Source organism: Coregonus lavaretus (genome assembly GCF_964263955.1).
Source record: "Coregonus lavaretus genome assembly, chromosome: 1".
Lineage (NCBI taxonomy): Eukaryota > Metazoa > Chordata > Actinopteri > Salmoniformes > Salmonidae > Coregonus > Coregonus lavaretus.
Window position 1 is genome coordinate 21,240,308 of NC_139988.1, and position 60,026 is coordinate 21,300,333.

General features: G+C 41.9%; 1 protein-coding gene across 3 annotated transcripts; it reads right to left on the reverse strand.

Moving 5' to 3' along the window:
• Positions 1-3,245: 3,245 nt before the first annotated feature.
• map2k6 (mitogen-activated protein kinase kinase 6) lies at positions 3,246-57,481 on the reverse strand. 3 transcript variants are annotated; one of them, XM_084159551.1, is made up of 12 exons: positions 57,383-57,481; positions 25,245-25,308; positions 21,164-21,212; positions 20,036-20,149; positions 15,341-15,460; positions 10,921-11,037; positions 10,306-10,357; positions 9,246-9,373; positions 8,433-8,510; positions 6,392-6,531; positions 4,239-4,284; positions 3,246-3,922 (listed from the first exon to the last, which is right to left on the reverse strand). In XM_084159551.1, the coding sequence occupies exons 1-12, from the start codon at positions 57,444-57,446 to the stop codon at positions 3,845-3,847; spliced, it is 1,050 nt and encodes a 349-aa protein (XP_084015677.1). In that variant the 5' UTR covers positions 57,447-57,481; the 3' UTR covers positions 3,246-3,844. The 3 variants fall into 3 exon arrangements, with proteins under 3 accessions (XP_084015677.1, XP_084015678.1, XP_084015679.1); XM_084159552.1 differs by lacking the exon at positions 57,383-57,481 and adding an exon at positions 56,736-57,109; XM_084159553.1 differs by lacking the exon at positions 57,383-57,481 and adding an exon at positions 56,366-56,403.
• Positions 57,482-60,026: the final 2,545 nt, after the last annotated feature.

Consider the following 60,026-nt stretch of genomic DNA (forward strand, 5'->3'; position numbering starts at 1 on the left):
ACAACATATTAAAATCTGGGTCTTTGAGACAGGAATACAGGTATGAATGTATGCAGTTTGTAATTCTTTATCTTTGTAATCTTGTTAAGCAGCATTTAAATAATATATAACTATTTTACTTAAAAGACTGTTGGAAGTTTCAAAAGCAGGACACACACAAAAGCACAAACTGACAAACTGGTAACAATGTGTTGATAAAGAAGTGTGTAATTCATTATTAAAATGTGATAATACCTAGGGCTGTTGAGGTCATGACATTTTGTCAGCCGGTTACTCATGCAAATTACTGCCGGTCTCACGGTAATTTACCATTAATTAACATAAACAAGTTTAGCATCTCCAGGGCTCCACACATAGAAGCCGTTGATGCGCGCCTTTGGAACATCTACAGTACATTTTTTTTTAAAAGTCTAATAAATCTATTTAATATACACCACCACAATAAATCCATTATTTATTTTAGGCAGGTCTAAAGATGCATTATGATATGAAGAAAATGTGTTTCAGAAGAATAGAATATGAGTTGGCCAACGGTCTGTTATCTGGCTATGCGCCATGTCATAGGCTGTAGGCTAGTTAATTTAGCAGACAAGATATGCTTACAAGTCCCATGCCTTTAAAAAATATATTATATGATTTTATAGAAAGAAGATTCTAATTGAATTTAGCTGAAAAAAATACAAAGGATATTTTTCCAATTCTGGAGCGAGTGCGCATATGAAGTGGCTATGTTGAGTGTAAACGTGATAATTTTAAACAGGTCCTTTATGATAGATTTAGAGTTATTTGGAAACTTTAGTTGTGAATGATAAACCTTTGAATGTCTTAGAAATCAAAGCATATATCGGCTGCATGATGCGACGATAGGCTGTTCTCTCATCAAGTGATCATATTTTCACCAATCAGACTATCCCCAATTTAATCTTGTCTTTACTAATATGTCAAATTAGTTTCGATTTAGAATTGGCCATTATCAAAAAAGATGTAATCCAAAGGCTAGTCCGGATTTGAAACGGAGTGGGAGGTTTGAATCCTATGCAACCTGCATACACATATTTTGAAGTACAATACCAACATAGCTACTGTAGGTCAAAGCTTTGTGGTGGAAAACCTTGGTAGAGCATGGGTGGAATAGTCATTGTGGTGCTAATGTGAATTTCCTTTCTTTTTCAGCTTCAGACCAATGGCCTATTCTCATTTTAAACATCGTTTTTAGTTTTTAATACAGAAATGTCTGGGCTTATAAGAACACTTATTTTACTCCACGCATCAACCACTGTTTGAGGAGCATGCAGCCTCTGGCTGCGCGGCAGGTGATATTCCGCCCAAACTCTGTATGCCATGGGCTCTCCAACCCTGTTCCTGCAGCTACCCAGTGCTTAATTTGGGAAACTGTTCGGGAAAAGTGAAATCTGTTCGGGAACATCGATAGTAGCATGTTTTCACAACGAAACATATTTCATTAAACAGTTGACAGCCCCCTCTCTGCGTGCTGGAGGGGGGGGGGAGAGAGAGAGAGAGAGAGAGAGAGAGAGAGAAAGAGAGAAGAGAGAGAGAGAGAGAGAGAGAGAGAGAGAGAGAGAGAGAGAGAGAGAGAGAGAGAGGAGATGGATACGTATGGTGGTGAGATATCCTGTAGCTAAAGGTAATGTGTCAACCTTTTAATTATGAAAATATTTTGTGTGTAGGCCAGTGACAAAAAAATAATCTTATTTCAATCCATTTTAAATTCAAACTGTAACACATCAAAATGTGGAAAAAGTCAAGGGTTGTGAATACATTCAGAAGGCACTGTAAATTTGATGATATAGAAAAATTTGGAGGGGCTGACACTGTTAGTTATTAAGTAGCCTGGGTTACTATAAAGGAGACTGGGTTTCGGTAAGTGGGGTGGAGAGGTTAAGTGCGGAAAAAGCTTAATTATGTAACCTATGCAAGCTAATGTTGAGCCTACGTATATAATCCTGCAGTGTTTAAGCCGGTACAGTACATTTGATAATGTAGAGAAATGTGGAGGGGCTGACACTGCACATAAAAGACTATACTGTACATTATATTTGCTCTTGAGCCAAAAGGGGTCCCCTAAATATTGTCCAGAAAGGACCCAATTGGACAGAAAGGGGCACATGCTGAGTGAATAAAGTGGTCGAAGATACAGTACATCTCTTTCACTGTCAACATTTCTCCTTTTGTTTTCTGACTTGTTAGAGCGCCACATACACCGAGTATACCAAACATTAGGAACACCTTCCTAATATTGAGTTGCACCGGTGCGCCTGGCACCTACTACCATACCCTGTTCAAAGGCACTTCAATATTTTGTCTTGCCCATTAACCCACTGAATGGCACACATACACAATCCACGTCTCAATTGTCTCAAGGCTTAAAAATCATTATTTAACCTGTCTTATCCCCTTCATCTACACTGATTGAAGTGGATTTAACAAGTGACATCAATAAGGGATCATAGCTTTCACCTGGATTCAACGGGTCAGTCTATGTCATGGAAAGAGCAGCTGTCCTTAATGTTTTGTATAATCAGTGTATAAGGCTTGTGTTATGAGTAACTGTTTGAATAAAGCATTACCTGTCAAGAGCAACACACAACAAATACACACACACACCACACACTGTAAAATAAGAAAGTTCTCTATTGTTAATGTAAAGTTTTCAAAGGGAAAACAGCAGTTAATAAATAAGCAAACTGCAGTATACTGTATTTCATCAGTATAAATAAATATAAGCTATATATCTTTAAAATAATAATAACAGTATAGGTAATAATATTGTAATAATAATAATAATAATAATGTAATAATAATAATAGTATAACTATTATCTCAAGTTCTATTCGAGTTGAACATAGAGTGGGGAGTCTTGTGATTGGTTCAGAACAGAGGAATATTCAGGAAGTGACTAGGAAGGTCTAGATGCATCCCTCCCACAACTGACCACAACGACATCGTCCACATATAACTCACTTTACACACAACACACACACAGACACACACACACACACACACACACACACACACACACACACATACACACACACAACGTGTAACTTATTTGACGAACCCACTGCAGTGCTGACTGAGGCCTCCAGCCTGTCTACAGCTCAACCATTGGACAGTCAGAGAATCTGAAATCTCTCTGTAACTATCTGCCTATCTAAGGGGACTGAAACCCACTCATTCTATACTAAATATTTTATGTACATGTGCAGTCAATTAGTAAACCAATGCAACTTGCTTTGAGTATAATACAAACATTTAGATTATACATACAGTAGATATATTCATATCACTTTTAGTTGTTTTTAAAACTCAGTTTTATGTTTTCACACCAGGTTTAAAAATATCTTAGGGATTGACCAATAGGACAGGGCATAATCCACACGTTGCTAAATTCACTAACATCGAACTGCCAAATCACTGTTTAAGCAGTGGGTCTAGTACAGTAACAAGAGTGGGACAAAATTAGAGGTCGGGGGGAGTCGCATTTCATACAAATATCATCATATATTTAAATTAATCCAGATTTCACATGGGCCGGCCCTCCAATCCTCAAAATGACAGTAATTTCCACGTTGCCCCCCCTGCCCATATCTAATATGAGGGCCTTGAAGCCTTAAGGCTAACTCCTCATTCCTCCAACATGGTATCATTCTCCTTATTCATCTCCTCTGAGTTCCTCTACTGGCCCAGAGGGAGGGGTCGGGGACTGGGGAGGCAGTGGGGTCCCGCAGGTAACATGGTTTGCGATTGGTGCTTTTCTTTGTAGGTCCACCTCCCCCTGTGGCAATTGGTCAGAGCGTTGTCTTAGATCAGGGCGTGGGGCTCATCAGTCCCCGAGGATGACCTTGACAAAGCTAGCCACGTCAGTCTCTTTCGATTCATGGGAGATGAAGAAGGGATGTTGCTGGGATAAAGAGAAGAATATAAACGAGAGAAGAAGAGACAATTTAAGTGATTTATGCAAAATCAAATAAAGTATTACAATAACATACTCAACAAAAGTTTGATATATACTCAATAGCACTGATGGGATATACATTTAGTGGGGAGATGATTACAAAACATAAAGTATTACTGGACTAAGTCTGCCATCTAGTGGTGAACTGATAGTAATGGAAGTGGACATGGTCACATCAACTTTTTATTGAGCATTTCTTAGAGTTGAAAATAAAGTGTGTAACTAAATAATAAGACATCTCCAAAGTTCAAAACACACTCACCATGAGTTCTGGGTAGTTTGGCCGCTCTTTTGAATTTTTCTTTAAGCTGGGAATGAAAAGGTCAATGAGACAAAGGATTACAACTGCAATGTCTATGATTCATACAGAGATACTGTTAGATTACTCGTATCTGGTAATGTGTCACCCGCTCCACTCTACTCCAGGCAGACAATGATTGCATCAGATGCAAGCGGACATGGAACTGTCAACGGGGTAAAAAGATGAGTTGAGAAGAAAAGAGAGTGAGAGAGATAGAGTATTCAAGTGTTCATCCTGTGATCTATGCTCCATGTGGGAGTAGAGTAGCTAAACCAGAGGACGTCATCAGTGTGTCTGCATCCTACCCCTACTGCCCTTCAATAGACAGATCTCTCAGTGTGTGTGTGTGCCCATATTGTGGGGTGAGGTAAGCATATCCCCACCGCCCCCCATTACATGTTTATTAACCCTCTTCCACAGAAGGATAGTCTCTTTTCCAGCCAGAGGAGAGGTTTACTCAGGTCTTCCAATTATCAATGGTCTGGTAAACAGTTGAGTCACTAAGGTATAAAACAATGCTGTGATCCACTGCTGGAAAGTCCTGCTTTAACCTCTGACCTTTACAGAGCCCAGCTAAACATGGGGAAAACATCCTGGTAAGAGATTAATGATGAATACCTGCATGCATGAGCAATACTGGGACTTAATATGGTACTTAAAATATGAACACACAACGTGCAGTATGTGACCAATGAGACATTGGCTCTGGCCACAAGTAATGCACTACATACTGTAAGTCAGGGATGGGCAACCCTGACCTACAGTATGTAGTGCATTACATTTGGCCAGAGCCAATGTCTCATTGGTCACATACTGCATGTTGTGTGTCCATATTTTAAGTACCCCCTTTGTAGGTCGGCGGTGCAATTTCGAAATTTGGTTGTGCATCAGCAGTTTTTCTGTTGTTATATCAGTAACTGACAGTCACTCAATTAGCCCATGTCAGCTAACATTTTTTAGATTGGTAAATTAGTCAAGCCAGCTAACTAAACTTCTAGTAATCATGGTCAAATTACTGATCGGGGGGCCCCCATTGATTTTGTTAATCATTCTCATTCAGATATCATATTCAAAACTGCAAACATGTTTCTCCGCCTATGGCAAAATGAGTAGAATTTCAGGAAATTAGCTGTAAAACTGAAACAAATTATCATTGCCCATGGTAAAATTAGTAGAATTGCAGCAAACTTGCTTTAAAACGACAACATTTTCTCTACACCCCATGTCAAAATGCAGGACATTAACTTTAAAAAGAAATTTTTTTTCTCTCCACTGTCTAGAGGGAGGCCACTAAAATGTTTCGCTCGCAAGGAGGGGGGCCCCCCCAACAAAATGTATAGGGCTAGGGCCGGCTCTGACTGCATGTGGGCCACTGCGGCCCCTCATGATGAGTTCAGATTTTTTGTGGACCCCACCCCGATCAAAGTTGCCCATCCCTGCTGTAGGTAATAGGTTCCCATTTCGGACAGCCATAAGACCGAAAAACTAGGGCCTACATAGTACAACACAACAGACTAAGATCCCCCATTAGCAAGGTTTTATGCTGGGAAAAATGTAATTTAGCTTTTATACTGTAGGCCTACATGTAAAACAAATGTAAAACCTTTTAGGGTTGCAGGAAGGGAAAAACGGCATGAGAAGATACAACATATTTGGTGTGAAGACCTAACAATGCGCGGTAGACATAACAGGCTGGTGAGAATGCATATTTAGACACATTCCACAGAGGGTAGCCTAGACTCTGGAACCCAGGCATCACATTCTGTCCTGGTCATAAAGTGCTTGTGGCTATTACAACAACAACAGGAAAAATTGTCAAGAGAAATTCACTTGTGAGTCTCAATCCAGCAAGCGCTCTAGTCGGACTCATACAATAGCCAAGATATTGAGTGGAATTAGATGCGGCAAAGTACAGAAAGAAAATACTCCACATAACTGACATTGACAACACTTTTGGAGGGCCTAAATTATATACAGGTAAGCCTGGTCCCAGATCTGTTTCTGATGTCTTGCCAACTCCAATTGTCACTGTCATGACAAACATAATAACGACTTGGAAAGACAGCCCAAACAGATCTGGGAACAGGCTAGCTTTACAGGAGAGGAGAACGTACCACAGGGAGGTGAAGTCAACAAATTCAGGGGAGAACTGGTCAACAGGGAGCTGGGGTGATGGTTCCTCCACCACCTGCTTCAGCTGCTGGAAGGGTGTGCCCCACGAGTCATAGGGAAACCGCAAGATGGCCAGCTCAATCTGAAGAGGGTGGCACAGGATATGACTGGGCATGAGATATGACAGGGCACAGGATATGACAGGGCACAATATATAACAGGGCACTGGTAGAGGTCAGGCTATTCATGGGTTGCATGTTTCGTCACAATATTGATTTTAATCAAAATATTTAATCAAAAGTGCCTTACAATGGCTTGTAAATACAATAACATTCAAAGGGATGCAAATCATTTATAGGAAAACCTTTTATCATCATTTTGATGTCGCCAGATTGACTTTAGATGCAGTATAACGTTAGCTACTTAGCTAAGATTGAGGGGAGGCCCCCTGATTTTAGCTAGCTAACATTAGCATTGCTAGCTATTTTTGACGAACTTTGCTAGCTAATGACACCATTGCCATCTGTCTAAAGTAAATTTGACAACATAATGCTGGCAAAGTTGTTTCCTACAAAACATTTGACTACTTTAGCAACGTCATCGTATTTCCAGGCACTATAGTGTAATTTACACTAAACAGTCGTTAGCCTCCGTCCAGAATGACTGGGCTTATCACATTTTACATTTACATTTTAGTCATTTAGCAGACGCTCTTATCCAGAGCGACTTACAGTTAGTGAATACATATTTTTTTTATACTGGCCCCCCGTGGGAATCGAACCCACAACCCTGGCGTTGCAAACGCCATGCTCTATCAACTGAGCTACATCCCTGCCGGCCATTCCCTCCCCTACCCTGGACGACGCTGGGCCAATTGTGCGCCTCCCATGAGTCTCTCGGTCGCGGCCGGCGGCGACAGAGCCTGGATTCGAACCAGGATCTCTAGTGGCACAGTTAGCACTGCGATGCAGTGCCTTAGACCACTGCGCCACTCAGGAGTACACGACTTTAGGGCACCACTATTGCGCCGCCGGTAGAGGACGGCTTGAGAACGTTCAAAACAATGGCATGACGTGACCTAGTGACGGAGGTGCAACCTATGAATATGAATGCAGCATTGTATTATTGTACATAAAATGCACTAAGCTAAAGATTCTGTCATTAGATGCCAGAAATTGGGTGATTTGTGACCCTAGACCCCTCAAACTCAATCTGGACCTTGAAGCCAGTTCCACTGCGTTTTTTAATTGTTCCCCTCTAATCATTATTGATTTAGACCTGTGACACCAGGTGTGTGCAATTAATGATCATGTAAAGAGAAAAACAGTAGGGTAAGAGTTTAATACCCCTGCCCTAGACAGTGTTACATTTCTGAAAACTACCATAGCCAGTTGGAGGATCGTCACATGTTCTTTTGAGACCAACCTGTTTTTGGGTGTGACAGAATTTAGGACGTGTAAATGAGAGAGATAGGAATATTTAATAGCGCTCCTGATAAAATGTCGAGACACCAGTTAGTCTAGAGCAGAGCAGTAGAGGGTCATCATGTCTCGCTGAAAGAAGGCAGGGCTTTTCTTGAACATGTAAAACATGTGCTTTTTGCACAATAATTCATTTCAATTCAATATAACTTTATTTGTCCATTTAGGACTATTACTAGCAATATAGAAAATGTCATTCAGAAAAAGTAAAATATAACGTTTTATCTGTGGTTACTGTATCAGACCTTACTGTATCAGAGGTTGCTAGTGAAATTCTTAAATCATATAATATAGGCCTACTAGTGTAATAATCATATAATATGTTTGTGGGTAAGCTTAGTGGGTAAGAGCGTTGTGCCAGTAACCGAAAGGTCGCTGGTTCTAATCCCCGAGCCGACTAAGTGAAAAATCTGTCGATGTGCCCTTAAGCAAGGCACTTAACCCTAATTGCTCCTGTAAGTCGCTCTGGATAAGAGCGTCTGCTAAATGACTAAAAATGTAAATGTAAAATGTAATAATAAATGAATAATCTGCATAAGTAAAAATGTTAATAGAGACTCACCATAGTGATTCCTAAACTCCAGATGTCAGACTTGACGTTGTAGCCTTTCTGATTCGTCTCTGGATTGATCCTCTCCGGCTGGGGGTCAGAACGACACACACACACACACACACACACACACACACACACACACACACACACACACACACACACACACAGCACGAGACCCGGATAATATCACTTTAGCATAGCAAACTGACATTAGTCGTCCTAGACGACCCAAACTCCCCCCGTCATCTGTACCTCCAACACACACAGCCCATTCTGTTCTTTGAGTGCTACCAGGCCCTAAAAACCGCTCAGCCAATCAAAGGCTCTGTGGACACACTGTTTGGGCACACAGCAGTTAAAAGCTAACTGGGGTTATTAAAGGTCATGGCTAATGACATAACATAGAGACCTGTAGCACTTAAACATATAGGTAGCAAGCAGCCAATGCAGTTAACATGAACATCATGTATCATATCTCTGTTCTGTAAACAGTTATTCACTGAGCCAGCATAAAGAGATTGAACAGGATCTTAAGCACTTACAAATTCGTAACATATTGTACAAATTGGAATTCGTAACATGTCATATGAATTGCAGGAAATGTATTTATTTGTATAACTTTTTTGCAGGACGTAACATATCATAGGAAATGGATGACGTTGTACACAACTGTGCAACAGTTTAGGGGACCCGCTTTGGGTCATGAGCATCTTTAAGCCTAAATCCTTTCTAGTTTGTTTTGACTGAGTAGACATCTATTTTGTATCTCTTTTAAAACCCATAGACCTCTCCTACCACACACCCACACACACAACCGCTCACCGCCATGTAGGGCTTGCAGCCGGCATCCATGGTCTTGGCCACGGAGTCCACCAGGTAACCGCTGATCCCAAAGTCACACATCTTCACCTGGCCCTGTGTGTTGATCAATACGTTCGATGGCTTCACATCTGAGGGAGAGAGAGGGGGAGAGAGAGAGAGAGAGATGGAGGGGAGAAAGAGAGGAGGAGAAGGAGATGGAAGGATATAGAGAGAGGAGAGAGCAAGAGAGAGAGAGATGGAAGAAAGAAAGATATGGAAGAGAGAGAGGAGTGTGAGGGAAGTGAAAGAGAAACAGGGTCATCACTGATTTAATCTGCCGTGTCAGTTACCCACAGCGACAGAACTGGGAAGCAGTTAACGGTCTCAAACACACAGCCCTCAAAACACTTCCGCAGCAGGAATGTGGTCGCTGGCTAGGCGTAGTTGTGTCACTTTATTTTAGTAACCTGCAATCATCTTAAATTACTACATGCGATGTTAATACAGAAACAGCCGCATGTCGGTTCACGGTTGGAACACTGAGGTTTTAGACACAAGAAATCAACACTTTGACCTTTGGTGAGGCATGGTTTTAAAGGATGGACACTAGTCCAACTGTTTTAAGGTGTACCCTATAGAGATGCATGATACAGGTAACTGCCAAAATAAAGGAAACAACAACATAAGTGTCTTATTAGGGCGTTGGGCCACCACAAGCCGCCAGAACAGCTTCAGTGCGTCTTGGCATAGATTCTACAAGTGTCTGAAACTCTATTGGAGGGATGCGACACCATTTTTCCACAAGAAATTCCATAATTTAGTGTTTAGTTGATGGTGGTGGAAAACGCTGTCTCAAGCGCCACTCCAGAATCTCCCATATGTGTTCAATTGGGTAGAGATCTGGTGACTGAGACACACACACCCTTTAAATGTGACCCTAAGCATGATGGGATGTTAATTGCATAATTAACTCAGGAACCACAACCTACATTGTATTCATCATTTACTCAAGTGTTTCCTTTATTTTGGCAGTTGCATATTTTAATATAAAACGTTCCATTTAAATCTGTGATGTTCTTACCTCGGTGGATCACTGACAGGTTACTGTGCAGATGTTCCAGAGCCTTCACTACCTGTAACCAGGGAGATTAGAACATAAGAACATTAGAACAGAACACCGACACATTAGCAGTAAGAGAAGAAGGAGATTGGGGAATCCATATGGTTGCATCTATTATTTATTCATTCTTAGTATATTTAGCATCTAGCATGAATGAACACATTTAGTCAACTACATGTACTGTATACCCATGTACAGTACTAGGCTATTCCTCTTGGTCTACAGACTGACTGATCTGACAACAACACGTTCATAATATACTGTATATTCCTACACATAACCAACCCATGTATTATTCATCTTGGTCTCTAGGCTGACTGATGACTGTAGTCCTACTCACATGAATTAAGGAAGTAGGGCCAATCCCAAATCATCCCCTAAACCCTATGCACTTGTGGAGATCTGAGAGGATTTGATTGTTATAAGCAATATGCTGAAACTTCCAGATAGCCTATCAGAGGGCAAGGTGGAGCTATTACCAATATGATTACACCGGTCAATTTCGCTCAGATCTCCGCAAATACATAGGGCGCAGAGCTTAGGGGACGATTTGGATTGGGCCCTAGTCCTACTCACCGAGACTGCCATTTTTCCCAGTATGTCCTCGGGGATGGTCATGCCTTTATCTATCACCTGCTTGTAGAATTTATCCAGAGAAGTGTCCATCAGCTCCATACAGATCCACACGTCACCCTGATGACACAACAAGGGGCATCATTCAGATAAGAGTCTAGGGGAGGATACAGTAAGAGGGAGAGATGGAGAGAGGGTGGAAAGGGGGAGATGGAGAGATGGAGAGAGGGGTAGAGAGATTGGAAATTGAGAGAAATAGAGATGGAAAGAGGGTTATAAGCAATGGAAAAAAGGCAAGACAGAAAGATGGAGAGAGGGGTTGAGAGAGGGATTGGAAAAACACAACAGAGCCAGACCACATTCCTGACACACGGTTCGACTAACAGGAAAGAGCTTTTTCCAATGTGCTCTGCTGCAGAGGGATATCCTGTGGAACGCTCTTTTCTCTTCAGGAGGAAGGTAACTATATCCGGAAATATCAGGAATTCTTTATTTGTTTATCTTGACTACAACATAAAAAGGCTCTGCCCTCCCACATCTCTACGCTACCGGTCTGAATGGCAGCCCATCATAGAGTACAATGTCATTGTATAAATCTAGGCTGTAATGGCAGTGTAGGAAGCCTTATGTTCCATATAGTTAGGAAGAGGCCTAAGTTAGTTGCTAAGTACCTGCCTCTATGAACATACAGATGCGGTCAAATATACAGTGGGGGAAAAAAGTATTTAGTCAGCCACCAATTGTGCAAGTTCTCCCACTTAAAAAGATGAGAGAGGCCTGTAATTTTCATCATAGGTACACGTCAACTATGACAGACAAAATGAGAAGAAAAAAAAACAGAAAATCACATTGTAGAATTTTTAATGAATTTATTTGCAAATTATGGTGGAAAATAAGTATTTGGTCAATAACAAAAGTTTCTCAATACTTTGTTATATACCCTTTGTTGGCAATGACACATGTCAAACGTTTTCTGTAAGTCTTCACAAGGTTTTCACACACTGTTGCTGGTATTTTGGCCCATTCTTCCATGCAGATCTCCTCTAGAGCAGTGATGTTTTGGGGCTGTCGCTGGGCAACACAGACTTCAACTCCCTCCAAAGATTTTCTATGGGGTTGAGATCTGGAGACTGGCTAGGCCACTCCAGGACCTTGAAATGCTTCTTACGAAGCCATTCCTTCGTTGCCCGGGCGGTGTGTTTGGGATCATTGTCATGCTGAAAGACCCAGCCACGTTTCATCTTCAATGCCCTTGCTGATGGAAGGAGGTTTTCACTCAAAATCTCACGATACATGGCCCCATTCATTCTTTCCTTTACACGGATCAGTCGTCCTGGTCCCTTTGCAGAAAAACAGCCCCAAAGCATGATGTTTCCACCCCCATGCTTCACAGTAGGTATGGTGTTCTTTGGACTCAGCATTCTTTGTCCTCCAAACACGACGAGTTGAGTTTTTACCAAAAAGTTCTATTTTGGTTTCATCTGACCATTTCACATTCTCCCAATCCTCTTCTGGATCATCCAAATGCACTCTAGCAAACTTCAGACGGGCCTGGACATGTACTGGCTTAAGCAGGGGGACACGTCTGGCACTGCAGGATTTGAGTCCCTGGCGGCGTAATGTGTTACTGATGGTAGGCTTTGTTACTTTGGTCCCAGCTCTCTGCAGGTCATTCACTAGGTCCCCCCGTGTGGTTCTGGGATTTTTGCTCACCGTTCTTGTGATCATTTTGACCCCACGGGGTGAGATCTTGCGTGGAGCCCCAGATCAAGGGAGATTATCAGTGGTCTTGTATGTCTTCCATTTCCTAATAATTGCTCCCACAGTTGATTTCTTCAAACCAAGCTGCTTACCTATTGCAGATTCAGTCTTCCCAGCCTGGTGCAGGTCTACAATTTTGTTTCTGGTGTCCTTTGACAGCTCTTTGGTCTTGGCCATAGTGGAGTTTGGAGTGTGACTGTTTGAGGTTGTGGACAGGTGTCTTTTATACTGATAACAAGTTCAAACAGGTGCCATTAATACAGGTAACGAGTGGAGGACAGAGGAGCCTCTTAAAGAAGAAGTTACAGGTCTGTGAGAGCCAGAAATCTTGCTTGTTTGTAGGTGACCAAATACTTATTTTCCACCATAATTTGCAAATAAATTCATTAAAAATCCTACAATGTGATTTTCTGGATTTTTTTTCCTCAATTTGTCTGTCATAGTAGACGTGTACCTATGATGAAAATTACAGGCCTCTCTCATCTTTTTAAGTGGGAGAACTTGCACAATTGGTGGCTGACTAAATACTTTTTTTCCCCACTGTAGGTCGTTATCAATAAAACATCACATTACGGTGCAGAGAGTTCGATTTGGCTGCTGGGGTGCAAGGAGACCCCCAGCTACGTTAAAACCATTGACAACTGTGTGCCGTTTTTAAGGGATTGTTAAATGAATGTTAACTATTTGGTTGTAATATCATCACCTCTTGTAGAGCATAGTCAGAAATATAAATTTCAGATGCTTCCATGCAAAACAATTGCACACATTCAGCTCTATCATCAGCGTTATAGCATACAGCAAGTAACTGCATGCTTTTCATGATCAGTAAACATCAATTGATCATCTAATTTCAGATACGTGAGGGTAGCCTCACAATATCTTTCAATATTGGCCACCATTAATTGGATATTTGAGTGATAGAAAAGAAGTGAACTATACAAGTATGAGTGATTTAGGTTAATTTCCCATCCTTTGTGGGCTCTGCCTGTCAAGCAGCAGAAGGGTGCATTTGCCGATGTACTGTTAGCTGATAATGTTTACTTTGCAAGCTACTAGTAGAAACTTTGTACAGTTGGCTAAACATAGTGATAAGTAGATCTAATGTTATTTTTCCTCCAACCAACGTAGGCCTTCCTAGTGAAGTTAGCTAACATTTTCAACATTGTTTTTGAGAGTGTTTAATCACGATTGCTGCTGCTGACAGACATGATAGGCTACATTGATTGATTGACCACGTCAAATTGGCTAGCTAGATAATAACAGATAAAGTCAATATGGCTAGTTAACAAGCTACCTTTCAGGGGATAAACTAGACGGCTATATCCAAATATTGTTTGACTTGCTTGCATCTATAGTGGTGATGATAGTAGTCCGACTGACAACTTTACCAGGATGAGGACTTGCCGATGTCAAGCTCTTTCCAAAATCAAAATCTCTGATGAAGCAAGCTAAATGGCATGTTGTTTGCTTAGCTAGCTAGCTACATTCTAAATGGATAGGATACCCTCACATATCTGAAAATACATGCTCAATTGATGTTTACTGATCATGAAAAGCATGCAGTTACTTGCTGTATAACTCTGATGATAGAGCTAAATGTGGAATAATCTGAAATGTGTAGTTCTGACTATGCTCTTCAAGAGGTGATGATATTAAAACCAAATAGTTATAACATTTATTTAACAATCCCTTGAAAACGGCACCTAGTTACCAATGGTTTTAGCAGGGCTAGTCTCCTTGCCCCCCAGCAGCCATATCGAACGCTCTGCACCATACTGTGACGTTTTATTGATAACGACCTATAGAACCCTTTTTACTGGTTCTTTGTAGAAGCTTTATGGAGAAAGGTTCTTTATAGAACCATTCTCAATCTCAAATAATCTACAAATAACCTTTTGGTTATTTGGAGAAGCATTAATTGTTAAAATTCCATTAGGCGTTATTATTGTGTTAATTGACAAGTTGAATCAGGTGTACTAGCTCTGGTACGGCTGGGGATCCCTGAGGAGAGAATTGAGAACCACTGACTTAGTAAACATTCACAAGACACTGTTACTGGCCATCATTTAACATGTAATGACATAACACAAGAGAAACTGGAATGACACTCTCACTCATGGTTGGACAAAAATAACTGAGCAAACCACACCTCAAGATATTCTAAATGAGCCACTGCCCCTACATTTGAATTATAACTCAATGATGAAAGAACCCTTTTCTGAACTGCAAATAACCATTAAAGGGCTCAAAGGGTTATTTGAGTCATTATGGCTCAACATAGAACAATCACCCTTACCATAGAACCCTTGAGGAATCTTCTCTTTTTTTTGGACAGAGTAAAAAATTGCCTGTTTTAAAAATAGAAAATAGAACATTCTGATCCATTGCACTCCGTTTGAAATTGCAAGGGTGCCAATATACTTAACAGCATATCTACAAGGCTCTGTCCTCTGACATCTTTGTAATGACATTGTTGGAAGCCTATGTTCCTTATAGGAATCAACTAAGTCAGTAGGAGAACCCCAGAAAGAGTAGCTGTTGCAACTGCAACAACATATGGGGACCAAATAAACAAATAATAGGTTGTTTATTGTAAAGCGTCTTTGGGTTTTAGAAAAACTCTATAATATGTAAGTATTATTATTATAAAGTAGCTAGTTACCTCTCTGAAGAGTGCGCCGTAGAAGGTGACTGTGTAGAAGCAGTCTACTGTCCTCATAGAGATGTCCAGGTCCATCAGCAGTCTCTTCTGTTCCTGGGTGTTCACTGTGGCACGGATCCTCTAGGGTGGGAGGGAATGGAAATCAAATCAACATTTATTTGCCACATGTGCCGAATACAACAGGTGTAGCAGACCTTACAGTGAAATGCTTACTTACAAGCCCTTAACCAACAATGCAGTTTTAAGAAAAATAAGTGTTAAGTAAAAAATAGATGAGTAAAAAATAAATAATAATAATAATTAAAGAGCAGCAGTAAAATGAAATAACAGTATGGAGGCTATATATAGGGGGTACCGGTACAGAGTCAATGTGCGGGGGCACAAGTTAGTCGAGGTAATAGAGGTAATACAGTGGGGGAAAAAAGTATTTAGTCAGCCACCAATTGTGCAAGTTCTCCCACTTAAAAAGATGAGAGAGGCCTGTAATTTTCATCATAGGTACACGTCAACTATGACAGACAAAATGAGGAAAAAAAATCCAGAAAATCACATTGTAGGATTTTTAATGAATTTATTTGCAAATTATGGTGGAAAATAAGTATTTGGTCAATAACAAAAGTTTCTCAATACTTTGTTATATACCCTTTGTTGGCAATGACACAGGTCAAACGTTTTCTGTAAGTCTTCACAAGGTTTTCACACACTGTTGCTGGTATTTTGGCCCATTACTCCATGCAGATCTCCTCTAGAGCAGTGATGTTTTGGGGCTGTCGCTGGGCAACATGGACTTTCAACTCCCTCCAAAGATTTTCTATGGGGTTGAGATCTGTAGACTGGCTAGGCCACTCCAGGACCTTGAAATGCTTCTTACGAAGCCACTCCTTCGTTGCCCGGGCGGTGTGTTTGGGATCATTGTCATGCTGAAAGACCCAGCCACGTTTCATCTTCAATGCCCTTGCTGATGGAAGGAGGTTTTCACTCAAAATCTCACAATACATGGCCCCATTAATTCTTTCCTTTACACGGATCAGTCGTCCTGGTCCCAAACACACCGCCCGGGCAACGAAGGAGTGGCTTCGAAAAACAGCCCCAAAGCATGATGTTTCCACCCCCATGCTTCACAGTAGGTATGGTGTTCTTTGGATGCAACTCAGCATTCTATGTCCTCCAAACACGACGAGTTGAGTTTTTACCAAAAAGTTCTATTTTGGTTTCATCTGACCATATGACATTCTCCCAATCCTCTTCTGGATCATCCAAATGCACTCTAGCAAACTTCAGACGGGCCTGGACATGTACTGGCTTAAGCAGGGGGACACGTCTGGCACTGCAGGATTTGAGTCCCTGGCGGCGTAGTGTGTTACTGATGGTAGGCTTTGTTACTTTGGTCCCAGCTCTCTGCAGGTCATTCACTAGGTCCCCCCATGTGGTTCTGGGATTTTTGCTCACCGTTCTTGTGATCATTTTGACCCCACGGGGTGAGATCTTGCGTGGAGCCCCAGATCGAGGGAGATTATCAGTGGTCTTGTATGTCTTCCATTTCCTAATAATTGCTCCCACAGTTGATTTCTTCAAACCAAGCTGCTTACCTATTGCAGATTCAGTCTTCCCAGCCTGGTGCAGGTCTACAATTTTGTTTCTGGTGTCCTTTGACAGCTCTTTGGTCTTGGCCATAGTGGAGTTTGGAGTGTGACTGTTTGAGGTTGTGGACAGGTGTCTTTTATACTGATAACAAGTTCAAACAGGTGCCATTAATACAGAGGAGCCTCTTAAAGAAGAAGTTACAGGTCTGTGAGAGCCAGAAATCTTGCTTGTTTGTAGGTGACCAAATACTTATTTTCCACCATAATTTGCAAATAAATTCATTAAAAATCCTACAATGTGATTTTCTGGATTTTTTTCCTCAATTTGTCTGTCATAGTTGACGTGTACCTATGATGAATATTACAGGCCTCTCTCATTTTTTAAGTGGGAGAACTTGCACAATTGGTGGCTGACTAAATACTTTTTTCCCCCACTGTATATACATGTGGGTAGTTAAAATGACTATGCATAGATAATAAACAGAGAGTAGCAGCAGCGTAAAAGAGGGGGTGGGGTGGGGCGACAATGCAAAAAGTCTGGGTAGCCATGATTAGCTGTTCAGGAGTCTTATGGCTTGGGGGTAGAAGCTGATAAGAAGCCTTTTGGACCTAGACTTGGCGCTCCGGTACCGCTTGCCGTGCGGTAGCAGAGAGAACAGTCTATGACTAGGGTGGCTGGAGTCTTTGACAATTTTTAGGGCCTTCTTCTGACACCGCCTGGTAGAGAGGTCCTGGATGGCAGGAAGCTTGGCCCCAGTGATGTACTGGGCCATACGCACTACCCTCTGTAGTGCCTTGCGGTTGGAGGCCGAGCAGTTGCCAAACCAGGTGGTGATGCAACCAGTCAGGATGCTCTCGATGGTGCAGCTGTCAGTCTCCTAAGGGGGAATAGGCTTTGTCGCGCCCTCTTCACGACTGTCTTGGTGTTTTTGGACCATGATAGTTTGTTGGTGATGTGGACACCAAGGAACTTGAAGCTCTCAACCTGTTCCACTACAGCCCCGTCGATGAGAATGGGGGCGTGCTCAGTCCTCTTCTTTTTCCTGTAGTACACAATCATCTCCTTTGTCTTGATCACGTTGAGGGAGAGGTTGCTATCCTGGCACCACACGGCCAGGTCTCTGACCTCCTCCCTATAGGCTGTCTCATCGTTGTCGGTGATCAGGCCTACCACTGTTGTGTCGTCAGCAAACGTAATGATGGTGTTGGAGTCGTGCCTGGCCATGCAGTCATGAGTGAACAGGGAGTACAGTAGATGACTGAGCATGCACCCCTGAGGGGCCCCCGTGTTGAGGATCAGCGTTGCAGATGTGTTGTTACGTACCCTTACCACCTGGGGGCGGCCCGTCAGGAAGTCCAGGATCCAGTTACAGAGGGAGGTGTTTAGTCCCAGGGTCCTTAGCTTAGTGATGAGCTTTGAGGGCACTATGGTGTTGAAAACTGAGCTGTAGTCAATGAATAGCATTCTCACATAGGTGTTCATCTTGTCTAGGTGGGAAAGGGCAGTGTGGAGTGCAATAGAGATTGCATCATCTGTGGGGGCGGTATGCAAATTGGAGTGGGTCTAGGGTTTCTGGGATAATGGTGTTGATGTGAGCCATGACCAGCCTTTCCAAAGCACTTCATGGCTACAGATGTGAGTGCTACTGGTCGGTAGTCATTTAGGCAGGTTATCTTAGTGTTCTTGAGCACAGGGACTATGGTGGTCTGCTTGAAACATGTTGGTATTATAGACTCAGTCAGGGACATGTTGAAAATGTCAGTGAAGACTCTTGTCAGTTGGTCAGCGCAGGCTCGGAGTACACGTCCTGGTTATCCATCTGGCCCTGCAGCCTTGTGAATGTTGACCTGCTAAAAGTCTTACTCACATCGGCTACGGAGAGCGTGATCACATAGTCATCCGGAACAGCTGATGATCTCATGCATGCTTCAGTGTTGCTTGCCTCAAAGCGAGCATAGAAGTTATTTAGCTTGTCTGGTAGGCTCGTGTCACTGTGCAGCTCACGACTGTGCTTCCCTTTGTAGTCTGTAATAGTTTGCAAGCCCTGCCACATCCGACGAGCGTCCGAGCCAGTGTAGTACGATTCAATCTTAGTCCTGTATTGACTCTTTGCCTGTTTGATGGTTCGTCGGAGGGCATAGCAATTTCTTATAAGTGTTCGGGTTAGAGTCCCGCTCCTTGAAAGCGGCTGCTCTACCCTTTAGCTCAGTGCAGATGTTGCCTGTAATCCATGGATTCTGGTTGGGGTATGTACGTACGGTCACTGTGGGGATGACGTCATCGATGCACTTATTGATAAAGCCAGTGACTGATGTGGTGTACTCCTCAATGACATCGGAAGAATCCCGGAACATATTCCAGTCTGTGCTAGCAAAACAGTCCTGTAGCTTAGCATCTGCGTCATCTGACCACTTCCTTATTAACCGAGTCACTCGTGCTTCCTGCTTTAGTTTTTCCTTATAAGCAGGAATCAGGAGGATAGAATTATGGTCAGATTTTCCAAATGGACGGCGAGGGAGAGCTTTGTACGTGTCTCTGTGTGTGGAGTAAAGGTGGTTTAGTTTTTTTTCCTCTGGTTGCACATTTAACATGCTGGTAGAAATGAGGTAGAACGGATTTAAGTTTCCCTGCACTAGGAGCATTTTCCTGTTTGCTTATGGCCTTATACAGCTCATTGAGTGCAGTCTTAGTGCCAGCATCGGTTTGTGGTGGTAAATAGACAGCTACGAAAAATATTGATGAAAACTCTCTTGGTAAATAGTGTGGTCTACAGTTTATCATGAGATATTCTGCTGTTGTTTACAAATATACACAGACCGCCACCGGAGTCAGACATTCTATCCTGCCGATGTAGCGTATATCAATCAAAAAATCAAGTCTATCCATCCAACTAACTTATTACATCAACAGCTGTCACTATGGCTGCCCAATTCTGATTTTTTGCCCAATTATTGACAAAAGAGCTGATCTGATTGGTCAAAAGACCAATTAGTGGGGAAAAAGATCAGAATTAGGCTGCCTCTATAAACGCAGCCAAAGTGCTTTTGCTATAGTATCCTGAACTAGATCTCCTTAAAGAGAACATCCATAACATCATCAAATCTCACATACCTTCACTGCCATGATCAAGCCACTGGGCATGTGCCTCATCTTGTCCACCACACCGTACGCCCCTCTTCCCAGCTCGTCAATCTGCTCCAGGTCATCGGCTTTCATCACAAAGTTCTGCTCAGGCCAGACAGGGGAGAGAGCAATGTCAGGCTTGATTCAAACATTAAATGGGTGACACAGTGACGTGAGAGAGAGAGAGTAAGACTGGGTCAAATTCTCCCTTACTTCTCCCATACTTGAAGTAATCACTGAACACAAAAAGAGAGGGATAAAGAGAGGTCCTTGGGGTTTTTGGTACCCAATCCTCATCTTGTGCAAACAAACAGAAACAGAGAGCGAAAAACACTACAAGAAACACTAAATCCTAATCTACCAACATACGGGGTCATTCTAGGTGGGAGTATCTCTCTTCTCCTCTTTGTTTGAGAGTGCTGCTTTGGCTCGGAGCTATGTCTTTGTTTAAACAACTACTCCAACAAAATTTTTTTATCAACATGGAAAGCTTTGGACATTGAAACACTAAATACTGTATATAGTCTATTCTAAGGGGTTGATGGGTTGTGTCCAAAGACGCCACAAATGTCCCTTTTCATCTGAAAGAATAGTTTACGTAAATCATGGGACCATTTTAGTTTTCTTACACTTTATACAAGAACAAAAAAATAAATTGCTGCCCTGACTTTGACTTCAGGCTATATTGTAGCACAAAAAAAACGGGCATCTTTGCCAACGGAAAATTCCACTTATTTGATGAGTTTAAAATAAATATTTTTACTGCCCGTCAGGCAGTAAAGCACATTCCAGTCTGCCTACAATCAGAAGTGTTCAATCTGGGTCGTAATGTTCGCTAGACCGTTCCTTACGGCTCACAGACCCTTAATTGAGCCAAGCTTTCAGCTTTCAGCTTTCTGCATCCAGACCACAGACAGAGGACCTAACTCAACCTAAAGTATACAGAGGTTAGAACAACTATATACAGATGTAAAAACGTATGTTTACGTAAGTACTTCAGTTTTAAATAAAGGTTTAGTCAAAGGAATATGTGTGGGAAAGAACATAGTGGTAGATGAAAGGTAAGAATGTGAGACAGTTAGAGATAGCGTACTGAACATTAACTAGATGAGGTACCTTCTCTCCGATGGTCACACAAGCTTTCGAATCCAAATCTCTTGGGGGTCTGTAAGGTAGACAGTTGTTAGGATAAAAAACTGTTTATGTACAACATTATCTGTATGGATCAGGGTTGGGATCAACTTGGAATTTCTGAATTTAATTAAATTCAGACAATGAATTTGAAATTAATTTGAATTGGCCACATCCCACAGGATGCAGAATCTGAATTAAAATTGAATTGGAAGTAGAATTTAATTAATTAATTGAATTGAAATTAATTAAATTCAACTGAGATGTGAACCATGAAAGTCTCATTCATTTGACAAATATTTGATCAAAAGGATATGCCACTTATTAATGCAAAAAATACACATACCATTTCAAATATTAATTTGATTATAACTAAAAGATGTCAAACAGTATTTTTCTTCTTTGTCATGATATGTTAGATTGTTCCCTTGCATACTGCAGTGTTCGGGCTAATGCATTCTGGGAAATTATTTTTTTCTGATATTTAAAAACATTAAGGGAATTCTTAATTATTATAGACAACCCACAACATGATCTTAGAATATTTCCAGACCACTGTAATTATAAAAAATTGTTTTAGAAGAATGAGTTTTAAAAATTAAATGTTTCAACCTTATGCTGCATGGTATTGCTAACCATACATAATGTCAAAATAAAAATGTATATGGTGATGTGTAGAATAAATAAGCCATTTGGATTTCATTGAATTTCATTGATTCAATTCTACTTCAATAATTGAATTGGAATTAAAGAGCAATTTGAAACTCAATTCAGAACCCTGGTATGCATTAATTCATTATGCTTTACACATTTCATGTGAAGAACTGCATGTAGCCTAAACGATAATGTAAGAAACTGATCATTAGTCTAGAGTTATCTTCTTTTTGACAGTGAAAATGTACTATATCAACAATATTCGCTGGCACATTGCTCCAAAGATAAACAGTATGTGAACCACTGGGTGAACGCATCCAAAAGGTCATCTCTAACTAGCCTTCTCTATCCTCATTAGTCATGGGAGGAAACAGAGTCGTCAGTGACATCTTTAGAATCATTAAATTGATTTAGCAGCATTGTATCCTGTAATATTCATGTGCAACATACTGAATTGTAATTGGTTGCATTCTGCTGTCATATACTGTGCTATGATTGGTTAAGACCAACCAGGTCGTGAGGTTATTGCAGTTCATCATGGCCGGAGACACGAACATGAACATGCCAGTGTAACGTGGTTTGTTATGGTTCCACATGCTACTGCAAAAATGTGTATTTAATGTTTATGTATTCTAATTGGTTGGTTCAAGTCAGATGTCAATAAGGTGTAATGTCATTGGCTGCGCTTGCAGATAGGGGGAAATCGCGAACATAAATTCTTCCAAGTCCGATAATTCTGTGCAGGCAGTAGTCCCGTGTAGCTCAGTTGGTAGAGCATGGCGTTTGCAATGCCAGGGTTGTGGGTTCGTTTCCCATGGGGGACCAGTATGAAAAAAAAAATATGTATGCACTCACTAAATGTAAGTCGCTCTGGACTAAAATGTAAATGTAATGTCACGTTCTGAAGTGCTGTGTTCTATTTTCATATTTCCAATTTCACCATATACATTAACTGGTGTATAATATACTGTATGTACAGTATCCTGTTAGACACTATGAGCGAGTTTGATTAATTCTAGCCATGCATTGACATTATTGCTGTACGAGCGATTAATTAGCATGCTCTATTGAAGTAATTGTGGTCGCATTTAGCTCGTGACTCATACATAGTGGGTTCTCCTTGCTGCAGATCCATGCTACAGCAGTCATCTTGGTGCATGTCAGATACATGTTACAGCAGCCATCTTGATGCATGTCAGATCCATTTAACAGCAGTCATCTTGGTGCATGTCAGATCCATGTTACAGCAGACATCTTGGTGCATGCCAGATCCATGTTACAGCAGCCATCTTGGTGCATGTCAGATCCATGTTACAGCAGCCATCTTGGTGCATGTCAGATCCATGCTACAGCAGCCATCTTGGTGCATGTCAGATCAATGTTACAGCAGTCATCTTGGTGCATGTCAGATCCATGCTACAGCAGCCATCTTGGTGTATGTCAGATCCCTGCTACAGCAGCCATATTGGTGCATGTCACCTTCGGAAAGTATTCAGACCCCTTGACTTTTTCCACATGTTCTTACGTTACAGCCTTATTCTAAAATGTAATTATTTTTTTCCCTCATCAATCTACACACAATACCCAATAATGACAAAGCATTTATTAAAAATAAAAAACGGAAATATCACATTTACATAAGTATTCAGACCCTTTACTCAGTACTTTGTTGAAGCACCTTTGGTAGTGATTACGGCATCGAGTCTTCTTGGGTATGAAGCTACAAGCTTGGCACACCTGTATTTGGGGAGTTTCACGCATTCTTCTCTGCAGATCCTCTCAAGCTCTGTCAGGTTGGATGGGGAGTGTTGCTGCACAGCTATTTTCAGGTCTCTCCAGAGATGTTCGATCGGGTTCAAGTCCGGGCTCTGGCTGGACCACTCAAGGTCATTCAGAGACGTGTCCCGAAGCCACTCCTGCGTTGTCTTGGCTGTGTGCTTTGGGTCGTTGTCCTGTTGGAAGGTGAACCTTCGCCTCAGTCTGAGGTCCTGAGCGCTTTGGAGCAGGTTTTCATCAAGGATCTCTCTGTACTTTGCTCCGTTCATCTTTGCCTCGATCCTGACTAGTCTCCCTGCCGCTGAAAAACATCCCCACAGCATGATGCTGCCACCACCATGCTTCAATGTAGGGATGGTGCCAGGTTTCCTCCAGACGTGACGCTTGGCATTCAGGCCAAAGAGTTCAATCTTGGTTTCATCAGACCAGAGAATCTTGTTTCTCATGGTCTGAGAGTCCTTTAGGTGCCTTTTGGCAAACTCCAAGCGGGCTGTCATGTGCCTTTTACTGAGGAGTGGCTTCCGTCTGGCCACTCTACCATAAAGGCCTGATTGGTGGAGTGCTGCAGAGATGGTTGTCCTTCTGGAAGGTTCTCCCATCTCCACAGACACAATCCTGTCTCGGAGCTCTACAGACAATTCCTTCGACCTCATGGCTTGGTTTTTGCTCTGACATGTACTGTCAACTGTGGGACCTTATATAGACAGATGTGTGCCTTTCCAAATAATGTCCAACCAATTGAATTTACCACAGGTGGACTCCAATCAAGTTGTAGAAACATCTGAAGGATGATCAATGGAAACAGGATGCACCTGAGCTCAATTTTGAGTCTGATAGCAAAGGGTCTGAATACTTATGTAAATAAGGTATGTTTTTTATTTTTAATAAATTTGCAAAAATGTCTAAAAACCTGTTTTCACTTTGTTATTATGGGGTATTGTGTGTAGATTGCTGAGAAAGAAAAAAAAATTAATCAATTTTAGAATAAGGCTGTAACGTAACAAAATGTGGAAAAAGTCAAGGGGTCTGAATACTTTCCAAAGGCACTGTACATATTGTGTTTTGTAATATTTTTGTAGTTATATTATCGATTATTCCCCAGTCTGATAATTCTGTGCAGGCGATCCATGCTACATCAGTCATCTGGGTGCATGTCGCACATCTTATGTGCTCATTCTATGTCAGAATAAACCACAGATCAACTGGGACCAATAGCTGACCTTCTTTTCTTTATTACACAACACAAAAGAGAGTAGGATCACATATGTTACACAACAGTTCAGCTAATAAAGTAGAGCTACGTTTATAAACAGCCTGTCATCCTGCATTTGATTATTTTGTACAAAGTGTGCAAAAGAAGACATTCATATTATCATGTCTCATAAAAAACAGGGTAACACTTTATATTAATATATTAAGTTGCTCTTGTACCTTTGTACTCAAGTAACATTGTAATTAAACTAGTAACGACATGGTAATACAATAATACAATTTTGCTAAGTATTAGGCTACTTTAGTAACCTCATTGTAACTGCATAGTGAAAGTTTTTTGTAATTACACAAGAAGAAGAATGCAGTGTTGTTGGAATACAAAGAGTTGTGATATAAAGAAGATAAATAAGACTAAAAGTCTTACGCGGCAGCAGGAAGAGGCTGCTCAAACACCTCCTTGGAGAGCGTGAGCACCGGCTTCCTCTTACCTGGAGGGAAACAGAAAGAACAGCAATAAACAACTGGTAGAACAATACAATTCTACACACACACACACACACACACACACACACACACACACACACACACACACACACACCTGAAGACAGCAAATCACATTCAACAAACTTAGAAAGGCAGTTTGGATGACCCCAATCAATTGTAAACTGGAGTTTCTAAAAATGTTCATTTTAGTCATATCCGATGACCCATCCTGTAGTGTATTTTCCCTTCCAGAGCCCGAACCCAACACCCGACAGCCAGGCAGACAGGCAGACACTTACGGTTGGATGCAGTGAGTGACTCCAGATCCTAATTGAACGCAACAAGCCCTGTGACTACGAGCAGCGAGAGGAGAAGAGATATGTCTGCAGCGGTGAAGCCAGGTGGGTTAGAGCTCTCTCCATCTGGAGGTACTGCACTGAGCGGGCGGAGGGTTTAAATGGCACGATGCCACTGTTACAGGGTATTTTGGACAATCCTGACGATGTGACTGGGGCATGAGTGACAGGTTGCCGTCGCCAACAAAGTGTGTGTGCGCGCGCGCGAGAGCATCTGGTTCACACCTCCCCTGACTGTATCAGGGAAGCTAGTGTTTCCACACATAGACCTGGGTTTAACTAATATTTGAATATGTCATTTAGCTGTGCTTGATTGAGCTTGCCTGTTGCAACAGAACCAATAGAAAAAGTCCCAAAAATGGAAACATTACCCTACCCACCTAGAACTCCAGGCAGACTAAAGAAAAAGCTGAAAATATTTGAACAATTTCAAATACTATTTAAATCCAGGTCTGCTCACTAACACAGCAGGGCTGGGCCACACATCCATGTCACACACTGTAAACAGGTGACTACACGTAAAGCACGGAGGAGGGGGTGTTATGGTGTGGGGGTGCTTTGCTGGTGACACGGTCTGTGATTTATTTAGAATTCAAGGCACACTTAACCAGCATGGCTACCACAGCATTCTGCAACATTACGCCATCCAATCTGGTTTGGGCTTAGTGGGACTATCATTTGTTTTTCAACAGGACAATGACCCAACACACCTCCAGGCTGTGTAAGGGCTATTTTACCAAGAAGGAGAGTGATGGAGTACTGCATCAGATGACCTGGCCTCCACAATCCCCCGACCTCAACCAAATTGAGATGGTTTGGGATGAGTCGGACTGTAGAGTGAAGGAAAAGCAGCCAACAAGTGTTCAGCACATTTGGGAACTCCTTCAAGACTGTTGGAAAAGCATTCCAGGTGAAGCTGGTTGAGAGAATGCCAAGAGTGTGCAAAGCTGTCATCAAGGCAAAGGGTGGCTATTTGAAGAATCTCAAATATAAAATATATTTTGATTTGTTTAACACTTTTTTCGATTCCATATGTGTTATTTCATAGTTTTGATGTCTTCACTATTATTCTACAATGTAGAAAATCGTAAAAAATAAAGAAAAACCCTTGAATGAGTAGGTGTTCTAAAACTTTTGACCGGTAGTGTAGGTGACACCACCACCTGGCTTTGAGCAGAGTGATTTGACTTGCACCAGGAAGAGGCATATTGCTTATGGTTTGTGGCTTGATCGGCATGTTTTGGAGCGTGAGAACATTTAAAAGTAACTGAAGACAAGTATTTGGGAGAATGCCATGCACACACACAGCAGTATTTTAAGGTAAACCCACCTGAAAATGCAACGTCTGTGCTATGACGTTGTAGGCTAATGCTCACTGTTAACAGTGCCACTGCAGGTGCACATCTGGTAAGCCATGATGTCTACTCAGTCAATGAACTCACTGAACTATAAAAAATAAAAAAATGTTGAAAAAAGTATTGTGCGGAAAACGATCCAACAATCCACAATACCATCCATTCCATAACAGCTGGAAACCAAACTAATTGAAACCTCTCAAACATAAATAAACATACACAGCACAGGGTGTCATGGTTTGTTGAAACCACAGCCCAGGATGTGCCACCACCACCTCTCTCTCTGTGCTGCCTCACTGCATGCCTCATGGCTTCCACTTTCCAAAGCAGCTTTGTTGCACCAAAATGTCACTTTGGGCCCCTCCCACACGCATTTACACAGACAACAATAGTAGCCTAACTGGAAACCGACACTAGTCTTCTATTAAGTCCATGACTACATTTGGACCAACACAGAACAAATGAAACTATCTGCAGGTTTCAGACTGTCAAAATAGTCCCTGCTCTATTCAAATAACTGGCATGTGTATTCAGTGAAGTTTGGGAGGCTGAGGACCGAACAGAGAGCCTTCCTGTGTATTAATTACCCTGCCAGCCTGAAATGTTCTGAACACTGCAGATAGAAATAGAATGAATAGAGCTGACACAATTCCCTTTTCTATCTGACAGACAATCATATCTGTTCTACACAATGCATTTCTAATAGTACGTTATGCAACGCTACATCCCTTGGACAAGCTCCTGGCACCTCTCACTGCTAGCTTTGCCAAAACAAAGAATTGGTGAGTGGTTATTATGGCTAAGTACCAGGCACCAGCTTCACCAAGCTTTCTTCATGACTATGCATGCCAGGCTGGCAAGTTATACTTCTGGCAGGGTATACTTCAGGCAAGCTCTCTCTTCGGTCCTCTGCCTCCTCACTACCTCAAATACTGCAATTTCGTTGCCAAAAATAATATCTGGTGAGTGGTTATGGTTGAGCACCAGCACCAACTTTACCAGGTTTTCTCCATGATTGTGCATGGCATGCCATGCTGCTAGGCTGGCAGAGAATTCAGCCTCCCAGTCTCTGGCTTGATAGGATGGGACAAGACGCGGCACGATCTGCTCCATCGAGAAGACAACAGCTTTCAAAGCTTTCATCTCCAGTCCACAGAGGCCAAACATGCAAATCATTACAACGCAGCCAGACACAGCTCCCTGCTGAATGCACACTGACTTAATATGTAGCATATAGGCTTGCTATACATTAATTCAAACAGATTTGCATGCAGGGGAGATAGGAGATCCACATACATGTATGCAAAGGGAAGTAACTCATGACCACACAAAGAGACAGTGCATGCACTGACATGCATGCCAAAGAATTACATGAGAGTAGAGAGAGACCTTTGCATACAGCTCAAGCAGGCACGCATAGGCTACAACTCAAGATGTCACTAAGTGATTGGAGCAGACCTAGTGTACTTCCAAAATGGGACCCTATTCCCTATATAGTGTACTATGGGCCCTGGTCAAAAGTAGTGCACTACGGGTGACATTTGGGACGCATTCCTATAGTAGGCCTGTTGAAACTGTTTAAACATTTGGATCAGATCTCTCCAGAAGAAAATCACAACATATGGAACCTGCAGTTGACCTAGAACAAATCTGTCCAGTGATCGTAACTCAGAAAACGAAAGAGACAAAGGTATTGGATCAATAGAATATATAATTTACAGTGTACAGGGCAGGAATAAGTCCTTAGTCAATAGAATATGGTTAGTTTCCTAAACAGGCCTTCTAAAAAAGCTGTTCCTAAGATTACAATTCTGCTCATATATTTTCAGAGCTGTGAGAGGGAATTTTGGCAAGCTACAGTATGCAAATACAGATGCTGTTTTTAGTTATTCCACATTATCTTGCACAATTTAAAATCATATATATATATATATCCCCCTTTAGGCTTTTTCTCGCTGATCTCAGCATTCAATGTAAGCTTTATTTTACATTGTAGCCTAACATAATAATGACAACACCAGCCGCATTGCGTGCGCAAGTGTTGCAAAATAAATGTACACATACAGCTGAAGTCGGAAGTTTACATACACTTAGGTTGGAGTCATTAAAACTCGTTTTTCAACCACTCCAAAAATGTATTTTTAACAAACTATAGTTTTGGCAAGTCGGTTAGGACATCTACTTTGTGCATGACACAAGTAATTTTTCCAACAATTGTTTACAGACAGATTATTTCACTGATAATTCACTGTATCACAATTCCAGTGGGTCAGAAGTTTACATACACTAAGTTGACTGTGCCTTTAAACAGTTTGGAAAATTCCAGAAAATGATGTCATGGCTTTAGAAGCTTCTGATAGGCTAATTGAAATCATTTAAGTCAATTGGAGGTGTACCTGTGGATGTATTTCAAGGCCTACCTTCAAACTCAGTGCCTCTTTGCTTGACATCATGGGAAAATCAAAAGAAATCAGCCAAGACCTCAGAAAAGAAATTGTAGACCTCCACAAGTCTGGTTCATCCTTGGGAGCAATTTCCAAACGCCTGAAGGTACCACGTTCATCTGTACAAACAATAGTACGCAAGTATAAACACCATGGGACCACGCAGCCATCATACCCCTCAGGAAGGAGACACGTTCTGTCTCCTAGAGATGAACGTATTTTGGTGCGAAAAGTGCAAATCAATCCCAGAACAACATCAAAGGACCTTGTGAAGATGCTGGAGGAAACAGGTACAAAAGTATCTATATCCACAGTAAAACGAGTCCTATATCGACATAACCTGAAAGGCCGCTCAGCAAGGAAGAAGCCACTGCTCCAAAGCCGCCATAAAAAAGCCAGACTACGGTTTGCAACTGCACATGGGGACAAAGACCGTACTTTTTGGAGAAATGTCCTCTGGTCTGAAGAAACAAAAATAGAACTGTTTGGCCATAATGACCATCGTTATGTTTGGAGGGAAAATGGGGTTGCTTGCAAGCCGAACAACACCATCCCAACCGTAAAGCACGGGGGTGGCAGCATCATGCTGTGGGGGTGCTTTGCTGCAGGAGGGATTAGTGCACTTCACAAAATAGATGGCATCATGAGGAAGGAAAATTATGTGGATATATTGAAGCAACATCTCAAGACATCAGTCAGGAAGTTAAAGCTTGGTCGCAAATGGGTCTTCCAAATGGACAATGACCACAAGCATACTTCCAAAGTTGTGGCAAAATGGCTTAAGGACAACAAAGTCAAGGTATTGGAGTGGCCATCACAAAGCCCTGACCTCAATACTTGTGGGCAGAGCTGAAAAAGCGTGTGCGAGCAAGGAGGCCTACAAACCTGCCTCAGTTACACCAGCTCTGTCAGGAGGAATGGGCCAAAATTCACCCAACTTATTGTGGGAAGCTTGTGGAAGGCTACCCGAAACGTTTGACCCAAGTTAAACAATTTAAAGGCAATGCTACCAAATACTAATTGAGTGTATGTAAACTTCTGACCCACTGGGAATGTGATGAAAGAAATAAAAGCTGAAATAAATCATTATCTCTACTATTATTCTGACATTTCACATTCTTAAAATAAAGTGACCTAAAACAAGGAATTTTTACTAGGATTAAATGTCAGGAATTGTGAAGAACTGAGTTTAAATGTATTTGGCTAAGGTGTATGTAAACTTCCGACTTCTATTTTTGACGCTTGACGTGCTGCAAGTCCTGCCTCTCCCATCTCCTCATTGGTTTTTACATTATAGTCATTTAGCAGACACTCTTATCCAGAGCAACTTACAGTTAAGTGAGTGCACACATTATTTATTTATTTTTCATACTGGCCCCCCGTGGCAATCAAACCCACAACCCTGGCGTTGCAAACACCATGCTCTACCAACTGAGCTACAGTGGGGAGAACAAGTATTTGATACACTGCCAATTTTGCAGGTTTTCCTACTTACAAAGCATGTAGAGGTCTGTCATTTTTATCATAGGTACACTTCAACTGTGAGAGACGGAATCTAAAACAAAAATCCAGAAAATCACATTGTATGATTTTTAAGTAATTAATTTGCATTTTATTGCATGACATAAGTATTTGATACATCAGAAAAGCAGAACTTAATATTTGGTACAGAAACCTTTGTTTGCAATTACAGAGATCATACGTTTCCTGTAGGTCTTGACCAGGTTTGCACACACTGCAGCAGGGATTTTGGCCCACTCCTCCATACAGACCTTCTCCAGATCCTTCAGGTTTCGGGGCTGTCGCTGGGCAATACGGACTTTCAGCTCCCTCCAAAGATTTTCTATTGGGTTCAGGTCTGGAGACTGGCTAGGCCACTCCAGGACCTTGAGATGATTCTTACGGAGCCACTCCTTAGTTGCCCTGGCTGTGTGTTTTGGGTCGTTGTCATGCTGGAAGACCCAGCCACGACCCATCTTCAATGCTCTTACTGAGGGAAGGAGGTTGTTGGCCAAGATATCGCGATACATGGCCCCATCCATCCTCCCCTCAATACGGTGCAGTTGTCCTGTCCCCTTTGCAGAAAAGCATCCCCAAAGAATGATGTTTCCACCTCCATGCTTCACGGTTGGGATGGTGTTCTTGGGGTTGTACTCATCCTTCTTCTTGCTCCAAACACGGCGAGTGGAGTTTAGACCAAAAAGCTCTATTTCTGTCTCATCAGACCACATGACCTTCTCCCATTCCTCCTCTGGATCATCCAGATGGTCATTGGCAAACTTCAGACGGGCCTGGACATGCGCTGGCCTGAGCAGGGGGACCTTGCGTGTGCTGCAGTATTATAATCCATGACGGCGTAGTGTGTTACTAATGGTTTTCTTGAGACTGTGGTCCCAGCTCTCTTCAGGTCATTGACCAGGTCCTGCCGTGTAGTTCTGGGCTGATCCCTCACCTTCCTCATGATCATTGATGCCCCACGAGGTGAGATCTTGCATGGAGCCCCAGACCGAGGGTGATTGACCGTCATCTTGAACTTCTTCCATTTTCTAATAATTGCGCCAACAGTTGTTGCCTTCTCACCAAGCTGCTTGCCTATTGTCCTGTAGCCCATCCCAGCCTTGTGCAGGTCTACAATTTTATCCCTGATGTCCTTATACAGCTCTCTGGTCTTGGCCATTGTGGAGAGGTCAGAGTCTGTTTGATTGAGTGTGTGGACAGGTGTCTTTTATACAGGTAACGAGTTCAAACAGGCGCAGTTAATACAGGTAATGAGTGGAGAACAGGAGGGCTTCTTAAAGAAAAACAACAGGTCTGTGAGAGCCGGAATTCTTACTGGTTGGTAGGTGATCAAATACTTATGTCATGCAATAAAATGCAAATTAATTACTTAAAAATCATACAATGTGATTTTCTGGATTTTTGTTTTAGATTCTGTCTCTCACAGTTGAAGTGTACCTATGATAAAAATGACAAAACCTGCAAAATTGGCAGTGTATCAAATACTTGTTCTCCCCACTGTACATCCCTGCCGGCCATTCCCTCCCCTACCCTGGACGACGCCCCATGGGTCTCCCGGTCGCGGCCAGCTACGACAGAGCCTGGATTCGAACCAGGATCTCTAGTGGCACAGCTAGCAATGCGATGCAGTGCCTTAGACCACTGCGCCACTCAGGAGTTTGTAGGAGCACAACTGTAGACTCACAACTGTAGACCACTTGAACGAGGTCCACACCCCAGTCCCGTTGCCAATGCCATATAAAATCCACAGAAGAAGAAGACTGAACTAGGAGAGATTACTAGAAACTAACTAGGTTTCCCCTTTTATCTGTGGATTCATTTTCAGAGTAGAGAACAAACGATTTTGTGTGACTCAAAATGGGTCGATATTCCACAAAGATCCAGCAAAAAAAAGGACCTTGTACATTTCAGGTAAAATAACAACCCAATGTTTATATCCCAGGACAAATTACCTGGCAACAGCAAGCTAGCTAGCTAAATATCCATGAATGTTTAATATGTGTTTCGACCTGTCCCCAAATTAATATAGTTGGTTCAGAGTTCTTTTTGATATTTCAACCTGTGTGTCCTGATCGCGTCTGGTGTGGATGGACAAAATCAACATGCGGGCGCACGCGCGTGCCCGGTGTAGTCAGCATGTAATTAAAAACAGCAGTAGCACATATCATTCCCAGTGATTTGCAGCACATGGGCTGAAGTATGTCGCGAGATGCCAGCGAGAAGCCACTGGGGACAACTACTGGAACATTCACAATTATCACATTCTCTCTCGATTTTGTGCTCAGAGGCGAAGATGGCAAAACTAAAATACCAGAGAGAAGTACTGAAGCCAAAGGAATGGCAAAGAAAACAGAGCGAGCTTTGCTGAAACCAAGGCTGCCTGAGACTGAGTGCTTTGAGCACTGTGAATTTAGAGCAAAAGCTTTGTGCAGCCAGACAGGGCCATGCCCAGCCCTGCTGATAATAAACCCAGAGTGGCATTCATAGCAGGCGGAACCAACCAGCCTGCTTATTCTCCCTCTTCCAAACCCACACACACACACACCGCCCGGAATTCCAACAATCCCAAGAGGTTCTCAATTGAAATCCAGAGACCCAGAGGAAGATATAAGAATAAGACATCGGGATGAGGGATGGAGGGAGGGAGAGAGGGAGGGAAATAGAAATGGGAGGGGGGCGGGCCAGGGCAGAGACAGAGAGGGGGATGAAAATAACTTATCTTGAGCCTGCTGCTGTTATGCCCCTAATGGCTGCCATGGGAGTCTGTGAGATACCCTACACTTCCACCGCCCAGGCAGTCTGTGAGATACCCTACACTTCCACCGCCAAAGCAGTCTGAGAGATACCCTACACTTACATACCCTACACTTCCACCGCCCAGGCAGTCTGTGAAATACCCTACACTTCCACCGCCCAGGCAATCTGTGAGATACCCTACACTTCCAAAGATGGCAGATAAAGAGTAAAGTGTTGGTCCCATGTTTCATGAGCTAAAATAAAAGATCCCAGAAATTTTCCATATGCACTAAAAGCTTATTTCTCTCAAATGTTGGGCACTAATTTGTTTACATCCCTGTTAGTGAGCATTTCTACTTTGCCAATATAATCAATATGAGAGGTGTGGCATATCAAGAAGCTGATTAAACAGCATGATCATTACACAGTGCACCTTGTGCTGGGAACAATAAATGTTTTGTCACGCAACACAATGCCACAGATGTCTCAAGTTTTGAGGGAGCGTGCAATTGGCATGCCGACTGCAGGAATGTCCACCAGAGCTGTTGCCAGATAATTGAATGTTCATTTCTCTACCATATAAGCCGCCTCCGTCATTTTATAGAATTTGGCAGTATGTCCAACCGGCCTCACAACTGTAGACCACATGTAGCCACACCAGCCCAGGACCTCCACATCCGGCTTCGTCACCTGCGGGATCGTCTGAGACCAGCCTCCCGGACAGCTGATGAAACTGAGGAGTATTTCTGTCTGTAATAAAGCCCTTTTGTGGGGAAAAACTAATTCTGATTGGCTGGGCCTGGCTCCCAGGTGGGTGGGCCTATGCCCTCCCAGGCCCACCCATGGCTGCGCCCCTGCCCAGTCATGTGAAATCCATAGATTAGGGCCTAATTTATTTATTTAAATGTCCTTATATGAACTGTAACTCAGTATAATCATTGCATGTTGCGTTTATATTTTTGTTCAGTATATATACTTTGGGTTACAGCTGTTATGTTGTGAAGCTCCACTGGGAACCATGTCGTCACCACCCACACCCACAAGGCTATACGCTTCTTAGACGGTTGGGGTTGACTTAAATGATACTCTTGACGGTGTTGTGTGTGCGTAAGGGTATCACCTTCAGGTTACTGCAGTGCACAGTCCTGCTTAAGTAGTGGTTAACTAGGGGGCAGCCAACTTTACCACAATGACTACAACATGAGATCACTACTCAACTATGGGGGGCCGACCGATGCATGTGATCTTCAGGTCGCATTTAGTAAACCTGTTTTTAGCCATTATCTGCAAGAGTGCGAAGAATGGGCCAAAGCATAGTAAGATCAAGTCGATAACTTAGAAATGAAGGGAAGCACTTGTCTTGAGCAGCCGTAACAGTTGCTGGCCTGGTAGCAGCCTAACATGAGCTAGCATTATTTTGAGTCCAAGCGTGGCAGCCTGCTAACTCTCTCATAGCAGATATTCACAGGATGTAGGCTGTTTGATTTGGCCAGGCTTCGGCCTGGGGATTTGGCTGGCAGTGAGAGACTAGGCTGTTACAGAACAGAAAGAAATAAAAAATTGGTCCCCGAGATTAGATGACAAATTGCTGACTGCTGGGACCAGGTGACGTGCGCATGCCCACACGCACGCACCCACGCACGCACACACACACACAGACACACACCACAAGTGGCTGGAGAGAGATCTGTTTACAAAACCCTAACAGGTGTTTTGTTAAGATAACATTTAGGCCACCATTCCGCTTAACTGGGTTTCACATAATTCAAGCACTTTTTAATCAAATCGAGGAAAGAAAATTATTGCAAGAGTAGCTAAACTTTCCTAATAATCAGTTTTAAATGTGGAACAAAATGTCTATCTGGAATTAATTCAAGTCTATTTACCTCCAGACAGCTTGTCTGTCGCACATCCAGCGGACTGTCACTGTCTGCGTCCCAAATGGCACCGTATTCCCTATATAGTGCACTACTTTTGAAAAGGGCCTATAGGGTTCTGGTCAGAAGTAGTGCACTATGTAGGAAATAGGGTGCCATTTGGGATGCAACGACTGTCGAATAGCATGCCATGCAATACGATGCACTCTCTCGGTGGTAACCAGAGTGCAGTCATTTGCAAGAGGAGCAGCAGGACATGCTTTCCTTTCCTCCGTGTGCTAGCTGGAGATTTTATGGAACTGATAATCAGGCAGGGGACAGCTAAGTGCACATTTACACATTTAATCCAGCCATGATGACAAGTGCAATGTTTTGCCTCCAGCAGAGCCGGGGAGCCAAAGTTCACCCTTTATCCTGATAGGTTGCGTTTACACAGGCAGGCCAATTCTGATCTTTTTCCACTAAATGTTATTTTGTCCGATCAGATCAGCTCTTTTTCCAATAATTGGGCAAAAGAACAGAATTGGTCTGCCTGTAATTTCATTAGACACATGATATGGATTTACTAAAACGGTCCTTCAGTCAAATAAAGGTTGAATAAAAAAGAATTTACAAAAGTAGGATGGTTGCAGGGACGGAGGTCATACAAAGAGAAATGCATGCAAAAGGCGTCAGCTCTGTCAATGACGTGTAGTGAAAAGATTGATCGCTTACTCAGGAATCTTCCAGATCAACATTAGGATTCAGCTGTGATGCATTGATTTTATTATTTTGGCATGCTTGACATGCGCTAGGAGGACTGAGCAATGGCAGCCTATTCTCTAAAAAAAAAATGCTAGGTAGCGCTAGTGCAGCGTACATGGGCCAAAACTCAGGTATTATTCATCCTATACCTTGTTCTCCATCTTCTTTTTAAATAGTGAGCCAACATGTTTTCAGCACTTTTATTTCCATGTCTGATCAAAATTCATTTTATCATGCTCCCTTGCTCTCGCTTGTCTCTCTGCAGAAGACATATAGTGAGCAATATGTTTGGAACATAAAATCGCAATATCAAATTGCAATACATAGAACAGTGAGAATCGCAATACATATCGTATCTGCACCTAAGTATCGTGATAATATTGTATCGTGAGGTCCCTGGCAATTCCCAGCCCTACTGTGGTGGTCTGTTTTGCAACCTGATTATGTTGTACTTTGTGACTGTGTTCATTTATCTGATGACTACTGTCCTCATAATACATGAAACTCAATGCACATCCAACTATTGTCCTGATGCATCAAACTCAATGCACATCCAACTATTTTTCAGTCCTGATGCATCAAGCTCAATGCACATTCAACTATTGTCCTGATGCATCGAACTCAATGCACATCCAACTATTGTCCTGATGCATCAAACTCAAGGCACATCCAACTATTGTCTTGATGCATCGAACTCAATGCACATCCAAGTATTGTCCTGATGCATCGAACTCAATGCACATTCAACTATTGTCCTGATTCATCAAACTCAATGCACATCCAACTATTGTCCTGATGCATCAAACTCAATGCACATCCAACTATTGTCCTGATGCATCAAACTCAATGCACATCCAACTATTGTCCTGATGCATCGAACTCAATGCACATCCAACTATTGTCCTGATGCATCAAACTCAAGGCACATCCAACTATTGTCCTGATGCATCGAACTCAATGCACATCCAATTATTGTCCTGATGCATCGAACTCAATGCACATTCAACTATTGTCCTGATGTATCAAACTCAATGCACATCCAACTATTGTCCTGATGCGTCAAGCTCAATGCACATCCAACTATTGTCCTGATGCATCAAACTCAATGGACATCCAACTATTGTCCTGATGCATCAAACTCAATGCACATCCAACTATTGTCCTGATGCATCGAACTCAATGCACATTCAACTATTGTCCTGATGCATCAAACTCAATGCACATCCAACTATTGTCCTGATGCATCAAACTCAATGCACATCCAACTATTGTCCTGATGCATCAAACTCAATGCACATCCAACTAAAAATATCCCATTGCAAAATAATGCTTTTTTGCCTATTCATTGATGGAAATACCAGTTGATGGAAATACATTTGACCTGTCATGCTTATCTGTCTTTGGGTTAATTTGCATAATTTCATACAGATACAGAGCCTTTGAGCACAAAATCTGTCAGACAGCGCTTTTATAAGCCCAATCATTGCGCAACAATTATAAACGCAATCGTGTGTTAAAAATCGTTTTTGGGCCATGTTTAAAAAGAGCTCATATTTGTATTTCTCAACTGGTAATTGAAGCGCGCTTCCCATTCGCCATTCAAATGCAGAGGCAACGGAAGGCAGGCTTCATCAGTGCGTCACACAGCACTTTGCAATGAGCTGGAGGCAGTATGCATTTTGAAAACATTTAGCTACTTAATTATTTGAAACCTGAACATTTTACTACATATTATGAGGCATGTTTTACATTGCTTCAAAGTAGCCTTGGCAAAATCTGGCCATATCCGTGGAGGCAATTATTTTATAAAGACTTCCATATGTCATTGAAACCAGTAGCCTATTTCTCTCATGTTTTATTGGTTTTCAACTTTCTTTCATTGTCCGGTAGCCAAATGGACATTCGTGCGTAGCCTACTGCCTTGTGCGTATTGCTGCGCTAATAATGTTAAGAAATAATAGTTTGTCAACATTTTAAACTAAACGTTCTGATCTGTTGCATCAGATTAATTGCTTTTTTTAAATTATTATGTAGCCTAGGCCTACTGGTTGTATGAACTTGGGATCCATCGTCCCACAACTGTCCCAGAGTCTGTTTGGGCTATTTCTTTCTCGACAAGCTGACCAATATAACTGGTTAACTTTTCTACCATGGGGGATAGTAGATTGACATAGGCTCATAGGGGACGTGTCCCATGTCCATAAGGCTAGGGGATGCTTTCCCTAAGTAAATTGAATTAAATTGCCAAAATTATATAGCCTAATTAGCCTACTCCTGTCTATACAGAAATAAATAAAATAATTAAAAAATAAGCTACTAAAGCATGATTTGACCACAGAGGATAATTAGCTTCCCCTAGTCTTAAAAAAATTAATAGTTGTGGATCGTTTAAATTGCATTGCCTACAATCGGAAGGAAAGGCTGCATGCGCAATTTGGGCAGCGGGCGCTGCAAATACTAAATAGATGATTGTTGAGTTGTGACTGTCAGTGAAAAGTAGAGGCCCAGCCAGGCATATCGCAATATGCAATATTTCAAAATGTCATCGCGGGAAAACATAGTTTGGAAAGCAAATGGCTATTGCTGTAAAGAGAACACAATAAAAATGATCTACTTAATTTAGTAAACAACAGAAGGCATATAGCCTATCTTATTGGCACCAGTGGAGAGCATAGGCCATATCCACAGTGAGTGCGCACTGCGCATATTCACTCTTTATCATTGTTGGGTCAGTGCCACTTAAAAGTTAGTTTTTTGACAATAATCCAGTTTTGATGTACGTCATATTCTATTTGTGTCTCCCCTTCTCAGAGGCCTATTATATGGACAACATCGTTTTTATTTATCTGTTTGTCAGTGTCAGCAGAGTAGGCTACCCTGTAATTTGTCTTATTAAAAAATATTCTGCTAATGTCTCCAGTCATATAAAGTTTAGTAGAACTGCATGAAATGTGTTTTTCCCGTGCAAAGAATGAAGAAACGTATGTGATATAGTCATGCTTATCTGTCTTTGGGTTAATTTGCATAATTTCATACAGATACAGAGCCCTTGAGCACAAAATCTGTCAGACAGCGCTTTTATAAGCCCAATCATTGCGCAACAATTATAAACGCAATCGTGTGTTAAAAATCGTTTTTGGGCCATGTTTAAAAAGAGCTAATATTTGTATTTCTCAACTGGTAATTGAAGCGCGCTTCTCATTCGCCATTCAAATGCAGAGGCAACGGAAGGCAGGCTTCATCAGTGCGTCACACACCACTGTCCATATGTAAAAAGTAGGCTAATGATTTACCAATAATTTAACAATAGGCCTAATTCATTAATTTAGTAACAACATCCTCATAAGTTATACTATTAAAGATACACTGCACTGTAAACCTATGTAAGCTGCCTATCAATAGGCTACTGGCAGATTTTGCATTGCAGTTGTGCAGTAATGCAACAACACCAATGAGTAACAGATTACTCAAGATTGTTGAGTGTTTTTAGCTAAAAGACAGAGGTAACATATTATTATTTTGTTTTGTTCTAGATATTGTGTGAGGACCTGGCTCCTCTAGTGCCTCACAGAGGTGGACCCATTAAAAATAGGGTGTTGGCCTCCCTGTGGCTGATGGCCAACGAGGAACTTTCAGGGGAGTGGCAGACTGGTTCAACCTCAACAAAGGAACATTGCATCACTACCTCATTCAAGTGGCCACAGGCCTCACACAGGTGGTGCTTGACTATGTGAAGTGGCCTTCTGTAGAGCAACTACCAGTGGTAGAGGCCGCGTTCGATGAAAGACAAGGTTCTCTGGGGTGATTGTGTGTATAGATGGCACCCATATTATCATCAGGGGACCTTTCAACAACAGGGTTGCATAAACAGAAACGGCCATGCCACCTTCCAACTCCAGAAAGTTAGCGACGGTCAGCTCATGTTTACAAACATCTACACAGGGAATGCTGGTTCTGTGCACGATACCCAAGCAATACCATCTGCTCAGGGATTTTGCGTACCGCCTAAGTGTGGACTTAATTGTCCCATTCAGAAACAACGGCCACCTTGACGATGAACAAAAGCATTTCAACCAGGTCCACATTTCGACACATGGACACATTGAGAGGGCGTTTGGAATACTCAAGTGGAGGAGACTGCTGAACTTGGAAATGTTCCTTCTAAACAAAGTACCCCATGTGATTGCCAGTGCATGTCTCCTCCACAACTTGGTCCTGATCCATGAAGGGATCACCTACAGTGCCTTCGGAAAATATTCAGATACCCTTAACTTTTTCCACATTTTGTTACGTTACAGCCTTATTCTAAAATTGATTACATTGTTATTTTCCCTCTTACACTACCAGTCAAAGGTTTGGACAAACCTACTCATTCAAGGGTTTTAATTTATTTGTACTATTTTTTACATTGTAGAATAATAGTGAAGACATCAAAACTATGAAATAACACATATGGAATCATGTAGACTCCAAAAAAGTGTTAAACAAATCAAAATATATTTTATATTTGAGATTCTTCAAATAGCCACCCTTTGCCTTGATGACAGCTTTGCACACTCTTGGCATTCTCTCAACCAGCTTCATGAGGTAGTCCCTTGGAATGCATTTCAATTAACAAGTGTGCCTTGTTAAAAGTTAATTTATGGAATTTCTTTCCTTCTTAATGCATTTGAGCCAATCAGTTATGTTGTGACTAGGTAGCGGGGTATACAGAAGATAGCCTTATTTGGTAAAAGACCAAGTCCATATTATGGCAAGAAAAGCTCAAATAAGCAAAGAGAAACAACAGTGCATCGTTACTTTAAGACAAGAAGGTCAGTCAATACGGAACATTTCAAGAACTTTGAAAGTTTCTTCAAGTACAGTCGCAAAAGCCATCAAGCTTTATGATTAAACTGGCTCTCATGAGGACCATCACATGAATAGAAGACCCAGAGTTACCTCTGCTGCAGAGGATAAGTTCAATAGAGTTACCAGCCTCAGAAATTGCAGCCCAAATAAATGCTTCACAGAGTTCAAGTCACAGACACATCTCAATATCAACTGTTCAGAGGACTGTGTGAATCAGGCCTTCATGGTCGAATTCCTGCAAAGAAACCACTACTAAAGGACACCAATAAGAAGAAGAGACCTGCTTGACCCAAGAAACACGAGCAATGAACATTAGACCGGTGGAAATGTGTCCTTTGGTCTGGAGTCCAAATTTGAGATTTTTGGTTCCAACCGGCGTGTCTTTGTGAGACGTGGTGTAGGTGAACAGATGATCTCCGCATGTGTAGTTCCCACCGTAAAGCATGGAGAAGGAGGTGTTATGGTGTGGGGGTGCTTTGCTGGTGACACTGTCTGTGATTTATTTAGAATTCAAGGCACACTTAACCAGCATGGCTACCACAGCATTCTGCAGCGATTCACCATCCCATCTGGTTTGGGCTTAGTGGGACTATCATTTGTTTTTCAACAGGACAATGACCCAAAACACCTCCAGGCTGTGTAAGGGCTATTTTCCTAAGAAGGAGAATGATGGAGTGCTGCATCAGATTACTTGGCCTCCACAATCACCTGACCTCAACCCAATTGAGATGGTTTGGGATGAGTCGGACGGCAGAGTGAACGAAAAGCAGCCAACAAGTGCTCAGCATATGTGGGAACTCCTTCAAGACTATTGGAAAAGCATTCCAGGTGAAGCTGGTTGATAGAATGCCAAGAGTGTGCAAAGCTGTCAAGGCAAAGGGTGGCTATTTGAATAATGTCAAATATAACATACAGTGCTATGAAAAAGTATTTTCCCCCTTTCTAATTTTCTGGTGAAAACCAAACTCTGCATTCCACAGTAAGAACATCATACCAAAGGTCAAGCATGGTGGTAGTGGTGTGATGGTTTGGGGATGCTTTGCTGCCTCAGGACCTGGACGACTTGCCTTAATAGAAGGAACCATGAATTCTGCTCTGTATCAGATAATTCTACAGGAGAATGTCAGACCATCCGTCTGTGAGCTGAAGCTGAAGCGCAGCTGGGTCATGCAGCAAGACAATAATCCAAAACACACAATCAAGTCTACATGAAAATTGCTAAAAAGCAACACATTTGAAGTTTTGGAATGGCCTAGTCAAAGTCCAGACCTAATCCCAATTGAGATGTTGTGGCAGGACTTGAAACGAGCAGTTCATGCTTGAAAACCCACACGTCACTGAGTTAAAGCAGTTCTGCATGGAAGAGTGGGCCAAAATTTCTCCACAGCGACGTGAGAGACTGATCAACAACTACAGGAAGCATTTGGTTGGAGTCATTGCAGCTAAAGGTGGCACAACCAGTTATTGAGTGTGGGGGCAATTACTTTTCACACAGGGGAATTGGGTGTTGCATAACTTTGTTTATAATATAAATATGTAATTGTTGTGTTATTTATCCACTTATGTTCCCTTTATCTAATATTAGGTTTTGGTTGAAGATCTGATAACATTCAGTATCACAAATATGCAAAAGTGGAGAAAATTAGAAAGGGGGCAAATACTTTTTCATAGCACTGTATATTTTGAGTTGTTTAACACTTTGTTGGTTACTACATGATTCCATGTGTGTTAATTCATAGTTGATGCCTTCACTATTATTCTACAATGTAGAAAATAGTAAAAAATAAAGAAAAACCCTTGAATGAGTAGGTCTGTCCAAACTTTTGACTGGTACTGTATGTAAATGTGATATTTAAGTTTTTTATTTTTTATAAATTAGCAAAAATATCTAAAAACCTGTTTTTGCTTTGTCATTATGGGGTATTGTCTGAACTAATTTGCTATTTTTTATATTTTTGTTATATAAAAAATAAACATAAATATAACATTTACATAAGTATTCAGACACTTTACTCAGTACTTTGTTGAAGCATCTTTGGCAGCGATTACAGCATAGATTCTTCTTGGGTATGAAGCTACAAGCTTGGCACACCTGTATTTGGTGAGTTTCTCCCATTCTTCTCTGCAGATCCTCTCAAGCTCTGTCAGGTTGGATGGGGAGCGTTGCTGCACATCTATTTTCAGGTCTCTCCAGAGATTTTTGATCGGGTTCAAGTCCGGGCTCTGGCTGGGCCACTCAAGGACATTCAGAGACTTGTCCTGTAGCCACTCCTGTGTTGTCTTGGCTGTGGGCTTTGGGTCATTGTCCTGTTGGAAGGTGAACCTTCACCCCAGTCTGAGGTCCTGAGCACTCTGGAGCAGGTTTTCATCAAGGATCTCTCTGTACTTTGCTTTGTTCATCTTTCCCTCAATCCTGACTGGTCTCCCAGTCCCTGCTGCTGAAAAACATCCCCACAGCATGATGTTGCCAACATCATGCTTCACCATAGGGATGGTGCCAGGTTTCCTCCAGATGTGACGCTTGGCATTCAGGCCAAAGAGTTCAGTCTTGGTTTTATCAGACCAGAGAATCTTGTTTCTCATGGTCTGAGAGTCCTTTAGGTGCCTTTTGGCAAACTCCAAGAGGGCTGTCATGTGCCTTTTACTGAGGCGTGGCTTCCGTCTGGCCACTCTACCATAAAGGCCTGATTGGTGGAGTGCTGCAAAGGCGGTTGTCCTTCTGGAAGGTTCTCCCATCTCCACAGAGGAACTCTAGAGCTCTATCAGAGTGACCATCAGGTTCTTGGTCACTTCCCTGACCAAGGCCCTTCTCCCCCGATTGCTCAGTTTGGCCGGGCGGCCAGCTCTAGGAAGAGTCTTGGTGGTTCCAAACTTCTTCCATTTGAGAATTATGGAGGCCACTGTGTTCTTGGGGACCTTCAATGCTGCAGACATTTTTTGGTACCCTTCCCCAGATCTGTGCCTCGACACAATGCTGTCTCGAGCCACTCCTTTGTTGCCTTGGCCGTGTGTTTTTGGTCATTGTCATGCTGGAATACCCATCCACGACCCATTTTCAATGCCCTGGTTGAGGGAAGGAGGTTCTCACCCAAGATTTGACGGTACATGGCCCCGTCCATCGTTCCTTTGATGCGGTGAAGTTGTCCTGTCCCCTTAGCAGAAAAACACCCCCAAAGCATAATGTTTCCACCTCCATGTTTGACGGTGAGGATGGTGTTCTTGGGGTCATAGGCAGCATTCCTCCTCCTCCAAAAACGGCAAGTTGAGTTGATGCCAAAGAGCTCGATTTTGGTCTCATCTGACCACAACACTTTCACCCAGTTCTCCTCTGAATCATTCAGATGTTAATTGGCAAACTTCAGACGGGCATGTATATGTGCTTTCTTGAGCAGGGGGACCTTGCGGGCGCTGCAGGATTTCAGTCCTTCACGGCGTAGTGTGTTACCAATTGTTTTCTTGGTGACTATGGTCCCAGCTGCCTTGAGATCATTGACAAGATCCTCCCGTGTAGTTCTGGGCTGATTCCTCACCGTTCTCATGATCATTGCAAATCCACGAGGTGAGATCTTACATGGAGCCCCAGGCCGAGGGAGATTGACATTTATTTTGTGTTTCTTCCATTTGCGAATAATCGCACCAACTGTTGTCACCTTCTCACCAAGCTGCTTGGCGATGGTCTTGTAGCCCATTCCAGCCTTGTGTAGGTCTACAATATTGTCCCTGACATCCTTGGAGAGCTCTTTGGTCTTGGCCATGGTGGAGAGTTTGGAATCTGATTGATTGATTGCTTCTGTGGACAAGTGTCTTTTATACAGGTAACAAGCTGAGATTAGGAGCACTCCCTTTAAGAGTGTGCTCCTAATCTCAGCTCGTTACCTGTATAAAAGACACCTGGGAGCCAGAAATCTTTCTGATTGAGAGGGGGTCAAATACTTATTTCCCTCATTAAAATGTAAATCAATTCATAACATTTTTGACATGCGTTTTTCTGGATTTTTGTTGTTGTTATTCTGTCTCTCACTGTTCAAATAAACCTACCATTAAAATTATAGATTGATCATTTCTTTGTCAGTGGGCAAACGTACAAAATCAGCAGGGGATCAAATACTTTTTTCCCTCACTGTATCAGTTTTTTATTTTTAATACATTTGCAAATATTTTCTAAAAACCTTTTTTCGGTTTTTCATTATGGGGTATTGTGTGTAGATTTAAAAAAAAATCCCTATTAGAATAAGGCTGTAACGTAACAAAATGTGGAAAAAGTCAAGGGGTCTGAATACTTTCCGAAGGCACTGTAGGAATTACCAGTGGAGGCCACCATTGACCCCGTCCCTGACCCTGCCCCAGACCCCCAAAGTGCAGCTGTTCGACAGGTAGCAATGCTAAAGACGGACAACCTGAACTAGCATAGCTGAAGAGGGAGAACTGAGCTACAACACACATCTACACTCACACCAGTTTATTTTCGTACTGTACTCTTATTTTACTCTATTGAATGAAAGGTTGTTGTTGCAGTCCCCGCAGCAATGTTCCAACATCTACTGGAAAGCCTTCCCAGAAGAGTGGAGGCTGTTATGGCAGCAAAGAGGGGACCAACTCCATATTAATGGCCATGATTTTGGAATGAAATGTTCGACGAGCAGGTGTCCACATACACTACATGACCAAATGAATCTCTCTATTATGCGTGGAAATACTTTGGAACAGATTTCCAAAATTGTATTTACTTGGAGCTGATTTGCTGGTGCTTTAACAGTATTTTATGCCCCCCCACATTTTTGTGTTTTTGCTCAGAAAACTTTGGGGGCCAAATTAAATCTTGGCCCGCGGCCGCCAGTTGGGAACCCCAGGTATAGTACATAACCACATTTGATCAATAAATTATTATTGGACTACATGATTTTAAAAAAAATGTTTGTGTGCACGCACAAGGTAACAAAGCCACAATTCAATAAACAAGTTATTTAAGTTTCCATTTTAATAAAAAACATGTTCCAAAACAATGAGTTATTAACGATTTCAGTAAAACATACAATCAAGGAAAATCTCAGGATAATTAGTTATTAGTGTACAATTAAACAATCACAATAGCCATGACAATTAGTTATTAGATTATTCAGTTAAACATACAATCAAGAAATATCTCAGGAGAATTAGTTATTAGTTGACAATTAAACAATAAATAAATACATTTAGGCTACTGTTCTTTGAAATTCTCGAGTGCAGCAGTAAACTGTTTAAGAATATCGTTCCTCTCACTCCGTGCTTGAAGTGTTTGTTTTGTTTCTTGAAGTGCAATGATACTGTCCAGTTTCGCCCTCGAGCATCTCTTTTGGTCTTATTTTGGAGTTGTTTGTATGGAGTGGTGTTGGTATGAGGGTTATAAGGTGTTATAAGGTGTTGTAGTAGATGGAGAGGGTGACGGGGTGTCAGTATTACCAAAGATTCTTATAACTAACCCAAGATAGACCACAACCTGTCGTTTTCAATGGGAACAAATAAGTCATAGTGGGCAGAACAAGCAAGGAGGTGGGCAGAGCCAAGCACAAGCTAGCGAGATCCTATTGGCGCGTTCTAGCAAATATTTGCATTTTTTGGTTCGGGAACGCCTTCTCTGTGCAGTGCGCGTGTGCAATACCTACATTTGCCTTTGCACTCCTTCTAAACAACGCAATTTTAAAAAAACGTTGGCAAAGGGTCAAATCTACAAAATGTAGTCCACTCTGTTCATAACAGATTATAGTTTTAAGAACAGAAAATTGTACTGAGATCAAATGTTTCATAGATGAGAAAATGTGCAGAATGTCAGCCAAAATCCATCTCGTTCCATCTTCTCCCACTGCCGGACACTGAGCTTCCTCTCACTACCATACTTGGTAGTGAGTGGAAACGCCACGCGGATGCTTCACATTTATACATCCAGTGAAATATATGTCTCATTGTTCTATCTGTGGTATTACTGTAGCGTGCTGTGTGTGGGGTGTCTGTGGAGGTGCTGGGTTGAGTGACAGTGTAATTAGTATTGTGTGCTGTATGTTGTGTGTGTGTGTAGTGATGTTGGGGTTGGTGTGGGTTGCAGTGTGAGTGTTGTGGGTGACAGTGTGAGTGTGGGAAAATATTATATAATGACTGAGGGGGTCACTGCAGGATCACCAGAGAGGACCTCCTCCATGATGGAGTACAACTCCCACTTCCTTCTCCCCTGACCAGTCTTCTGATGCCCTTGTACCTATGTGACACACAATTTGGCATCATGAGTGAACATTAACAGTTACATTTTTACATTTTAGTCATTTAGCTGACGCTATTATACAGAGCGATTTACAGTAGCGAGGGCAAACATTTTTGTACTGGTCCCCAGTGGGAATCGAACCTACAACCCTGGTGTTGCAAGCGCTATGCTCTACCAACTGAGCCACAATAAGGCAGCTTCGCTCTCTCTCTAAATTGAGCAACAAAATAAAACAAAGGTCAACATTTGCTAGTGTTTAATTGCAAGTTAATTGACAAATAGTGCATTTACTCACCCGTAGTGCTTCCGCTGTTCTCCATCTTCTACATTTCCGTTTGCCACACACTACCTTTTCAAACTGTTAGGTAACGTTCACGGCCAACAGAGTTTTTTTTTAAATATGTTAGCTAGCGTTGGCAAACGTTTTCCCTTGTTGAACGCACCTCTGATGTGGCTCTTGCAGTGGAATGTTTTTTTGTTGTTGATCAGTTGAGTTGAATCAACAAATCACAGCACATATTGATGAGTACACTTCCTGCTTTTACTACCTGCTTTTACTTCCTGCTTTGCTCCTATGGGTACACTCGCAATGGCTGCAAGTCCACCCATGGCAGCACATGCACAGGAGCGGAGGAGAGGAGAAAATGTGCGATATTCAAATGGTTATTACGGACACCGCGGTCATTTAGCTGGCCAATTACGTCATCCGAAATACCATGATGTCACATCCCTACCCCCAACAGCACACATTTTTGTTGGATCCCCAGACAAAAATACCTGATTCAACTTGTCAAGGGCTTGATGATTAGTTGACAAATAGAAAACAGGTGTGCTTGTCCTGGCCCACAACAACAAAAAATTACTGTTGGGGGTCCTCGAGGACCGGAATTGGGAAACACTGCCGTAGAGCGAAGTGCACAGTACAGTTAGTGGATCATCTTCAGCAAACAATGCAGTGAACAATCCTACTGTTATTGCAGCAGAAAGACACTATAAGGCTTGGAACGTGACCAACAATCAGCCTGTCAAAACAGCAAATGTACTATCTGTGCGGCTGAAAACGATGCAGGATCTATTTGCATGACAAATGGGGTGTTTGTGCAGGCCAGGATAGAGGTAGAGGGTCGGCTGAGGCAGGGCTGCACAGTGGCAGGCTGCAGTGGCCAGGGACACACACTGAGAGGACCACTAGCTGTCTGACACGCTGCCATCACCAGTATCACAGTACAGTTCAGTTCAGCAGACGATGATGATGGCACATCCGTCTGTCACTAGGCCACTGCAAAAGCCTTTTAAAAGCAAATTAAAAAAGACTCACAGGACCCTTTCCTCCCTAGTCCCTACAGACATGACAGGGTCCAGTAATTACAGGAACACACATGGCGTAGCCTAAATGGTGACCTCCTGTATGTAGGCCTCGGTCTACACTTGCATGCACATATTTTGCACAAAAAGGAGAGCAGGTGCCAGTAAAATTAACAGAATATCAACATTCTTAATATATATATTTTTTGGCCATTTGCTATCACTGCATTTGAGTTGTTAAATGCATTTCCAGACCTTGGTCCATTTCCTTTCTAGGGAAGAAAGAATGTATCTGTAAAACATTTATCAGCAAGATATGTAACACACACACACACACACTGGTGTGCAGTTCTTCTAACAACACAAATACTCAATGTAAATAGTGTAAACCTTTTTGCGGGTATTTTATTTGGCACAGATTAAACAAAGTGTGAATACTGTGATCCATCTTAATCTCACCAATGTCCCAAACCAGCCAAGTCCATAAATGGAAAATATGGCTTTCATATTATTCAAATAGAAAGCGTACGCCTAACCATTAGCTGTCACTACAGTGTGTGTGTGGGTTGATGTTTTACCTGGATTGACAGAAGCCCACAGGTAAAGATGAACACTGCAGAGCCATCAGGGGAGAGACACTACCTGGTCATGTCCTGCACAGCTAGCCAGAGTGTGTGTGTGTGTGTGCATGCTTGTAGATGTGTCTTGCGCCTGTGCACGTGAATGTGTGTTTGGGGGAGATGATGGGGGAGGGGGGGAATGACACCCCATTCCCTATATAGTGCACTACAGGCAAGGCCAGTTGTTTTCGTTGTTGTTGTTGTTTTTTTACACCGGTATTTGGAGTATTATCCACTAGGTTTGCTGCAGGTAGAAAATCCTAGGAAATGTTCTTCAATTGGCACAAGCTGTCTCAAATCAAATCAATCAATGTCTGGTTGTGCATGAGCATTTTGTGGGTGGGTCACCTAAGCCAGGGGAGGCGTAGCTCTACGAATCTTAATTGAAAAAAGCCTTTATACTATTTAGGCCTTTTCACACTGGTTTTGTTCTAGAATGGCCCTGGGCTATTTTATCCCCAGGCTAGAATGGCCCTGGGCAATTTTTTCCCCAGGCTAGAATGGCCCTGGGCAAGCATGTGTTAACCCTGGGCTAAGCTTTAGCCCTGGGCTAAGGATTCACACTTGTATTCCAAAGCCCTGGGCTAACGCGGACAAAACCAAACATGCGACCAACATTCTATCTTTGACAGACAACCAATGTTATAAGCAATAAGACATTTATTAACACATTATTTCCTCTTGCTTCTAGCCTGGCATTTGATTTCCAACAGTGATGGTTTGTATAAACCTTGCTGTCTGCCTCTCCGACATCAGAAACAATTTTTCACTTTTGAAATTCGATCTCGCCCCTGTACAGAGAATGTACAAACGAGACACCAACTTTTTTGATCCAGGTGAAATCATGCAACAATATTATAATCATGGATATACAGTGGGGAAAAAAAGTATTTAGTCAGCCACCAATTGTGCAAGTTCTCCCACTTAAAAAGATGAGGCCTGTAATTTTCATCATAGGTACACGTCAACTATGACAGACAACTTGAGAGAAAAAAAATCCAGAAAATCACATTGTAGGATTTTTTATGAATTTATTTGAAATTATGGTGGAAAATAAGTATTTGGTCAATAACAAAAGTTTCTCAATACTTTGTTATATACCCTTTGTTGGCAATGACACAGGTCAAGCGTTTTCTGTAAATTTTGAAATGGGGGGGGGGGGGAAACAATGTAGCCTATGTTTTTTTAGCTATGACATAGCCAATGTATATATAGCAGAAGGTTGGATTTCACCCACATTTCAAAATCGAATGGTTTTTAACATTTGGACGTTTTTAGTGAGCTTCTTTTCTCCTCCCGCTTTGGCAATGCACTGCGAATCGAAAACGTGATTCCTCGTTATTCAATTACCAACATTATCCTGTATATCTAAAACTGACCATATACACTGATTGTTTAAAGCAAAATTACCAAAACTATTGCTGATGGTGAACCTGAACAATCAAAATAAAATCTATTGTAAGCCCTGTTTGTCAGGTACAGCCAGATGAGAGTTGTGTCTCCTGTAGCCTACTTTTATTCCGGTAAAACAACAACTTTAACAGTGCATAGACAACAATAACCTAGCAAATTACATAGGTTGTCACAACTAATAAAGCCTAATATCGCGCAAGCCATTTTAGTATTTGAATGCTGTAGGTGCCGTGCAGATGTGTTAGATTAGGAACAGGCCGCCTACCTCGTGTTGGTCAGCGCGCGAAGCTGGGCACAGTGTGCAGTTTGACTAGGCTACTGATATACCCTAGGGTTGTTCGGCATGCAAAATTACTTGTAGATCAATGGATGTCAACACACTTACAGTGCCTTGCAAAATAATTCATCCCCCTTGGCATTTTTCCTATTTTGTTGCATTACAACCTGTAATTTAAATGGATTTTTATTTGGATTTCATGTAATGGACATACAGTTGAAGTCGGAAGTTTACATACACTTAGGTTGGAGTCATTAAAACTCGTTTTACAAGAACTCCACAAATTTCTTTTTAACAAACTATAGTTTTGGCAAGTCGGTTGGGACATCTACTTTGTGCATGACACAAGTAATTTTTCCAACAATTGTTTACAGAGATTATTTCAGTGGGTCAGAAGTTTACATACACTAAATTGACTATGCCTTTAAACAGCTTGGAAAATTCCAGAAAATGATGTCATGGCTTTAGAAGCTTCTGATAGGCTAATTGACAACATTTGAGTCAATTGGAGGTGTACCTGTGGATGTATTTCAAGGCCTACCTTCAAACTCAGTGCCTCTTTGCTTGACATCATGGGAAAATCAAAAGATATCAGCAAAGACCTCAAAAAAATAATTGTTGACCTCCACAAGTCTGGTTCATCATTGGGAGCAATTTCCAAATGCCTGAAGGTACCACGTTCATCTGTACAAAGAATAGTACGCAAGTATAAACACCATGGGACCACGCAGCCGTCATACTGCTCAGGAAGGAGACGCGTTCTGTCTCCTAGTGATGAACGTATTTTGGTGCGAAAAGTGCAAATCAATCCCAGAACAACATTAAAAGGACCTTGTGAAGATGATGGAAGAAACAGGTACAAAAGTATCTATAGCCACAGTAAAACAAGTCCTATATCGACATAACCTGAAAGGCCGCTCAGCAAGGACGAAACCACTTTTTGGAGAAATGTCCTCTGGTCTAATGAAACAAAAATAGAACTGTTTGGCCATAATGACCATCGTTATGTTTGGAGGAAAAAGGGGGTGGTTGCAAGCCGAAGAACACCATCCCAACCATGAAGCACAGGGGTGGCAGCATCATGCTGTGGGTGTGCTTTTCTTCAGGAAGGACTGATGCACTTCACAAAATAGATGGCATCATGAGGAAAGAAAATGATGTGGATATATTGAAGCAACATCTCAAGACATCAGTCAGGAAGTTAAAGCTTGGTCGCAAATGGGTCTTCCAAATTGACAATGACCCCAAGCATACTTCCAAAGTGGTGGTAAAATGGCTCAAGGACAAAAAAGTCAAGGTATTTGAGTGGCCAAAGCCCTGACCTCAATCCTATAGAAAATGTGTGGGCAGAACTGAAAAAACGTGTGCGAGCAAGGAGGCCTACAAACCTGACTCAGTTACACCAGCTCTGTCAGGTGGAATGGGACAAAATTCAACCAATTTATTGTGGGAAGCTTGTGGAAGGCTACCCCGAAATGTTTGACCCAAGTTAAACTATTTAAAGGCAATGCTACCAAATACTTATTGAGTGTATGTAAACTTCTGACCCGCTGGGAATGTGATGAAAGAAATAAAAGCTGAAATAAATCATTCTCTACTATTATTCTGACATTTCACATTCTTAAAATAAAGTGGTGATCCTAACTGACCTAAGGCATGGCATTTGTACTAGGATTAAATGTCAGTAATTGTGAAAAACTGAGTTTAAATGTATTTGGCTATGGTGTATGTAAACTTCCGACTACAACTGTTCACAAAATAGTCCAAATTGGTGAAGTGAATTTTTAAAAATAACTTGTTTCAAAACATTCTAAAAAATAAATCACTGAAAAGTGGTGCGTGCATATGTATTCACCCCCTTTGCTATGAAGTCCCTAAATAACATCTGGTGCAACCAATTACCTTCAGAAGTCACATAATTAGTTAAATAAAGTCCACCTGTGTGCAATCTAAGTGTCACATGATCTCAGTATATATACACCTGTTCTGAAAGGCCCCAGAGTCTGCAACACCACTAAGGAAGGGGCACCACCAAGCAATCGGCACCATGAAGACCAAGGAGCTCTCCAAACAGGTCAGGGACAAAGTTGTGGAGAAGTACAGATCAGGGTTTGGTTATAAAAAAAATATCAGAAACTTTGAACATCCCAAAGAGCACCATTAAATCCATTATTAAAAAATGGAAAGAATATGGCACCACAACAAACCTGCCAATAGAGGGCCGCCCACCAAAACTCACGGACCAGGCAAGGAGGGCATTAATCAGAGGGGCAACAAAGAGACCAAAGATAACCCTGAAGGAGCTGCAAAGCTCCACAGCGGAGATTGGAGTATCTGTCCATAGGACCACTTTAAGCCGTACACTCCACAGAGCTGGGCTTTACGGAAGAGTGGCCAGAAAAAAAGCCATTGCTTAAAGAAAAAAATAAGTTTGGTGTTTGCCAAAAGCCATGTGGGAGACTCCCCAAACATATGGAAGAAGGTACTCTGGTCAGATGAGACTAAAATTGAGCTTTTTGGCCATCAAGGAAAACGCTATGTCTGGCGCAAACCCAACACCTCTCATCACCTCGAGAACACCATCCCCACAGTGAAGCACGGTGGTGGCAGCATCATGCTGTGGGGATGATTTTCATCGGCAAGGACTGGGAAACTGGTCAGAATTGAAGGAATGATGGATGGCGCTAAATACAGGGAAATTCTTGAGGGAAACCTGTTTCAGTCTTCCAGATTTGAGACTGGGACGGAGGTTCACCTTCCAGCAGGACAATGACCCTAAGCATACTGCTAAAGCAACACTTGAGTGGTTTAAGGGGAAACATTTAAATGTATTGGAATGGCCTAGTCAAAGCCCAGACCTCAATCCAATTGAGAATCTGTGGTATGACTTAAAGATTGCTGTACTCCAGCGGAACCAATCCAACTTGAAGGAGCTGGAGCAGTTTTTGTTTCACAATAAAACATATTTTGCATCTTCAAAGTGGTAGGCATGTTGTGTAAATCAAATGATACAAACCCCCCAAAAATCAACAAAATAGGAAAAATGCCAAGGGGGGTGAATACTTTCGCAAGCAACTGTACAAGCTTAGTTCGACACTGAAGGAGAGGACACATCAGTTGTCACAAAATATTAAGTATTTTCAGAAGGTAGAAAGAAAGTAATATGATCAACAAAAAAATAAAATTTGAATCTGCGATTCGTAATGTTTGAATAGATTTTCTGACCGATGCATGCTACATTTGGATTGGTTTAGGGTCCGCAGATCGATGCAGCCATATCTTTTGTTTTTTTATCAGGAACTAAGCATATATCGGTGAATCATTACATCACTGGTCAACAGTACTAATCGTAGTAGGAGTGGGAACTATGGACGGGATTCTTCAATGAAGTGTTTATTGTCATTCAACAAGAGACGACTAGTTTAAATGCAAATGTTTTCACTTGAGAAAACTGCATCAAACATCATAGTTAGATGTAAAATTGCACGACTAAGACCTCCTCTGCAATTTTTTGTACAAATTAATAACAGATTTCTTGATTTATCTTAAATTAATTCCAAATATTTTGAGGAAGTGTATACTGGCCATGTTGTTGTTACGGCGTCTCAAGAGGGACAAACAGTAATATTGCCGCATTTTTCTCGTTTTTCCAGTGAAGGTCTTTTAAGGGAGTATGCGAAGCACAGACGTTCGCTTCGCCTAGCGGAGTTCTGCTAGTAGCAAACCGAACCTAGTCTTTTAGGCGATCCCCCCACCAAACGCTCACGCACAACCAGATATTGATTGATTAATTGTAGACAGCTTGTGTCAATTAAATAATATCTACTAGGATTTTCTACCTGCAGCAAACCTAGTGAATAATGCTGGAAATACCGGTCCAAAAATGTAATTTTTTTAATGGCCCTAACTATAGGGAATATGGTGCCATTTGTGACACATCTGATAATTGTACTCCTGGCTATGCAAATCTTATTTAAATCATATACTGTAAATTTTTTCTCCTTGATGATCTGTCAAAATTCATGTTTGCCCTTGCCTTAGGAACGCTGTAGGGCCTACTATGTGCACTCAGCAGTGGAGGCTGCTGAGGGGAGGTTGGCTCATAATAGCGGCTGGAACGGAGCCAATGGAATGGAATCAGACCATGTGTTTGATGTATTTGATACCATTCCACTGATTCCTCTCCAGCCATTACCACGAGCCTGTCCTCTACAATTAAGGTGCCACCAACCTCCTGTGCTGTGCAGTGGCCTAGGCCTACTGCTATTGGACAAGTGCATGGTTTAGATTTATAGGAGTAATACAACAATTAGGCCTGTGGTGTGAAAACACTCATGAATGTTCGAAGAGTTTCAAAGATGCAAATGCTGTCTGAAAAGATAAGATCAGGGGTGGAATTCCATGGAGGGCCCAGAGTCTGCTGGTTTTTCTTTTTTCCTTTTAATGTGTGTCCAATGGAGACCTAGACAACCAGGTGAGGGGAGCTCCTAATTAATCAGTGACCAGTAATCAGTAATCATTCATTAATAAAGTACAAGGGAGCAGCGCACACCTGCAGACACTTGGCCCTCCATGGAATAAATGTGACACCTGTGGATTCATTTGGCCAGTAGAAATGCATTCCAGAGGGTTATAGATGTTGATTCTGAATATTGTCTCTAGGCATCGTCTTCTTGTGCAGTGGTCTTCAGAGAATTCCCTTACAAAAAAAAGATTGCAGTTTTGAAACTTCAGTAAAAGTGCTGTAACTGCAGTCAACTGAAATTTTGGACACAGTAATTGTTGCTACGGCGTTACACTAAAATTACTGCAATAAAAAAAACGTATTTTGGACGCTGTATTTGCAGCATACTGCGGTTATACTGCACTCTTAACTGCAATCTGTTTTCGTTAGGGAAAGCTGTCAGAGCTGACAAAATAGTGTACTAGCTACTTACTGACTGTTGCAGGGACATTTTTGCTTGGAGACTCGTATTTTAATAGCCTATTGCCCTGTTCCTTAGGCTGTTTGTATCAGTAGACGTTCACACAGCAAATCTAAATGTAGCTTTTTATTTTTTTAAATGTCTACCTATGTATTTATTACTGCAGGAACAAAGCTCAGTCACTAGGACGAGGCGTCCCAATAATTTTCCATTACGCACCACTGACACTGAAAACAAAACCGAAAAAAAAAAATTGTCAGAAGAACTTTAGTGTGATTTTCCAAGCCGTTTGAACTGAACTTGACCTGGCTACAACGCATGCACAATACTGTACGCAAAGTATGCAGTTAATGGATACACCTTGTGTGCAAGTGCAAATGTAGTGCAATAAATGCATTCGATTCATTACCTTGCAAAGGCAACATCTCGTCGAAATGTGCATGGATCGTGTATGCTTTAAAGGCGTTGCAATTTTATGTCTGCAGGGTGTTTGACTGTATGACAGCTATACCTACGCTATAACATCCCTGGTACAAGAGGACTGCAAATACCGTAAAAATGATAAATGAGTGTCTATCTGATGTGAGTACAGACAAGACAGCATCGTTTTACCAGGAACTCTGCAAAAGGAAAGATCTAAACAGGAAATGCTGACCCTTTTAACGCAGCAAACTTTAAAATGCATTGACTATATCCAACCTGCAGAAATGCACTTTGCAGACAATGCAGAGCTCGTTGCATATCAGTCGTTTTGCACAGATCGCATGTAATATTCTTACCTCCCTTTGGCTGAGACATTTCCCCTTTACTTTGATCGGGGGGAGGGGAAGCACAAAAGACTTTGCCTTCTTTCTCACTCCCTCCCTCCATCGCCCTCGCACCGGAGCTCGGTGCTTCAGCGGCTTGCTTTGCAACAAAGATGCAAAATACAAGTCGCGATCTTCATGCACTTGGAGCCTTTTTGCGTCTGAACCGTGCGTGTCCGTGCAAACAGCAATATTACAATTGCACACCTTGTAAAACTGTCTGGAAACGGGTAATTTTGCAATTGCAATGCAAAGAATTCTCAGCGGCACTCACATAAGGGGCCACGGCTGGCAGCTGAAAGCTACTAACTTGGATCAGACAATGTGAGCCATAGACGGAAGAGGAAGCGAGACACCCCACTCGCTGTTTTTTTCTGGGGGGGTTTCTGGTTCAATGAAAGTCAACGAACTAAGTAGACCAGACCCATCTGAGACACACCCAGTTAAGTAGACCGGAACTTAAAGTTTTTTTTCAATGGTTAAAGGCCTGCGTGAACTATCTTCATTTATCCACCATCTTTGCTGTGAGCCATTGGCCTTTGGTTAGTGCTATGCAAAATCATTGGTACGTCCCTGCCCTAAACCCCGAACCATAACCATTACATGACCTTAATCCTTACCTTTACCGTTTAAAATGTCAACTTCAATGGGGGGTAGGGACGTCCCAAGGATCCCGGATAGCATGAATCATTGGCCTATTTTATTAACGTTATTCCTCCTTGGGCGCAAAGGATGGTGGGAACTGTAGTAAATATTGTAGTTATGCAGACTGTATGACAGGATTGCGTTACTTTATTGCAGTATCTGAGTACGGTTATATGTGATAAATGATCAGCATGTTTTCTTGCAGGTTATATTTAACTTTATATAGCTACAGTGTTGTAAAAAACTATTTGCCCCCTTTCTAATTTTCTCTACTTTTGCATATTTTTGATACTGAATGTTATCAGATCTTCAGGCAAAACCTAATATTAGATAAAGGGAACCTGAGTGAACAAATAACACAAATGACATACTTATTTCATAAACAAAGTTACGCAACACCCAATGCCCCTGTGTGAAAAAATAATTGCCCCCTTACACTCAATAACTGGTTGTGCCACCTTCAGCAACAATGACTCCAACCAAACGCTTCCTGTAGTTGTTGATCAGTCTCTCACATCGCTGTGGAGGAATTTTGTCCCACTCTTCCATGCAGTAGACATTTGTGGGTTTTCAATCATGAACTGCTAATTTCAAATCCTGACATATCTCAATTGGGATTATGTCTGGACTTTGACTAGGCCATTCCAAAACTTCAAATGTGTTGCTTTTTAGCCATTTTCATGTTGACTTGATTGTGTGTTTTGGATAATTGTTTTGCTGTATGACCCAGCTGCACATCAGCACACAGACGGATGGCCTGACATTCTCCTGTAGAATTCTCTGATACAGAGCAGAATTCATGGTTCCTTCTATTAAGGAAAGTCGTCCAGGTCCTGTGGCAGCAAAGTATCCCTAAACCATCACACTACCACTACCATGGTTGACCCTTGGTATTAGGTTCTTACAGTGGAATGCAGTGTTTGGTTTTCGACAGGCATAATGGGACCCATGTCATCCAAAATGTTATACTTTTGACTTATCTGTCCATTGAACCTTCTTCCAAGAGTCTTGGTGATCATCCAGGTGCTTTTTGGCAAACTTGAGTCAAGTTTTTGGACGATATGGGTCCCATTATGTCTGGTTTTGTTTACATCCCTGTTAGTGAGCATTTCTCCTTTGACAAGATAATCCATCCACCTGACAGGTGTGGCATATCAAGAAGCTGATTAAACAGCATGATCATTACACAGGTGCACCTTGTGCTGGGGACAATAAAAGGCCACTCTAAAATGTGCAGTTTTGTCACACAACACAATGCCACGGATGTCTCAAGTTTTGAGGGAGCGTGCAATTGGCATGCTGACTGCAGGAATGTCCGCCAGAGCTGTTGCCAGATAATTTAATGTTCATTTCTCTACCATAAGCCACCTCCAACGTCATTTTAGAGAGTTTGGCAGTACATCCAACCGGTCTCACAACCGCAAACCATGTGTATGGCATCATCTGGACGAGCAGTTTGCTGATGTCAACGTTGTGAACAGAGTGCAACATGGTGGTGGTGGGGTTATGGTATGGGCAAGCATAAGCTATGGACAACGGACACAATTGCATTTTATCGATGGCAATTTGAATGCACAAAAATACCGTAGAATAATAGTGAAGACATCAAAACTATGAAATAACACATATGGAATCATGTAGTAACCAAAAAAGTGTTAAACAAATCAAAATATATTTTATATTTGAGATTCTTCAAATAGCTGTCTTTGTGATTGTCTCCACCCCCTCCAGGTGTCGCCCATCTTCCCCATTATCCCCAGTCTATTTATACCTGTGTTCTTTGTTTGTTTGTCTGTTGCCAGTTTATTTTGTTTTGTCAAGCCTACCAGCGGTTTTCCCCTTGCTCCTGTCTTTTTCAAGTTCCTGTTTTCTTTTTTTCCCGGTTTTGACTATTCTGCCTGCCCTGACTCTGAGCCTGCCTGACGTTTTGTACCTTGTCACACCACCCTGGATTATTGACCTCTGCCTGCCATGACTCTGAGACTGCCTGCCGTTCTGTACCTTTAGGACTCTAATCTGGATTACTGACCTCTGCCTGCCCTTGACCTGTCGTTTGCCTGCCCCCTGTTTTTGTAATAAACTTTTGTTACTTCGACACTGTCTGCGTCCTGGTCTTCTCCTGAAACGTGATAGGCAGAGGTCGTAGCGAGACATCACAATATTAATTTCAAGTGTATTATGAAAACTGTATGCACTCATATCCTGACATAATCAATAAACAAAGGCTACTTGTAATACATCACTCTAAAATATTGGAAACAGTCAATCTGGCCTGGAAGAACTTTGCTTTATTGGATGGTACCAAAAGCAAGAGATGTCATCAACAGTAATGTCAATGAAGAGGGAACTTTTTTTTTGTTTTGTTTCTGAACCTTGGTGAACAGCATGAGAATAATAAACATATTTTCTAAGATAACTAATATTAGCTATTATTAATGAAAAGAAAAGTGACAATGAATCTAATCTAATCATGTTTTTGATAACCTTAGTGTTATTTGTTATACAAAGTGACTAAATGCATTCAATCCATTTCTCTATCAACATGGTTTCTAGTACTTTGGTTTCTAGGCCTAGGTATGCTACATGAGAAACAGAATGGCTAAAAGCACCTGAACAGAG

Coding starts and splice junctions, on each gene's coding strand:
- map2k6 (XM_084159552.1), bottom strand. CDS start 56,826: ATGGAGGGAGGGAGTGAGAAAGAAGGCAAAGTCTTTTGTGCTTCCCCT. Junction 25,309..56,735: donor AATGTCTCAGCCAAAGGGAG/GTAAGAATATTA, acceptor GTTTCCCTCCAG/GTAAGAGGAAGCCGGTGCTC. Junction 9,374..10,305: donor CCTGTCAGTGATCCACCGAG/GTAAGAACATCA, acceptor TCTCTCCCTCAG/ATGTGAAGCCATCGAACGTA.